We start from the raw sequence: 72,089 nt of genomic DNA, 5'->3' as shown, positions 1-72,089 counted from the left end.
GGCATTTTTACTGGCGAACCTACGCGAACTGGAGGATCTGAGCAACGAAAGCACTCAACCTGAGGAGGGTCCTCAGAGACCAAGTAGATAGGACTTTATCTTTTCATTTCGTGCACTCTGGCAAGATCATCTTATTCCAGGAGATCCAGGGCCCCTCCACCCACCCCTTCCATACATGCGGTAAGCATGGGATCATGCCTCAACAATTGGACCGTCAGAACTACCAGAGCCCTGCGTGCCTCGGGGTAGCAAGGCTGAACAAGCACCATGCACTATTTTATTAAGTTTACTTTCTTTTCGCATTTTATTTTCTGCAAAAAGAGCTTCAATGTTCAAAACATTTATGGAATTTATCAAAGCATTTCAATTTTATAAATCTTACTCTTATTATTTTCTCTCATTACTTTACTTATACAGCATTACTATTACTTATCTTGATGAACCAATGACTGTGACATGCAACGAGACAACGCAACAAACGGACATAGATTCAGAGGAAGATGACATACCGGAAGAGATTGTTAAGGAAGTCGAGAATTTCGAAAATAGACCTAAGTCCAACCTGGAAGAGACTGAGATTGTTAACCTGGGAAATGCAGAAAACATCAAAGAAACACGAATCAACGTTCATTTGTCACCATCATAGAAGGAAGAATATACAGAGTTTCTAAGAGAGTATGAGGACATATTCGCCTGGTCGTACGACGACATGACTGGTCTGATTACATCTATTGTGGATCACAAATTGCCGACTGATCCGGCCTGTCCGCCAGTAAAACAGAAGCTCAGAAAATTCAAGCCAGATATGAGTTTGAAAATCAAGGAAGAGGTCACTAAGCAGGTCAAAGCTAAGGTTCTCAGGGTAGTAGAGTATCCAACATGGTTAGCCAACATTGTGCCAGTATCGAAGAAGGACAGGAAGGTCAGAGTCTGTGTCAACTACCGGGATCTCAACCGGGCCTGTCCGAAAGACGACTTCCCTTTGCCAAATATACACATCTTGATTGACAATTTCGCCAAGCACGAGTTGCAATCATTTGTAGATTGTTTTGCTGGGTATCATCAGATATGGATGGATGAAGAAGATGCTGAGGAAACGGCTTTCATTGCGCCGTGGGGAATGTACTGCTATAAAATGATGCCATTTGGGTTAAAGAATGCAGGAGCCACCTACATGAGGGCCATGACCACCATTTTTCATGACATGATACACAAGGAGGTTGAAGTATATGTAGACGACGTCATCATCATGTCTAAGAGAGCCGCTGATCACATGGAAGATTTGAGGATGTTCTTCAATAGACTGAGAAGGTACAACTTGAAGCTGAATCCCGCAAAATGTGCATTTGGGGTTCCTGCCAGAAAACTACCTGGGTTCATCGTGAGTCGCTGAGGGATAGAACTGGATCCATCAAAGGTCAAAGCTATCCAAGAATTGCCACCGCCAAAGAACAAGAAAGAAGTAATGAGTTTCTTGGGAAGACTTAACTACATCAGCCGGTTCATAGCACAATCTACCGTTATCTGTGAGCCAATCTTCAAGATGTTGAAGAAGGACACCGCTACCAAATGGACTGATAATTGCCAAAGGGCCTTCGACAGGATCAAGGAGTACTTGTCAACACCGCCAGTTTTGGTCCCGCCCGAGCCAGGTAGACCTCTATTACTCTACCTTGCGGGATTGGATGGAGTGTTTGGTTGTGTTCTGGGGCAGCATGATAAAACGGGGAGAAAAGAGCAGGCCATCTATTATCTCAGCAAGAAGTTCACCCCGTACGAAGCCCGGTATTCTCTGTTGGAACGCACCTGCTATGCTTTGACTTGGGTAGCTCAGAAGCTGAGGCACTATTTCTGTGCCTATACTACATATCTCATATCCAGGATGGAGCCATTAAAGTACATCTTTCAGAAGTCCATGCCCACTGGCAAGCTGGCCAAGTGGCAAATCCTGCTGAGTGAATTTGACATTGTCTACGTGACCCAGAAAGCAGTCAAGGGACAGGCACTAGCGGATCATCTCGCCAAAAATCCTGTGGATGGAGAATACAAGCCCCTAAAGACGTTTTTTCTTGACGAAGAGGTATCATTCATAGGAGAAGACATTGCAAAGTCCTATGATAGTTGGAGGATGTTTTTCGACGGAGCAGCAAATTTCAAAGGAGTTGGCATAGGAGCAGTTCTAGTATCAGAAACTGGCCAACATTATCCGGTGTCCGCCAAGATCAGGTTCCCCTGCACTAACAATATGGCCGAGTACGAAGCCTGCATCTTGGGGCTCAAGATGGCCATTGACATGAACATCCAAGAGTTGCTATTGATTGGAGATTCAAACTCTCTTATACATCAGGTCCGAGAAGAATGGGCAACCAAGAACTCCAAATACTCCCATACCTACATCACGTACAGGAGTTGAGGAAAAGGTTCACAAAGACGGAATTCCAACATGTTCCCAGAGTCCAGAATGAGTTCGCCGATGCATTGGCTACCCTGGCCTCTATGATACAACATCCAGATAAGAGCTTCATTGATCCTATTCCCGTGAAGATCTATGATCAGCCAGCTTACTGTGCTCATGTCGAAGAGGAAGCAGATGGAAAACCTTGGTTTCATGATATCAAGGAATATTTGGCAAAAGGAGAATATCCTGAGCTCGCAAATGCTACTCAGAAGCGCACACTCCGGAGAATGTCTAACAATTTCTTTCATAGCGGAGGAATCCTATATAGGAGGACTCCAGATTTGGGATTACTAAGGTGTGTCGACGCGAAGGAAGCATCTAAACTGCTAGAGGAAATTCATGCCGGGACCTGTGGTTCGCATATGAACGGCTTTGTCTTAGCCAAGAAGATACTCCGTGCTGGCTACTTTTGGATGACCATGGAGACTGACTGCATCCAGTACGTCCGAAAATGCCACCGCTGCCAGATACATGCAGACATGATAAAGGTACCTCCAAATGAGCTTAATGCGACTAGCTCACCATGGCCCTTCGCCGCTTGGGGAATGGATGTTATTGGTCCAATCAAGTCGGCCGCTTCCAACGGACACAATTTTATCCTAGTGGCAATTGACTATTTCACCAAATGGGTTGAAGCAGCATCTTACAGAGTAGTGGCTAAGAAAGTCATAGAAGACTTCGTCCGTGACCGTATCGTTTGTCGATTCGGGATTCCAGAATCAATCATTACTGACAATGGTTCCAACCTCAACAGTGACTTGATGAAGGCTATGTGTGAAACCTTCAAGATCAAACATAAGAATTCCACAGCTTACAGGCCTCAGATGAATGGAGCCGTGGAAGCCGCCAATAAGAATATCAAAAAGATACTAAGGAAGATGATAGAAAAGCATAAGCAGTGGCATGAGAACTTATCATTTGCTTTATTGGGGTACCGCACCATAGTCCGCACATCAACTGGCGCAACTCCCTACATGTTGGTTTATGGTATAGAGGCAGTCATTCCCGCCGAAGTAGAAATTCCTTCTTTGAGGATCATACAGGAAGCAAAACTCGACGATGCAGAATGGGTGAAGAGTCGTTACGAGCAGTTCGCTCTTATAGATGGAAAAAGAATGAGTGCAGTTTGCCACGGTCAGCTTTATCAGAACAGAATGTCCAGAGCTTTCAACAAGAGAGTCAAACCAAGACGGTTCACACTGGGGCAGCTGGTGTTAAAGAAGATTATTCCACATCAAGATGAAGCCAAAGGGAAATTCTCTCCCAATTGGCAGGGTCCATACATGGTTCACCGGGTTCTGACAGGAGGAGCCCTCATACTTGCAGAAATGGATGGAGAAGTTTGGCCAAAGCCGATAAATTCAGATGCAGTCAAGCGATACTATGTGTAACCATTTATGATTTCCTTATGTAATTTGAACTATGTCTGACCTGATTCCTGTTTAAGAGGGGATACGTAGGCAGCCTTATGGGTTCGGTCACAATTCAATAAAATTTTCATTTTCCTCGCAATTGGAAACTGGGGCAGAATTTTGAGGAGGACCCTCAAAATTCCGAAGTAATTCCAGCCGATCATCGCAAGCAACCGTTGGAAGCAGCAACCTAGTAAACTGGGGCGGAATTTAAAATTCCGGAGCAAGAGAGGTTGCAATGTCCTGAACCACGTCACAGTCGTCGGTTCATCTAAAAAACTATTTCTTAAATATATACTTATGTCATATCTTTTTTTACAAATTCATGCATATTTATTGCTAAAATTGCTTCGTTTAGCAACGCTACCCCAATAATACGCACAGTATCACCAGATCAAAGCCAAACAGGTCAAGCATAGCCAGCGGGGATGCGAACTAACCTCCCTCTCTACAAAACTCACGATTTTTCTTTGGATGCAGACACTTGGATTGTGAAAGCATCTGACATACTATACACTCACGAGACAAACATTGTTCAGGAACACAACCCTCCAAATTGTTGCAGCTACCAACATTTGATATCCACGCACGCCAGTGATATTCTCTATAACACAATGTCCCCAGCAGTCACAATTATCGCAACCTGTTATCAGCTAAGAAACTCTATTACCATTTGCCATTTTACTTTATTTCTGCACTGCATAAGGCTACCATTCTGCCTTCTGAGACTAAACATTGTCTCCATCTACATTTTTCTGCATTGCATAAGGCTACCATTCTACCTTCTGAGACTAAACACTGTCTCTGTCTGCATTTTTCTGCATTGCATAAGGCTACCATTCTGCCTTCCGAGACTAAACACTGTCTCCATCTGCATCTGCATGGTTGAAAGATCGCCACCTTATTTACACTTGCATGGCTGAAAGATCGCCACCTTATTTACACTTGCATGGCTGAAAGATCGCCACCTTATTTACATTTGCATGGCTGAAAGATCGCCACCTTCATCTGCATACTGCATGGCTGAAAGATCGCCACCTTTATTTATGTCTTGCATCGGCTGAAAGATCGCCACCTTTATTTATGTCTGGCGTCGGCTGAAAGATCGCCGTTTTACTTACATTTTTGCATGGCTGAAATATCGCCACCTTTATTTATGTCTTGCATCGGCTGAAAGATCGCCACCTTTATTTATGTCTGGCATCGGCTGAAAGATCGCCATTTTACTTACATTTTTGCATTGCTGAAATATCGCCACCTTTATTTATGTCTTGCATCGGCTGAAGTATCGCCACCTTTATTTACATCTTGCATCGGCTGAAAAATCGCCGCTTCATTCAAATCCTGCATCGGCTGAAAGATCGCCATTTTACTTACATTTTGCATGGCTAAAATATCGCCACTTTATTTACGCTTTCATGGGCTGAAAGATCGCCACCTACTGCATTTCATGGGCTGAAAGATCACCAAAATTGTCCAAGGGCATCATTGTTCGGAGGCACCATTCGCATAGCCCGAGAGTGCCATGCCATGGCCTGAGGACCCCTTTTATCTCTTGCATATCATTATTCAAAGGAATCATCGCTCGAAGGCATCATTCGCATAGCCCGAGAGCATCATTTTATAGCCTGCGAATCCTTTATTATATGCTTCATACCCGAGGACATCATGGTCTAAGGACGCCATCCTAACCGCCCAAAGACAGCATTCATGGTCCAACGGGAACTCGCATCATGTTTAAATTTATGCACAATATATGCGCGTATTGCTTATCTACATGTAAACCGGCTAGCAACAGCCGTCTCAGCAGGAGCGACCCCGCTCCAGTTCCCGCAGCCCCATTTAATCTTAACCATCCATCCCAACCTAAATATCGCGTCCGTTGTTGAAGATCTCCATCAGCATATCCCGTCGACGGATCCTGAACTACATATGACCTGATTCCTGTAAGACCAGGGATATGTAGGCAGCTCAGGAACCATAGCACGGTCAATCTCTTCAAAACCACTTCACTCGGTCAAAATTGTCTATCATGTCTTTACCCGACAACCTTTCATCCTTCCCGGGTAAAGAGAGGCAGCTGTTGATACCCAATATTTTCCCGTTTTTTTTTACATGAAAAATACTTTCAAAATAGCATATGTATGCATATATAAGTATGCCCAAGTGTTTTAGTATTTTTCCTAATTTTTAAAGGATTTTTAAATCAATTTATTGCCCATTTTAGCAGTACAAAAACCAATAATTATTCCCAAAATTATCATTTTGGTGAATAACTTATTTTATCTCATATTTATACCAAAATGTAGCTAGGGTAATTTTTATACATTTTACAAATTTATTTGGTATTTTAAAAGCCAAATTGCATATAATTGCAATTTTAGCCTATTTTCAGAATTAACAACATTTTATAATTATGAAATTGGTTCCAATATTTTTAAATTAATATTTGTATATTATTAACTGATCCAGTACTTTTAATTTGTTTTTGAAATCATTTTTACAAATTAAAGGGGAAAAACTGGCTATTTAAAATATGGCCCCATTTCGTTTCAATTATGGCCCGAATTAATTCCCCAATTAACCCAATTTCGGACCTCAAATGGACCAGCCCAATTCCAAATTAACCCATCCCTTAACCCGTTTAAAACTACCCGACCTAGACCCCTTTTTATCCTGGTCGTTGATCTCTGAGATCAACGGCCCTTATCCGCCCTTGCCTTTTTTAATCCTAAAGACTACCCTAATCCCCTCATTTTCCTTCTATCAGCCGCCTCTGAATACCCCCCTCTCTCAAACTCTCTCAAATGTTCTCGAAACCCTAATCGTCTTTTGATGTCTTCTACCTCAAGCTCACCGGAATCCATGGCCTCTCAGGCCATGGATAGCTTAAATTCATCTCCCTCTGCTCTTAAACACTTGGTACTCAAAGGTTCAAGGTCCGACCTCGAAGGTTTTTGTTCAGATCTTCGCCGATTCAAGGTTCTATGGCCATCTCCGGCCCAGCTCCGGCATACTATGGTGTTTTGAGCCTGGTTCTGACTTATCCGACTCAGATCGGACCTTTTCCAAGCCTTTCTCATTCTAGGGTTCCTCTGAAACCCTAACTATTCGAGGTTCTCTCCGATTTTTCTTAGACCTGTCACATATCTGTGCTCTACTTGGGTTTTAAAACAATTTCCCCAATTTTTTTTCTTTCAAAATTATCTTTTAAAAATCACTTCTCTTCGATTTAAGGTTTTCTGAAAGGTTCAAATTGTTTCTCCGACTTTTCTTTTCCTTTCTTCGTGTGTATTTGTCACGCATGTGCTTCTATTGCTTTCTTATGCTATCTCTCTACTATACATGTCCTTCTGTGCTTTGTTTTTCTACTGTGATACCTATATGTTCTTTTGCTATACTTTTCTGGTATTTTGTGTTCTTCTATTGTATGTATTTCCTACTGAGTTCTTAAGTTTGTTTGCCTTCTACTGAACTTTGCTTGAGTTCTTCTAAAAGACCTCTTTAAACATATTTCTACTATTGTGTTCTTCAGTGTTATTGTTTTCTCTTCTACTGAACCCTGTTTAAGTCACTTCTAAAAGGTTTTTCTTAAACATGTTTCTTCTACTACCATGTTGTTCTCTCATTAATGCTTCGAGTTAGTTTCTTCACTTTGTTTGCTATGAATTTTCAGTTGTATTTGCTTGTCTTCTCATGAGATTCTGAAAAGAAATCTTTGAGCCTGTTGCCTCCTCATCTCTGTATTTGACTCAAGTCAGAAACCCTAGAATTTGGGGGGTTTCCTCCGAGTTTGGTCATATGATCAGACTAGGGTTCTGTTTGAGAACCCTGGACTCTTTCAGACTTATTTCTGAGTCTATGAACTAAGTTTGAACTTCTTTGTTTATGATTCTGAACTTTTAAATTCTTCTATGCTAGACTCTTCTACTGATTAGCATGATAGTTCCTCTTGCTTAAGCGTGGCTGTATGCTTTTATATGTGTGATGAATCCTTTCTTCCGAAAAGGTTTTCCAACTTGTGATTGATTCAGAATCTTTTTTTAGGTTTGATTGATTGTTACTGATTTTTCTTAAGTCAAAATCTTTCCCATCTTTCTGACTTGATTCATTCATACAAAAATCTTCAATTTTTGATTAACTAGCTGTTAATTGATTCCCTTGCCTTATTTGCACAAACCGTGTACTATCAAGACTTTTTCCTTAAATATACCTCTATGTATTTACCCCTCTTGTACTGCTTTGAAAAGGTGTTTGATTAATCTCTTTCCTTAATTATTTTTATCCGTTTGAAATCAGAATCCCTTAATTAAAGGGAAACCTTGTGAAATTGATTTTCAAATTATTTTCTTACCTATTTCTGCTTGTTTTCTACACTATAAAAGGGCATGACCCTTCTGCACTTTCAGGAGAACACATTACACGATTAGCACACATTACACACTTCAGACACTTATAATCTCACAGTTCTCTTCTAAACTCATAGCATTTTGACTACTTGTTTGCACTTTGGCTTTACAAGACTACTGCTTTCTTTTGCTTGTTTCCTTAAGACTGGTATGTTCTAGTTTTGGTTTAAGCATCATCCCAATGTGTTTACTTACAGCTTTTACATCCATGTCTATTTACTGTTTATGTGAAGCTTAAATGTCAATTAGCATGTTTATTTCCTTTCATCTGTTTCTGATGTGAATCCCTGCACCCTTGTTTCCCTCTATGTGCTTTGAGTTGTAGTTCAGAACATGGCAATATGCAAGTTATTGCCCATGTTTGGACTTGATCCCTTTAGGGATCCTAACTCCCAAAAATATGTGTTCTAACAGGCTGGTGGGGTGTGCCAGCACTTCCTATTGCTAGGTATGCCTACTAGCCTGTCTTTGCCACTTTCCCTTTTCCCCCTTTCAGAATTTCCTCTATGCACTTACACTCATTCCTAGTTTCTAAGTTCTGCCCCCTCCTGTGAGCCATGCCTTGGGACCTTGAGTTCCCTCCGAAATTGGACACTTGAGGGCTGGCCCTTCCACACCGCACTATGTCTCAATCTTGCAATGTATTTGGGTGTGAGCACTGCCTAGAGTCCATGAGGCTCTTAGGAAACTCTGACACACCCCAAATGAGAAAGGCTTTGGATCTTGGTCTTTGGAGTTGGTTTACTTCATGCTTCAGGCAGGAAACCTGAATCAGGCTCTCCTTGGTTGTAATTTTATTTTTTATGATGTAATTTATTTATTTTATTTTGGTCTGTAACAATTTTGTAATAAACTTCTGGGGTGATTAGTGAAAAAGGGAAGGGTAACCATGCATGCAAAGGGGTAGATATCATGTTCATAGGGAATATTTACACTTCTACACTCATGTATCCTGTTTTCAGCTTTCACTTCTGCATCTCATATAGAGACCATGTCTACAGGTTTCTGCACTTCTGCATTTCTATAGAGACCATGTCTATAGGTTTCTGCACTTTTGCATCTCATATACAGACCATGTCTGTAGGTTTCTGCACTTCTGCATTTCTATAGAGACCATGTCTATAGGTTTCTGCACTTTTGCATCTCATATAGAGACTATGTCTGTAGGTCTCTGCACTTTTGCATTATTTAGAGACCATGTCTATAAGTCATTTCTGAAATGCTGCATATCATATAGATAATATGCCTATAAGACTTCCTGAATTTTGCATCTGCATCTGTCACTAGGCAAACCTATTTATAGGTTTAAATAACTAATAGCATTTTTAGATACCATGCCTATAGGACTTCTGCACTCTTGTTTCGACTAAAAAAAATGTTTTAAATCAGTAACGCCTAGAAAGCATGCCTATAGGAACCATCAACTAAATCTGAATCGTCCATTCGCCTATGAGTCTAAAATCAGTAGCAGCAATAACGACTGCAGAATTTATATTCCTGTAATTGACAATTTCTTTCCCTTAAAATCAGTATACTTCTTTTCAGAAACTAACAGAGATCATGCCTATAGGTTTTCGTTTAACACTTAGGCAAGCCATAGGGTAACTTGTAAATTGAATCAGATTCTATTAACTACAACCAACAGGCAGGCGTGATTCGAGCTTCTTATCTGAAATATGTAATAGATCAGTGTGCCACAACTCTTAAGTTTAATCAGACCCTAATCAGTACGTGTAAGACATGCTAAACTATATGTTTCTTCTTGTTTTTAAGGAGGTTTGTCTGAGCCTTTCTATCTGTTATGTGCTTCTCCCCATATTTGTTACATATGTGTTTTGATTGTCGCCTTAGAATTTTGTCCTTTGAAACTATAAAACCTCACACCCCTTCCCTTTAGGATTAGTAGTCCCAAATACCTCCGGGGCTGATAGGATTGGGGCGGGTAATAGCATGCAATAAGAAAACGAGACTATTCCGCGCTTTAATACCTTAACGGGGTGGGAAAGGGTAGATATGGATATGATGACCACGCGATAACACCACGTGTATAAACGGTTACCAGGTGTTGTGTGGGGTGATCCATATTATTTATGAACCTAGGACCCCTCTTCCTTTACTTGTTTATTTTATTCAGAATTTCAAAACTGCTTTTTTTTTTAAAAAAAAACTTCAGCTTCTTTAACTTCTTTAATTACTTACCACGATTATGTGAAAATCCCCCTTTTTTACTTGTTTATTCAGAACTTTAAAACTGCTTCCTCTCAAATTTTAGTTTCTTTGACTTCGTTTAACTGCAATTACTTGCAGCAATTATTTGAAAACCCCTCCCCCCACTCATATTTGTAACTCCTATTTGTCTATTTATTGTTTGCACTTAAAATCACAATTATAGTATGGTCGGGAACCACACTAGTGGATCTCGAGGGGTGCCTAACACCTTCCCCTCGGGATAATTTCAAGCCCTTACCCAATCTCTGATTTTCTAAATCAAAGTTCTTCTTAGTGTCCTAATGCACTTAATCATTAGGTGGCGACTCTTCAATTCAAACCCAATTCCCAAAAGGAAACGAGTTGTCCTCCCATATGTCATAAACCCGATTTCGCGAGAAAAAGGGAGCATCGACACCAGGTATGTTAAGGCTAATCTTTCCTTCTTTTGGCATGGTCCAAGTAACGATACGTAAATGTAATACTATTCCATAAGTGTTTCTACTCTTAGAAGTTAAGTATATCTACATTATTCATTCCTATATAGTGATATTCAAGCATGTCTAAGTATGTTCCTGATTCCCCATATGTCCTACTACCATATTGTCTATACATGGGTCTCATAACATTCCAAGAGATCATATTGACTTACTTCATTATGCATTGCATTCATTTATACATGTGCATTCACCCATGACTCAGACGACGTTATATATATATATATATATATGGGATATGGAAAAAGGTTACGACGTTATATATGCACCACCATCTGATCAGCTAGTATACGTTGATGATGTTGCCTACAGTGGCTAAAATGATATGATTGGATGCCCTCAGAGGCTTGATGATGATATGTATGTACAAGCATATGCATTACATGACATTTACACGCATATGCATGACATTATAAATATTTCATGATTTATAGATCTATCCAGACTTACAGGTTGAGTCCTTTACTCCATGTCTCTTTCATGTCCTTTATATACTTATTTACATGCCTTACATACTCGGTACATTATTCGTACTGATGTCCTTTTGTTGGGGATGCTTCATTCATGCCTGTAGGTATAGATAATCAGTTTGACGAGCCCTCATAATAAATGAGGTTAGCATTCAGCGAAGGATCGGTAAGACTCCACCTCATTCGGAGTGTAGCCGAGTCTATGAGTCATCGTGTCAGAGTTTTACTACATACTTATGGGTCAGCGGTACCCTGTCCCATTTGATGTGAAATAATCTTAGAGGCTTTGTAGACAGAGGTTCATTTTGTATAGTATGTCAGAGGCTTTGACGGCCCATATGTAATCATATTTTAAGAAAGATGGTCCATTAATACAGTTTTTTCCCACTTACAGTTATACATTACGAGTTGTGACCATGTTGGTCCAAAATAGTTACAAAGAAAGGATTGAGTTACAGAATGGTTCACTCAGGCCGGTACGACACCGGGTGCCAGCCACGCCTCCCAAGGTTGGGGCATGAAAATTCTCATTATTATATGTAAAATGTAGGCTGACATATATAAACTAGGCTCAATTAAGACAACAAGCTCAATCAAGCCAACATGCTTCAATTATTGTCCCAACATCTATAGGCCATGACACATCAGCAGAAGAAATACTGAAGGAAGAGGCAAAGGAATAGAGAGGGGTAGTACTACAACTAGAGGAAGAGGTAGGGGAATAGGGAGGGGTACTACAACTGCGAGAAGAGGCAACGGAAAAGGGAGGGGTACTACTGCTGGAGTTCGCATGCACTAGGAGTCTACAATAAATAAAAATTACGACTTGAGGAGTGTGACGACCCCACCCGTCGTCTCATGTGTTACCGCCCCATTTCCCCCATTTTTCTGCTTCTTTATGCTTCGTTATCCGTGTCTTGTGTGATCGAGTTGGTTTGGAGAAGTTTTGGCAAGAAATGAGACACTTAGTCTCCTTAAGCAAGGTTTAGTTTGGAAAAGTCAACCGGGTGTTGACTATTGTGTTAGAGGGCTCGGATATGAATTCCGATGATTCGGTTAGCTTCAGGGGATGATTTATGACTTAGGAGTGTGATCAGAAGTAATTTTGGAGGTCCGGTGTAGAATTAGGCTTGAATTGGCAAAGTTAGTATTTTGGCGAATTCCGGTTGATAGGTGAGATTTTTATCCGAGGGTCGGAATGGAATTCCAAGAGTTTTTGTAGCTTCGTTAGGTGATTTGGGTTGTGTGTGTAAAATTTCAGGTCATTCGGAGGTGTTTTGGTTGGGTTTTTGATCAAATGCGTGTTTAGGAAGTTTTATAAGAACTTAGGCTTGAATCTGATGTGAATTGATGGTTTTGGTGTTGTTTGAGGTGTTTTGAGGATTGGAACAAGTTTGGGTGATGTTTTAGGATGTGTTGGTGTTTTCGGTTGAGGTCCCGGGGGCCTCGGGTGAGTTCCGGATGGTCAATCGGACCTATTTTGGCATTTGGGAGTTGCAAGTTTTTCAGTTCAGTGTTGCAGAGGTTTAACCCTTCGCGTTCGCGTAGGGTGAGTCGCGAACGCGTAGAAGGAATTTGAGGGCCAGAAATTTAGGCCTTCGCGTTCGTGTTTGAGGCCTCACGATCGCGGAAGGTTAGGAGATCAGGCATCGCGTTCGCGTGAAGCTCTTCACGTTCGCGTATAAGGCTGAGGTCCAGTGGTGAGTTGTTCTTCGCGTTCGCGGTTGAGGGACGCGTTTGCGTAGGTTTAGGGACCTAGGGCTTCGTGTTCGCATGTGGGATACCGCATTCGCGAAGGGTAATTGGTCAGTGGAAAAGTTTGTTCATCGCGAACGCGAGTGGGCCCTCGCGTTCGCATAGAGTAAAATGTCAGCTGGCAGAAGGGTTTTTAATGATATTTCATCCACGAGCCTAAGTTATTTTCCTCCATTGTTGAGCACCTTGAGAGCTTTTTGGGAGGAATTGAAGAGGGTTTCGACTGGGATTGATTGGAGGTGAGTCCTATGAACTAAAAACACGACTATATTGTGAAATTAACCTTGGAATTCATGGAAACTTGGCTAAAATTGGAAGAACTAGGGCTTGGATTTCTAAATTTTAAATTGGGATTTGATGGGCCATTTGAGCTCGAATTTGAGAGTTCTTGGTATGTATGGACTCATGGCGAGATAAGGAACCCGTTGGTGTGAAAATTTCTGAGATTCGAGAAGTGGGCCGGGGGCTCGGGTTTTTGCTAATTTCAAGATTTTGATATTTTTCGATTGTTTTCGATTGGGTATTGTTTCCTTAGCATGTTGTGACATATTCATTCTGATTTTGGTTAGAATCGACACGCGTGTAGGCCGATTCGAGAGGCAAAGGCATCGCGAGCTAAAGAAGTAGCCGGTTCGAGGTGAGTAATGATTGTAAATGATGTCCTGAGGGTTTGAAACCCCGGATTGCACATCGTAGTGCTATATTGAGGTGAGACACGCGCTGGATGATGAGCGCGGGGTCTTTTACTACTGGGGATTGTGACTTGGTCCGTCCCGATTGATGAATTTACTGCATATTTGACTGAAACTGATTTGTTATCATCATGATTTGGGCTGATTGCCATATTTGGGCTTCGTGCCAATTATTTGAACCCTTCGGGGATTTTTATCACTATTTCCTCACTGTTTTGACTCATATTGAAACTCAGTCCTGTTGATACTTATTGTTTTACAAATGCCCGAGGGGCTTATGATGATTTTCGGACTGAGTGAGGCCGAGGGCCATATGTGAGGATATGTTGAGTGATATGAGGCCGAGGGCCTGAGATACTTTATATGCCACGCGGTGGCTTGAGTGATGTGAGGATATGCTGAGTGATGATGCCACGAGGTAGCTTGATATAGCGCTTGGGCCGTAAGGGGCCCCTCCGGAGTCTGCACACCCACAGTGAGCGCGGGTACCCATTATTTTAAGTGATTGATACTATGCCCGAGGGGCTGATATGAGTGACTGTGAGGTAGCCCGAGGGGATGATACTATGCTGAGTGACTGATACTGAGCCCGAGGGGCTGATACTATTCTGAGAGCGATCTGAGAGAGAGAGCCCGAGGGGCTGAGAGTGAGCCCGAGGGGCTGGTACTGTTTGAGATATTGCCCGAGGGGCAAACTTTTATTTTTCTCATCTTGCATATTTACTTGCCTTTTTACCTGTTATGCTGTGGTATTTGTGCCCGAGCGGCGGATCTTCTGTGCTTATCGGCACTAACTGTTTTGAAATTATTTCGTAACTGTTGAAAAGATCATTTTCAAAAGAGATTTAAACTGAGCCAAGATATTTCTAAGGATTTCACAGCTTCACTGCTTTCTCAAAGGATTGTACACTGCTTCTATGCAGCATGTTGGTTGCTTTACGTGATTTCTTACTACTCAGTTGTTATTCACCTTTATTACTCACTGAGTTGGAGTACTCACTTTACTCCCTGCACCTCGTGTGCAGATGCAGGTATTTATGCACCCGGTAGCGGGTTTTGACTGATCAGAAGCAGAGTCATAGGAGTTAGCGAGGTGACTGCCAGCGTTCGCAGTATCGCTTTTCTCTCTTTTGTTCATTATTCTGGCTTTGTATATTTTAGGCCTTGTAGTTGGATTTACACTCTAATAGATGCTCGTGACTTGTGACACCCCAGTTTGGGCTGTGTCGGGTTGTACTTCCGCTAATTATTATTATTAAATCATATTTATACTGCTTATGAACTGTTTAACTATTTTAAAAGGATGAATTGGGTTTAGTTGGCTGGCCTTGTCCCCACGAGAGGCGCCATCACGAACGGGTCCGGGTTTGGGTCGTGACAAGGAGGGTCTAAAGTTTATACAAAATAGACATAATAACTTAGTTTGCGTAAGTGGCAGCAATAGAACCTGCGAATTGGGTTTTTATCAATCCATGATGTTTGAAACAATGCAACATGCCCACATCGCCAGAAATACACTTTTTTCACAATCTAATTGTAGGATTTGAGCTCTATAATTGTTGTTCAAAGAAGAGAGTAGAAGATGAGAAAAATTAGGGCGTTAATAGTGACAAGTTATTTATGCTGGAGTAGGTCTACTATGGCAGATTTACAAAGAGAGAAGATGAGAGATATTAGGGCTCTTTCTTCAGTAATGTACGAAGACAGAAGAAAGAGAAAGGATGGAATTTAGGATTAAGGAGTTGAGATAAAATTATTATTTTTTACCGTTATAAAGCCATGTCAGCCTAAAAATTACTAATTCACGCGCTCAATATAAGAGGCACTCTCGATTTGTGCCAGGTAAATAAGCAGTATTTAATAGACACATAAGTCAATAAGTTCAGGTAGCCAATAGGTACAGGGCTCAATTGAGGTAGCTAATTGAAAAAATGAGCTAAGTTTAAGTAGCCGTATAGGTATTCTATCTTCCTATTACATGTACCAAACAACCCCTTAAAGGACTATTAATGCTTCACCTTAATTAAATACTAGAAAAGTAGGGATATTTTTAGTGATGCTCTAAATTTTATGGGGCAAATTTGGTTTTTTCTCTCATTTTGCGTAGCCATTAGTGTTGATTAAAACATCGGAAGATATTCCAATCGCATGGTAAAAATAAAAAATAAAAATCTTATATTGTTATGAAATATATATTTATATGGATGTTCACTAATCAAATATAACTCCCACTGCTCTTCTCCATTATGTAAATAACCCCCACTACTTCTCACCATTATTTTTGTAACTCCCACACCTCCATAACCTACCCATGATCTTCCTCCATGATCTCAAATGCTTAATAGCATATTTATGGAATTCTTTTGGTATACCTCAATGTTGTACTATAAATAGAGAATGAGAACTCATTTTGTAATACACTTGAATATATGAAAGAAATAAGAATCTCTCCTCCCTTGCTTCCTACATTCTTGTCTATTTGCTTGTTTCATATTATTACTTTGAGCTAAGTTTCTTAAAAATGTTATCAGCACGAGTCTCTAACCAAGATTTGGGTTTGGTTCTTCTTCCGCCCATGTTCTGATTAGTCTCATTACGAGAATCAGAAAAGAATAACTACTATAACTAGTAAGTACAAAAGCAGGTAAGTGTGAGGTTGGACTTGAAAGAGAGTCTGCTACGCTCCAGGTTTACTGCTCCATTACTTATGTTATTGTTTTAAGTCTTTTGAGTTGACAATTTAACTTCCCAATAATTTTCATTCTTGACCTTGTCTAAATTATTAAAGTTTAGAAAACCGAATAGGTAATTGAATTTTTCTGAGTATGAGTCAGTTACATGAATTCTTGGGGTTATGGCTTATGTTATGCTAGTAATAGTTCCTCCACTGCATCTAGTATTTTGATTACAAAGGAAAGGAAATCGGTAATTATAATTTTAATAAATATTTGACCCACCACTCAATGGCCCCTATAATTGTGTGCACTTTTACTAGTAAGTGGCCTGGACTGATAACTTTGAGCTAACTGGATAATATAAAAAGTGATTATTCTGAGGTTATATTTGTGTGCTTATTTTTTGTTGTTAGTGATATTGATAATAGTAACAAAGTTTGAGTTATTAGTACCGATGAAATTGTTCTCACACTTTTGAAGTACTCATGAATTGTATAACTTACATATTTTTGTCATTTTTAGTACTCCCTCCGTTTCATATTGGATGAGGTACTTTCCTTTTTAGTGTGTTCCAAAACAAATGACACATTTCTAAATTTGGAAATAATTCAACTTTAAACTCTTCTATTTTACCTATTTACCCTTAATGAGAAGCTTTTATAGCCACACAAATATCATGGCCCCACAAACTTTTTACCCCTTATGCTTTTAAGACCACAAGTTTCAAAAGTCTTCTTCTTTTTTCTTAAACTCTGTGCCGAGTCAAACTACCTAATCTAACATGAAACGGAGGGAGTATAATATACTGTGATCTAAATTTTTTCAGAGTTTGTAAGAAATAGTTTATCTCATTTATATCTTAAAGAAGTCAAAATTACATGCGATGAGTTCATAAATTGATGAAGTACTAATATTTATAAAATTGTTATAACAGAATGGTTTTATGCATAACCATTATATGTGGCCCTGTGGGTAAGTGATTTAGAGGACCGAGGATGAGCCTCAATTATATTTTGGTCTATTATGCTATTGATTGAGGGTAAGACGGTGGGTTCAAGTCTCATCGTACTTTGAGGGTAAGACACTGGGTTTAAGTCCTAGTGCACCATGATAATAAGTCGTTGGGTTCGATTCCCAATGCATTATGTCCTAACATGCCTTTATATGGATAAGGCATTGGGTTTGAGTCCCAATGCACCATCTTGATGATCTAATAATGACTAAAGAAAAATAATGTATTTTTCATGAAAAAGCATAAAGTTTGTCCCACTTGATTTGCTCCATTCTTGAAGTGAATGTGATAACGGTACATAATAAGTCTAAATAAAGACAAGTGGTTGACCAATGAATGTGGGCGTGCCAAAGATCAAATAATAACAGTCATCATTATGGTAATTGTAAAAAGGAGAACGATAAAGGTTCTCAAAATGATCCTTCAAAGGTGAAGGAATATGTATCAATGTGGTCTGTTAATACGAGACACATTCATATGATTATAGTCCATTTGTTGAAAATGTGACTTGTGATAAGCATTGTAAATGCAGGCTCATTCCTGAAAGTAAATGCTGAAATATATATGTGATAAAAATTATGCATAAGAATGTGCTTATGCATGGTTGGATAAATACCACAACTCACCTCTAAGGGAGGTTTGAGAGATAAAGATAATGAATATTACAATATGGTTACATGAATATGTCATTGGTCGCGTACACGTGGTACGCCAAAAATAGTTTACCATGCCTTATAAAAAGTTATTAAAGGCAAAAGTAAAGGAAGAAATGAGTCGTGTCTATAATATTTTTGATTATGACAATGATAAGATAATTTTTCTATGGAGGAAAATTCACCACTTGGATGGTGGTATAAAAGATCTTGTAGTACAAAATTATTGAGAGCTCCGAAAGAGCGAATTTGTTACTACCCGAATAAATATAATTATTCATGGCATTGGTGGTAGTAAGTCTCAAAAAGGAACTTTCTGAGTTTCAAATATATTAGCCAAAGTGGTTGGCATATTGAGACTATAAATGAAAGGAAGATTGAATATCTTCATATTACTATAACCATACCGGGTAAATATGAAAGGTTACCCAATTTTCTTCTATTTATACTATAGATGTATAAGCATGGTGATGGAATGTAACGACCCGACCCGTCGTCACGTGAGTTACCGCCCCGTTTCCCCCATATTATGTCCCTCCATGATTTAATATCAGTATTTCAGTTGATTGGGTAGAATTGGATTGGTTCTAGTTGGAAATATGGCACTTAGCCTTTTTGAAGGAAGCTTGCTTTGGAAAAAGTCAACCGAATGTTGACTTATGAGTTAGAAGGCTCGGAATGGATTTTCGATGATTTGACCAGTTTTGTGAGATGATTTGTGACTTAGGAGCGCAATCGGAACTGAATTTGGAGGTCCGGTGTGGAATTAGGCTTGAATTGGCTAAGGTTGAATTTTGGCGAATTCCGGATGGTAGGTGAGATTTTGATCCGAGGGTCGGAATGGAATTCCGAGAGTTGCAGTAGCTCCGTTAGGTGATTTTGGATATGCGTGCAAATTTTCAGATCATTCGGAGGTGTTTAGGTCGGGTTTTAGATCAAATGCAAGTTTCGGAAGTTTTAGTTTAACTTAGGCTTGAATCCGTGGTAATTCGATGATTTTGATGTTAACGATAGTGTTTTGATGATTGGAACAAGTTTGAATAAGGTCTTGGGGTGTGTTGGTGCTATTGGTTGAGGTCCCGGGGGCCTCGGAGTGATTTCGGGTGGTTAAACGGAGAATCTTGATGTTTGTTGCAGGTCTGGTGCACCTGGCTTCTGGTATTTCCGCATCTGCGGAAAAGGAGCCGCAGAAGCGGTTCCGCAGATGCGGCTAAGAGATCGCATAAGCGGTCCATGAGGGACCAGGGTAATTCCGCAAAAGCGGACGGGGTATCGCTTCAGCGTGTCCGCATAGGCGAAAACGAGGCCGCAGAAGCGGAATGGTGAGATCCGCAGAAGCGGATGGTTGGGCGCAAAAGCGGAAGGCCAAGGATTTAATGAAAAACCGCATAAGCGGTCATATGGCCGCAGAAGCGGTCCCGCATAAGCGGTTACGGGACCGCAGAAGCGAAAATTGCTGAAGGGTTTTAATGAATCAGTGTTCGCGAATTTCAGAAGATAAGAAAATATTTTTACTCCGCCAAGAGAGCTTTTTGATCAATTTTGACGGGGATTTCAACGGGTATTGATTTGAGGTAAGCCTCTTGACTAGAAAACACCATTTTTTTTGAAGAATCAACACTCAAATTCATGAAAGTGGGTAGAAATTGTGAAGAACTAGGGCTTGGTTTTTGAAAACGAATTTTTAGGATTTGAAAGGCCATTTGAGCTCCGATTTTGGTAAACTTTATATGCACGGACTCGGGCGAGACGAGGAATCCATTGGTGTGATTTTCGGAATTTTTCGAGAAGTAGGCCCGGGGCTCGGGTTTTACCAACTTCGTGAATTTTAGTACTTTTCGAGTATTTTTGATTGGGTTATGTTTCTTTAACCCATATTTATGTATTCGTTGTGATTTTGACTAGATTCGACGCGCGAGGAGGTCGATACGAAAGGAAAAGGCATTGCGGACCATTCTACGGCCAGTTAGAGGTGAGTAGTTGGTGTATATGATGGCCTGAGGGTTTGAAACCCCGGCTTATCACATTGTGACGCTATTGTAGGGCGTGACTCGCACCCCATGGCCGGTGTGGGATTGGTTATGACTGGGGATTGTGACTTGGTCCATCCCGAACAGGAATGTTTCTATATTGGCGACTGATACGCACCCTGTATTGAATATATCTGGGCTTATTGCCGTGTTTGGGGCCTTGTGCCGATCTGTAGCATCCTTAGAGGATGAATGTCATTGTGATAGCATGCTTTGTATAATCATTGATCTCAGTCCTGTGTTTAATCACTGTTATGAAATGCTAAGTCACTTTTCCTGAAGTTAAATATCCAAAGTATATTCTTCTTAATAAATTGGAAATTGGGAAATTAATTGAATCTGTTACGTGACTCATATGCATATTGTGGACTGAGTATGGATCGGGCTGCACGCCGCAGCGAATGGTATGATTATATTGCGCTTGGGCTGAAGGAGCCCCTCCGGAGTCTGTACACACCCCCAGTGAGCGCCGTCGACGTTAAATGGATCGGGCTACGCGCCGTAGCGGTCATGTGCATTGCATTGCATCCTTACATTATACTTGATTGATATATTTGAAGTTGTTTTGCTGATGGTTCGTAGTTAGGTGTTGGACTGTTAGTTTTAGCTTTACTTTGTGGCATTTCGTGGATTTCTTATCTTCAGACATTTTATATGCCGTGTTTGGCTTTTGCAAGGTTGCTTGCTCAAGTTATTAGAGCACAGTTCCAGAATATAAATTATGATAAGTTATTTTGATAATGCTGGTTTAAATCAAAGTTGGTTTAACAGAAATTGTATACCTCCAATTAAGCTAAACCATTGGTTATGAGAATAAAACTCCCAAATCGAAATTGGGTATGAGGTATATTATTTAATATACAACATCACTTGTACGCATCTAGCCAACAAGTTATGATAAATTCTCCCTATCACAATTGGTTCAGGGTCAGGAACCAAATAATTTCTATATAGAAATATGGATGTGCGATATGATATAATTATCCCACCACAATGCACAAAGATTGGTCCCCAAAGAAGGTTGGGGATATGTGTTGGTGATCCCAACATTTGGGGTAGAAAATGAGCAGCTGAAAAAGTAATACATGGAATGAATTATTATGAGTACACTTAGATCCTCGTACAAGAAAATATGAACTTGAAGTTCAAGTGATAATTCATTTGCAAAATTATGCCAGGCGCATTTGCTGACCCAAAGCTAAATGTCATATTTTAGCTGCTAATGCTCCAAATGGAATAAAGTTCATGATAGACAGTGTCTATGGCACGCATCAAGCGTAATAGACTAATCGGTTCCAAAGATAAAATTCCTTGAAGAAGGAGAGGAGCAAATGTTCAAGATGGTCATAATAAGGAGGCAAGTGCTCTATAAGAGCACCGTGACATAACATTTTATAAGACCTCATGGGAGAGGCTCGGGTACCTGAAAATAATAAGATCTCGATAAGTTATGTCTTTATTGTGTGATGGAACCGATGTAAAATGATCATCGATGATATTGTTGATATAATGTAGCGCTCAATATTTTTAATATTGACGAGGATCTTGAGCTCAAATCTGTCATGAAATTTGGATAGATAAATGATTGGTAAATGAAAAATACGCAATTAAGATTGACTTCACTTGGAAAACGTGAAGTTTTGGACTGATAGTCCCAACACCTGAAAGTATAAAGTCAGTGGGGTGACACAAGATTTTACGTAAATGTCCTAGCATTGATTATATGGAAACATGTTCCCTTGTGGTGGATACAATTGCTTTCAGATTTTAGTCTGGCAATACCTGATAAATTTAATATGCGTATATAAAAATTATTGAAGGATTTAAACTGTTCTAAAGCATATTAAGGTTCCCAAGAAATTCATTTAATAAAGCTTCAGCAAATCCTTATGTGGATTAGAGCAATCATGGCGTACATGATTTATTGTTGCACTATGTATCTTGCTAGAACCACGAGTATAACAATATGCTAGCGAAATATACTCTAATTCCTATATAAAGATACTGGAATACTATTATGATTATATCGCAAAAGAAGTCCTTGATATAGATTTGTTTATTCTAACAAATATTGTCAAGGTTATGTTGGTTATACAAATGCAGGGCATGGTTCGTTGTTCAGATAGTCTATTTGGCTGTGAGCGTAATGCCATTTTATGATATTCAACAAGATTTCAATAACATTGAAGATGATTCTACATGCATAGCTCAATTGAAAGAAGGACTATCGAAGGAGACAAAATAAAACGTATTTCACTAAAGTTCTATTTCATACATGATTGATGTTCAACAAATTTGTTCAAGTGATAATTTGGCAAACTTCTTCACAAGGCATTGCCAAGCTCAGCAATTGAGAAGTTGTTATACATGATTGGAATTTATCGTCTTTGAGATATCAAGTGATATTTTTGTCAGGGGAAGTGTAGCACGCGCTGCACTCTTTTTCCCTTCGCACAGATTTTATCCCACTGGGTTTTCCTGGCAAGATTTTTAACGAGGCAGCAAGTAATGCGTATTACAAGATATGTACTCTTTTTCCTTCACTAAGATTTTTTCCCACGGGGTTTTTTCTTGGTAAGGTTTTAACGAGGCACATTATCTATGGACATCCAAGGGAGAATGTTATGAAATATATATTTATATGGATGCCCACTAATCAAATATAACTCCCACTACTCTTCTCCATTATGTAGATAACCCCCACTACTTCTCACCATTATTGTTGTAACTCCACACCTCCATAACCTACCCATGATCTTCCTCCATGATCTCAAATGCTTAATAGCATATTTATGGAATTCTTTTGGTATACCTCAATGTTGTACTATAAATAGAGGATGAGAACTCATTTTGTCATACACTTGAATATATGAAAGAAATAAGAATCTCTCCTCCCTTGCTCCCTACATTCTTATCTATTTGCTTGTTTCATATTATTACTTTGAGCTAAGTTTCTTAACATATACTTATTTATATCCCTATGCTCTGAGCATAAAACTCACAGTCAAACTCGTTAATAGTCAAATTCTTTACCATCAATATAATCCTAAAACCTCTGACCATTCCAGTAGGCAATAATATTAATATTAAAGGTAAAATATCTAACAACCATGATCTGTATCCAGTTATCAAACTATACCATCTTCTCCTTGTCCACTTTTTTCGCGAATATTGATAAACTTCAAAAAACCAGATTATAGAATTAATGTGCTAGGACGGCATTTAATTAGTTATTCAAAAATGATTAATGGCTACGCCCTACTTACCAAATCATGGATTATTCATATGCATCAAGTCCCTATATGAAAAGGTGACACTGTAAGCACAGTTGATTCATCCCATCAAATACACTTAATTTTTAAACTTTTTTTACTCCTATTTCAAGCTATATATTTCGTTTTATTCTTAAGTATTTTGAGTTGAAATGGCCAAATTATTCTCGTTTCTTAGCTTGTTAACTCTGAGTTTCTGCTGCCTTGTCACTGCTTTCGAGCCTAGTCCATTGCAAGATTTCTGCGTCGCAGATCCTGCTAGCTCAGGTATTCAAGATTTGTAATAGATACCATATGCATGACATTTTTTCACTAAAGTCATATAGGGTATATTTCACAAATGGTCATATAAGTATGATATTTTCTCACTTAAGCCATATAACTTTGTTTCTCACACAAAAGTATCATAAAACTTTCACTACTTTACTCAAAAAGTCATAGTTAACCGGCAAAGACAATTTTCCGGTAATTTTTTCGTATTCTACATTTTTTTTTTTAAATTCAGTCTAATAAATTATGACTCAATTAAAATACGCATGACCCGACCCGTCCCGACCCGATGTCTGACAAGCAGGAAGCATGTTTCTTTAAGAGGTTAATTACATTATATATACTCAAGCATAAATTTTATTAAGACTATCAATATGATTTGAGCATGCATGTAGCAAGTTATTACTCTATTTTTCAGTTTAACATGTCAGACTTGATATGGAAAGTTACATGTTGTACGGAAATTCTTTACTTCGTTAATACAAAAAACAGAAACTTTTTGCTGATCGTACTTTCATAATTGCAGTGAAGGTAAATGGCATGGTTTGCAAGAATTCTTCACTTGTAGAAGCTAATGATTTTTACTTCAGTGGGCTGCATTTGGCTGGCAACACAACAAATGCTGTTGGCTCTAAAGTCACTCCTGTCAATGTAGCTCACTCCTTACGCAAATTCGATTTTAAAAAGATGCATGCTTTTACTCTAGATCTTTGCGTGTAACTAATTATGTAAAGGCACTGTGGTGAATATAGATTCTAAAGTGAATATGTTCAGAATGAGTGATCGTCTGATATAATTTTATATATACATGTTACACTTTTGTTTTTGTATATAAACACATAAATTCAAGCGAAAAATAATGTGTTCATTGAACAAACAGAACTCGTCCTAGAGTCGCCTCTGACTATTTCTATCCCTGCTTAATTATCAGTTAGGATAAATGGTCTGACATGCAAGAATCATGTGCTAGTAGAAGCCAATGATTTCTATTACGGTGGTTTGAATCTACCTGGTAATAAAACCACTCAATCTGGTACTAGGGTTACTTCTGTCAACGTAGCTCAAATTCCTGGACTGAATACTCTTGGCATCTCAATGGCTCGAATTGACTATATACCTGGTGGAGTTAACCCTCCACACATTCATCCTAGAGCCACTGAAATTCTGGTAGTCGTTGAAGGTTCATTACATGTTGGATTTGTCACCTCCAACCCCGAGAATCGATTAATCTCAAGAGTTATACATATGGGGGATGTGTTTGTTTTTCCAGTAGGACTTGTTCACTTTCAGAGAAATGTGGGATATAGAAATGCTGTTGCACTTCTTGCATTGAGCAGCCAGAATCCAGGTTTGATAAGCATTGAAAATGCAGAGCAAATCCTACCAGAGCAAGTGAAGTTCATACCAAGGCATTCCAAGTAGAGGAAGATTTTGTTAACAAGATTCAACCATTCATTAGTATAATAAACTACTAGTGTTATCATTGTGTTATAAGTAATAAAAATTGTTACTGGTATTATAATTTGAAATTTTTTAAAGATCGTATAATATTAATATATCAATTTAATTTCTGTGCTCTTCTTCTTCGTAACATGATCATAAGAACTGGTCCAGCAACCGGCCTAATCTACATTAATTACATACTTTAGATTTTAAATATCTCTCGTCTGAGTTTATGCTTTTGCTAGAGACCTTAGATTTTTTTTTATCAATGATGTGGTTATCTTCATAGAATTATTACACTAAAATAAAGGAAGGATTAATCCGGCCTCTATCCTACATTAAATACTTTTATCTAGTCTTCGAATGAGTTTTATCTTGCATTTACGCAAAAGGCTGTTTCCATAGCTTGAACCAGTGACCGTGGCGACAACTTTTACTATTGCACCAGAATAGGGGCGGATCCCGAGCATGAAAGACTGGTATTATATATATATATATATATATATATATATATATATATATATATATATATATATATATATATATATATAAAGAAACTAATTAAATATCTATAAATATTATATTGTGAACCCATAAGCTATTGTATATTAACTTGAGGTCATTGTAGGAACCCATTAACTTTAATTAAATCATGAATCCGCCTCTGCGCTAAGAGTCCTCCTTCAACAAGTGTCAATTACTAGTAGTAACTTTAAAGAATGATTAACATACTACTACCAGTTAGACTAGATTACAAAGTAAGAACTTTCTCTTTCACTATATATAGCTTAAAATCCAATTAAAAAGAACAAGAGCATGATGCCAATTACTGATTAACTAAAAATAAAAACACACGTCAGATGTTGCTTTCATTTTCTTCTTTTCACTTTTGGGATTGAGCTTTTTAACTAATTAACATCAAAAGTCAACCATCAAAGTTTGTTGAATTTCTTTTATACAGTACTGTTTTTTAGTGGGATATCTGTTTATGTCATAGTCGTAGTTTCTAGGCCTGCAGCTCATATATAGTTGAAGCACAAGCCCTGTTCCCTTTTCCTTTTTTCTTGGATTGGATCAGCTAATGTAGGTGAATTGGAAATTAAAGCACTGTAGAATAAAGTTCTTCACGAGACTCTTGTGGTACTTTATTTGATGAGGAAAACAGCATTGCCCTCGATCGCCACTTGAAAGCACTAATCCTCTTGTTACACTTGTTCCTCAACAAAAAATCCTTGTTTGAGTCTTAACATAATGTTCGCCATTAAAATTTCAAGAAAAATAGGTCAAATTTATCCTCGTGTTACTCAAACTTTAGCAACTTTGCCTTTCAAAGCATTTGGACACATAGAGTCACCCTAAAATCTCTCTAAAATATAAATATTCACCTTAAATATAATTCTATTTACAGCACTCCCCCTTAAATATCTATGTGCCTCGTTAAAACTTTAACTAAAATAAAATCCAGTGGGAAAAAAATTCTAAAGAAGGAAAAAGAGTACACATATCTAACAATGCACCTTTTGATTGACTCGTTAAAAACCTTGCAAGGAAAACCCAGTGGGAAAAAACCTTATAAGGAAAAAAGAGTACAATGCATATTAACTCCTCCTGATGAGAGCATCAATTCACATCTTTAAGCATTCACATTTCAATCTTGTGCACCATCTTCAAAAGATCGTTGGTAGAGATTTTGATACACAAATCAGCCATATTAACTTGAATGAATATGTTGCGCTTTGAAATCATCATTCTTGTATATGTAATGTCTTCATATAATGTCGTGGAATAGCCTTTTCAATATCTCCGTAGAGGTAAAAATTCTCGCTATCACATTATCATGCTTAAAGTTATAGCAAGATACATATGTGCACAAATTGTACTTCGGATGTGGTACTTCAGGATCAAGAATTGTATATGTGTTAAGCGATTTAAATCCTTCAGGGATTCTCATATAAGTTAAGTCATATAAGAAGACTTTAGATGCATATCAAGTTTTCATGTCATGCTAGACATATAAGATACATAAAAGTGATTGCACACACCATTAACTTTATACTTTCAAGTGTTTGAACTGTAGATCCAAAACAACATGTCTTTCATATTAAACCAATTCTACTTGAATTGTTTCTCTAGACTTAAGATCCTCATATATATTTAGTGATATCATAGATATCGTCGACGAATATTTTATATCGGTTCCAACCTCCTTATTTTTCATAAAGATATAACATAGAGATCTCTTTATTCATATATTCAGGTACCCGAATCTCTCATGAGATTTTATGAAGTGTTATGTCATGTAATCTTCTAGATCATTTGCCTCCTTATTATGATCATTTTAATCATTTACTTGTCTTCTCTATCAAGAATTTTATTCGAAACCGATTTGTTTATACGCTTTAAGTGTACCATAGACTTTGTCCTTCTAGGAATTATTCTAATAGCAGCATTTGCAGTGAGGATATAGTTACTTTCTTTGGGTCAGCAAATGTGTCTGGCATGCTTTGCAATTATTGCAGATAAATTATCTTTTATGAACTTCAAGTTCATATTATCTTATTCGAGGATCAAGAGGTACAAATGATAATTCACTCCACATAATTTTTTCTCAACTGTTTATCCTATCTCCCCCTCATGTTAGAAAAATTAATTTTCTTCCTCAACTTTGAAAATCCACCTTTGTCCGTTATGGTGTTAATCAAAATATATACCGCACATTAATAATAATAAAATAAAATTATTTGGTTCCTGACCATGAACCACTTGTAAGGGGAGAATATAATATACTTTCGTATATAACTTATATCAAACGGATATAGATAACTTTGTTCTCATAAGCAATAGTTTAGCTATGAAGTGGAAGCACTCAATAAATTATTTTGCTAAAATAATTGTGATGAAAACCAACTTATCAAGATGAATTGTCTTGAATAGGAAATATGAAAATGATGCTCTAAATTAAATTATTGAGCAAGTTACCTCGCAAACACCAAGTTGCGGGTTAATAATAATCACACATGTAACCATCTCAAATATGCATCTTTATAAGGTTAACATGACAGGTGAATGGGCCCATATTCACCTTTGATATTTTCAGGATTCATGGGATTCAATCCCAATTTTAGATGGTCTATAATTAATGAGAACAAGCAACATAAGAGAATTCGTAAAGAACTTTCTTGTTCTTTAATATTAACCATGTGAATTCTCTTTTTTTTTTTTTGCATATCATACTTAAATTAACATGGCTAAATCAATTATGCAAACTGGATAAATTATCAATATTGATAAACTTCGGGCTAATACCATGACGTGTGCAATTATCAATAAACTCCAAGTTTATTATGATATGGTTTTTTATATCAATAAACTTTCACTTTATTGTGGCATTCTTTTATTTATGTAGTACAAATTGGAGAATAAAGTGGGTAGCTTTTTACATACATATTACCCGCTACAAGTGGTATAATAGAAGATACTAAATCTTTCCTTTCTTTATAGTTTTAATATAACCAACCGCTTTCGCGAATATGTTAGAAACTAAATAAGTTTCTTTGAGACTTACTACGACACAATATATTATCGATAATCAATTTTATTTCTCCAAAATAGTAATAATTGACTCTTTCAGAGCTCTCAATTAATTTAGTGCTATCACATATTCATCAACATCTATATAGTGAATATCTCCTTTAAAGAGAAGTTATACCATTATGGTCATTGTCAAAATTAGCGCAAGATCTGTTTCTTGCATTATTGTTATCCTTTAATAATCTCATTGCCAAAATATTTTGGCGTACAATAGGTATGTGACCAATGATCATTCATGGAATAATAATGGCAATATTTTCTTATTTAATCTCAAACCTCAGAGGTGAGTGTGGTATATTCACTACCACTAGCACGTTCATATTCTTCCAAGAATGAATATGTATTCATAATCACATGTTATCACATTCGCATCATGAATGGACCACAATCATCTATATGTGTTTTACAAAATGTCATATCAAATTGATGACAAACATTACTTTCACGGTGTGAAGGATTATTTTGAGAATCCTTATTATTCTCATTACCATAATAATGACGATTATAATTTCGTCTATTGCCACGTCCACATCTATTGATACCGTCACGGTAATAATTTTATCTTCTTTCAGATTTATTATATATCGCTACCACATTCTCTCTTAAGGGAATGAGAATGAAATAAATTCAATGGGACGGGTTTTTACTTCTTTGCCCCCAATCATACATGAATTTGATCATGGCGAAGCATAGAAATTTTATCACTTCGGATGGTTATAATTTCTTGCAAACTCTATTAGAGTTATAATCAAAGTTTATTGTCTTTGCTTGTATTTAAAATTAAATTATAGAATTTCAAGAATTTGAAAGAGAAAAATAAAGTAAAATACTTACCTTAAATCCAGAATTTAATCTTGAAGAAAGTTCATGAAAAAATTGACAATCATTATGCTCAATATTATGTATAAGTTAAACATTATGCACGTATCCCAAAGCTTCTACTCAATTAGTTAGAGTCCCGTACTGATAACGTGTTATAAAATAATAAAAGAAGAAAAGAGAATTGCAGTGAAAAGGAGAAAGAGGGAATTCTTATTGATTTGGGATGATTCACAATGGAATAGAAATACTCTATTTATAGGGGAAAAGTGACTTACCATAAAGTAACAAACCCTAAAATCTCTCAAAAATATAGATATTCACCTTAAATACAATTCTATTTACAAAAACAATTTTTTAAAAAGATATTTTACCATTATTTCAAATACTGAATTTATTTGTAAATATTGACGTCCAAACCGATATCTGCAAATATTGGACTTTTAGGCCGTAACGATCCGACTGGTCGTTTTAAGCTTTTGCACTTTGATCGCCAGTTCTCGGGCATGACTTGCCCATGTGATGTATTATGACTGATGTGGATCGTTGGTTTTTGGTTTTCAGGAAAAATCGAAATGAATTTGAAAGAAGAGTCTCAGTTGAAAGCTTTGCATTTGAGAGGTTTGACCAAGAGTTGACTTGTTTGTATATGAGCTTGGATCGGAATTTTTATGATTTGGTTAGCTTTGTTGGGTGGTTTATGACTTGGGGGCGTGATCGGAATTGGTTTTGGAGGTCCGGTGTAGAATTAGGCTTGAATTGACGAAGTTAGTATTTTGGCGAATTCCGATTGATAGGTGAGATTTTGATTCGAGGGTCGGAATGGAATCCCAAGAGTTGATGTAGCTTCGTCATGTGATTTGGGATGTGTGTGTAAAATTCCAGGTCATTCGGAGGTGGTTTGGTTGGGTTTTTGATCAAAAGTGTGTTTCGGAAGTTTTTAGAAAACTTAGGCTTGAATCCGATGTGAATTGATGGTTTTGGTGTTGTTTGAGGTGTTTTGATGATTGGAACAAGTTTGAATGAGGTTTTAGGATGTGTTGGTACTTTTGGTTGAGGTCCCGGGGGCCTCGTGGTGATTTCGGATGGCTAACGGGAAGTTTTGAGTCTTGCAATAATTGCAGAAATTGCAGCAGCAGTGCAGAGGATTTTTGGTCATCGCGATCGCGTAGGTGAAGTCGCGATCGCGTAGAAGGATTTTGGCGGGCCAGGTTATTGTTCTTCGCGTTCGCATTAGTGGGTTCGCGATCACAGAGGGTGAGTTCTTTGTGCTTCGCGTTCGCAGGTGTTTGGACACGTTCGCGTAGGAGGCTTTGGAGTCCAGGCGAGTTTGTTCTTCGCGTTCGCATGGAGTGGGACGCGTTCGCGTAGTTGTGGAAGTTGAAGCATCACGTTCGCAGTTGTTTGGTCGCGTTCGCATAGTTCATTTTCGAAGCCTGGGATTTTAATGCTTCGCGATCGCGTGACCTTGGTCGTGATCGCGATGAAGGAAATGCTGGAACTGGGCAGAAAGTTATAAACACTTCATCCACGATTTTGGGTCATTTTTTCCTCCATGGTTGACCATTTTGAGAGCTTCTTGGTGGAGATTAAAGAGGGATTCAAGAGGGATCGACTTGAGGTAAGAATCTTGGTCTTAAAACTCGTTTTTATTGTGAAATCCACCTAGAAATTCATGGAAATTAAGCCTAAAATTGAAGGACTAGGGCTTGAGAAATTGGACTTTTGAATTGGGATTTGAAGGACCATTTGAGGTCAAATTTAAGAACTTTTGATATGTATAAACTCATGGGAAGATAAGGAATCTATTGATGTGAAAATTTCTAAGTTTCGAGAAGTGGGCTCGGGTTTTGGTAATTTTGGGAATTGTGCCCGTTATTGATTGTTTTCGCTTGGGCTTTGTTCCCTTAGCATATTGTGATGTATTCGCTCTGATTTTGGTTAGATTCGACGCGCATGGAAGCCGATTTGAGGGGCAAAGACGTCGCGAGCTAGAGATTTCGCTGGTTCAAGGGGAGTAATGATTGTAAAAGACGTTCTGAGGGTTTGAAACCCCGGATTGCACATCGTAGTGCTATATTGAGGTGAGGCACACACTTGATGACGAGCGTGGGGTCGTGCACTGTTGGGGAGTGTGACTTGGTCCATCCCGATTGATGATTTTACCGCGTGACTGAAATCTATTTGTTATCATCATTATTTGGGCTGAATGCCATATTTGGGCATCGTGCCAACTATTTGAACCCTCCGGGGATCTTTGTTGATATTTCCTCACTGTTTTGACTTTATACTTGAACTCAGTCATGTTATTTTCCACTATATTCAAAACTCGGCCATGTTCACTCAGTTTTAATACTCAAATGATATTTAAATGATGTTTTTGGACTGTGAAACACTGTTTTACTGTTGCCTGAAAGGCTTATGTGATTTTTGACTGAGTAAGGCCGAGAGCCTGTGTTGTGAGGATTGCCGCAACGGTGATACACTGATACTGATTTGAGGCCGAGGGCCTGAGATATGTACGCCACGAGGTGGCTTGATTGATATGAGGCCGAGGGCCTAGATTTGATGCCACGAGATGGCTTGTTATTGCGCTTGGGCCGTAAGGGGCCCCTCCAGGAGTCTGCACACCCCCAGTGAGCGCGGGTACCCATTGTGATGTGAGATATAGCCCGAAGGGCTGGTATTGTTCTATGTGATTGCCCGAGTGGCTGATATTGTACCATGTGATTGCCCGAGGGGCTGGTACTGTTCTGAGATATTGCCCGAGGGGCGGATTTGTTGACATTGTGCCCGAGGGGCGAACCTTATATGCTTAGCTTTCTTATTTGCCTGTCATTTACCTGTTTAATTGTATATTTGTGCCCGAGGGGCGGATTTCTGTGCTTATTCGCACTAGTCGTTCTGCATTCATTTGCGTAACTGTTGAAAAAGTCATTTTCAAAAGAGGTTTCAAACTGAGCTAAGATGTTTTAAGGGATTTTACAGCTTCATTGCTTTCTTACTGGTTTTGTACTACTTCTATACAGCATGTTGATGCACTTTTCGTGATTTCTTATCACTCAGTCTTTATTTATGATTATTACTCACTGAGTTGGAGTACTCACTTTACTCCCTGCACCTCGTGTGCAGATGCAGGTATTTATTCGCCCGGTAACGGGTTTTGGCAGATCGGAGGCAGAGTTATAGGAGTTTAGCGAGGTGACTGCCAGCGTTCGCAGCACCGCTTTTTCTCTCTTTTGTTCATTATTCCTGTTTTGTATATTTTAGACCTTGTAGTTGTATTTACACTCTAATAGATGCTCGTGACTTGTGACACCCCGACTAGGGCTGTGTGGGGTTGTACTTCCGCTAATCAATATCATTAGATCATATTTAGACTGCTTATGAACTGTTTAACTGCTTAAAAGAGGTGTTCGGTAATGGTCTGGCTGGCCTTGTCTTCACGAGAGGCGCCATCACGACCGGAGCGTGTTTTGGGTCGTGACATAGGCCCTGTTTCAAACATCTTTTTCTTTTTTCTTTTTGAACTTTCCCTCTCGGACTTTATTCTTTTTGGATGGATACCTCAACTATAAATGAAAAATTGTTATGAATAGAATTGTAATCAGAGTAAATGTCTATTTTTTAGAGAGTTTTACTTTGTGGCTAAGTCATTTTTCCCCTATAAATAGAGGGGTCTTACCCCATTGTAAATCATCCCAAAATTCAATAAGAATTAATCTCTCTTTCTCTTCAATATTGTTCTTCTACTTTTATTATTTTATTATACATTATCAGCACGAGACTCTATTGTCTCAAGAAGCTCTTTGAGAAGACTAAGCAAATATGGATATCTCTCAAAGCAAACTTGGATCAAAGTTCAATTGTAAAAGTATTTGTTTAATTGATTCATGTACGACACATACTATATACAAAGAGAAAAAATATTTTCTCATTTAAATATATGTAAGGCAGATGTTACTACAATTTCTGGTAGTATTTAATTGAAGGCTCTGGAAGAGCTACTATAACTCTGGCTAAGGGAACAATACTTATTATAGAGAATGCAATGTTCTCCTCCAAGTCCAAGAGGAACTTGTTGAGTTTTAAAGATATCCGCTGAAATGTATATAATATTGAGATAATAGATGAGAATAATCTTGAATATCTGATCATTACCAAGAATGTCTCTGGCCAGAAAGGGTTATTGAGAAATTCTCATATTTATCTTTGTGGCCTGTATTGGACAAGAATTAGTGCAATTGAGGCACATTCTATTGTAAACCAAAAGATTACTGATTCCAATACTTTTGTACTTTGGCATGATCGATTGGGACACCCTGGATCAATTATGATGAGACGGATTATAGAAAACTTAAATGGGCATCCATTAAAGAATTTAAAGATTCTTTTAAATAATGAATTTTCTTTCACTTCTTGTTATCAAGGCAAGTTAATTATTAGACCATTACCAACAAAGGTTGGGATTGAGTCCCCTGCATTTTTGGAACGTATACAAGGGGTCATTTGTGGACATATTCACCCACCTAGTGGGTCGTTTAGATGTTTGATGGTCTTAATAGATGCATCTTCTAGATGGTCTCATGTGTGCCTATTGTCATCTCGCAACCTCGCGTTTGCAAAATTAATGGCACAAATAATTCGATTACGGGCGCAATTCCCCGATAATCCAATTAAGTCTATTAGACTTGGTAATGCTGCTGAGTTTTCATCTCAAGCATTTGATGATTATTGCTTATCAATTGGGATAAGAGTGAAACATTCTGTAGCTCATGTTCATACTCAAAATGGCCTTGCAGAGTCTTTAACTAAACGTCTGCAATTAATAGCAAGACCGTTGCTCAGAAAACGAGGTTGCCCACTTCTGTTTGGGGTCACGCCATTTTGCATGCAGCAATGCTAGTTTGTCTTAGATCGATAAATTATCATAAATATTTCCCGTTGCAATTAGTTTTGGGTCATGAACCTGATATATCCCATTTAAGAATTTTTGGATGCACAGTATATGTGCCTGTAGCACCGCTATATCGCACCAAAATGGGCTCCCAAAGAAGGTTAGGAATATATGTTAGGTTTGAATCGCCCTCCATTATTCGCTACCTCTAAACATTAACGGGGGATTTGTTTACTGCACGATTTGCAGACTGTCGATTCGATGAGACACTTTTCCCAAAATTAGGGGGAGAAATTGGTGAAACCAAACGGGAAATTTTGTGGAAAAAATCTATCATTATCTCATCTTGATCCACGTGCCTCTATTTGTAAAAAAAGAGGTGCAAAAGATTATCCATTTGCAGAGAATAGCAAATCAAATGCCAGACGCATTTATGGATCTGAAAAGGATAATAAAATCACATATCCCTGCAGAGAATGTTCCAATTTGTATTGATATCCCTGTTGGACAATCTTCTAGTATCATAGCTAATGAGTCAAAAGCACGCCTAAAACGTGGCAGACCATTAGCTTCTAAGGATCGAAATCCTAGAAAAAGGAAAATAAATGATCAAAATGACACTACGAAAGAATCCCATGAAGAAATCCACGATTTAACCAATCCTGAGATTCATGAGGAAATCACTGAGCCTGAGACTCAAGAAAATAAGGAACTATCAATAAATCCAATCGATATTGAAACAAATTTGAATCGATTGGATATAGTGGTGGATTATGTCTTTGTATATAATGTTGCATCTAGCATTATGCAAGATAGTGAGGATCTTGAACCTTAATCTATTGGAGAATGTCGACAAAGACATGATTGGCCAAAATGGCAAGAAGCAATCCAATCAGAGTTGAACTCACTTACAAAACGTGAAGTTTTTGGGCCTGTAGTCCAAACACCTAATGGTGTTAATCCTGTTGGCTATAAATGGGTCTTTGTACGCAAAAGGAATGAGAAAAATAAGGTACAAAAATATAAGGCATGCCTTGTTGCACAAAGACTTTCACAAAGGCATGATGTCGATTATGAAGAGACAAATTCACCCGTTATGGATGCTATAACGTTCTGTTATCTCATTAGTTTTGCTATCCATAAAAAGCTTGACATACATTTAATGGATGTGGTTACCGCCTACCTTTATGGCTCACTTGATAATGAGATATACATGAAAATCCCCGATGGATTTAAAATGCCTAACACACATAATTTAAAGTCCCGGGAAATGTTTTCAATCAAATTGCAAAGATCTTTGTATGGTCTAAAGCAATCAGGATGAATGTGGTATAATCGTCTTAGTGAGTATTTAATAAAGGAAGGTTATATAAATGATGTCATTTGTCCATGTATTTTTATAAAGAAAACAACATCGGAATTTGTTGTACTTGCCGTATATGTTGATGACATAAACCTTATTGGAACTCCTATAGAACTCCAAAAGGCAATTGATTATTTAAAGAAGTAATTCGAGATTAAAGATCTCGGAAAGAAAAAATTATGTCTTGGTTTGCAAATTTGAACATTTGGCAAACGGAATTTTTGTTCATCAATCTGCCTACATAGAAAAGGTATTGAAACAGTTTTACATGGATGGAGCACATCCATTAAGTACTCCGATGGTTGTTCGAACACTTGATGTGAATAAGGATCCATTCCGTCCTCAAGAAAAGAATGAAGAGTTACTTGGTCCTGACGTACCATATCTTAGTGCAATTGGTGCACTAACTTATCTTGCTAATACTACAAGGCCTGACATAACATTTTCAGTTAATGTCTTAGCAAGATATAGCTCTGCTCCCACAAGGAGACAATGGAATGGAATCAAACACATATTGCGGTATCTAAAAGGGACTACCGATATGGGCTTATTTTATGGGAATAATTGCAGTCCCGATCTTGTTGGTTATGCTGATGCTGGGTATTTATCTGACCCACACAAGGCTCGATCTCAAACATATTATGTGTTTACCTGTGGAGGCACTGTCATATCTTGACGATCGACTAAGCAATCAATTGTGGCTATTTCATCTAATCATGCTGAGATAATTGCTATTCATGAAGCAAGTCGAGAATGTGTGTGGTTAAGGTCTATAATACATCTTATTCGTACAAATGTGGTTTCAAATGTGACAACTAGCCACGATTTTGTATGAAGACAATGCAGCATGCATAGCCCAATTGAAGGGAGGATTCATAAAAGGAGACAGGACAAAACACATTTCACCAAAGTTATTTTTCACACTTGATCTTCAAAAGAATGATGATATTAATGTGCAACAAATTTATTCAAGTGATATGGCTGATTTGTTCACAAAATCTCTACCGACATCAACCTTCAAGAAGCTAGTGCACAGATTGGGATGCGAATGCTCAAGAATGTGAAATGATGCTCTCGTCAGGGGGAGTTTATTACGTGTTGCACTCTTTTTCCCTTACAAGGTTTTGTCCCACTGGGTTTTCCTTGCAAGGTTTTTAACGAGGCAACCAAAAGGCGTATTGTTAGATATGTGTACTCTTTTTCCTTTTCTAGAATTTTTTCCCCATTGGGTTTTATTTTAGTTAAAGTTTTAATGAGACACATTACTTATTGAGTAGACATTCAAGGTGGAGTGTTATGAATAGAATTGTAATCAGAGTAAATGTCTATCTTTTAGAGAGTTTTACTTGGTGGCTAAGTCATTTTCCCCCTATAAATAGAGGGGTCTTACCTCATTGTAAATCATCCCAAAATTAATAAGAATTACTCTCTCTTCCTCTGCAATATTGTTCTTCTACTTTTATTGTTTTATCACAAAAATTAATTTATGTATAGCATTATCTATTTTATTGCTCATTTTCCTGTAATTGAAAAAAGAAACAAAAAACAGAAAAAGAGCTCTACGTTGATTACATGCAACTTGTTGACTTCTTTATGAATACTTGATTTTACGTTTTGCGTATGGTCTTAAAGCTGATTTCTGAATAAGTCAGTACTCTCTAAACAATTGAGTTGACTTAACATGCAAATTGAAAAAATAAAAATAAAATAAATGACTTAACATGCAAATTCAATTCTTCATTGAATGGCACCAGCGCCGCATCTTGTGATTGTGATATGCGTCTATTTTAGTGAGAAACTTCACTGTAAGTTTAATTTATTTAATTCTGCTTTATTAATTATAAAATATTGTATTTAAACGATCTAATCCCCGACTTTCTTAATTCGCTGTAATTAACAATCCAAATTCATATTCATTCTGAAACTATAAGCACCTTACATTTTAAGTGAAATAGTACGGGCTAACCAGTTTTCGGGCTGGTCATTCAAAAATAGCCACCGTTTGCAAAGTCATTGAAAAATAGCCACTATTTCGCTGCAACACGAAAAGTTCCAGCATAATAAACAGGAGATCAGTGCACCTGTGTATGAACTTCCAGCATATTATGCTGGAACTCCAACACGCGAAAAGTTCCAGTATAATATAGTGGAGATTGGAGCACCGGTGCTCCAACCTCTAGTATATTATGCTTGACTGGTATATTATACTGGAACTCCAGTATAATATACTGGAGTTTCAATATATTATACTGGAATTCCAGTATATTATACTGGAGTATTTTTCCGGATTTTGAACAGTGTTTTCGTTCAAATTTATCTTTACATGGAAAGTGGCTAAATTTCGATTACTTTTGAAAGTGTAGCGATTTTTGAATGACCACTTGTAAATCTGGCTATTTTTGAATTTCTCCCACATTTTAAACTTGCTTTTTATAATACCTAACAACCATTTTTTTAACAATTTAAATTGCCTTTTAAATATGAAAGAATTGCGCTTTTAATCACTTGTCACAACAACCCAACTAAAAATGGCCCAGGTTTGAAGCCTTTACCTGGTTTGGCCCAGGTTTGTATATATCTTGAAAGAAACTTTTCCACTATAGCCCATTATTAAAGACATACTTCTAGGGTTTTTTTCTTTTCTTTTTTCTTCTTTCCCAGCGTACTCAATCTCTCTTCACTCGCCTCTCTCTTCCTTCTCCCTAAAATTATAGATTTTTTTTTTGTACACACTCGTGATAATCCTCGCATGCTATGTCAATTAGATTTTGATTTTTGAGTTAATTGACAAAAAGAGGTTAAGGAACCACAATAAAATTTGGCATATCAGTCCAAAAACTATCAGATCTGGCCTAAAACTATCAGATCTTGCCTAAAAGAACATCTCCGGCGACCTCGTCTCATATTTTCTTATTTCTCTTAGTTTTTGTTTAATCCTTTGCTACTGGTGAAGCCCAGATTTGAATGCCAAAACCTCGCCGGAAAAATTCAACACCAGCAACCACCGAAAACTGTAATGTGGTGATGGACAAAAGGTGTTTTCTGGTGTAAACTTGTATAGGTAGTGTTTATACAAACGTATACAATATTGTATAAATATGTATAAGTATGTATATATGCGTACAATGTTGTATAAACTAGATATATTTTTAATGTATAAGTGTGTATATACATTGTACGTGTATAGTAGGCATCCATGGATGTTTGACACTTTCTTCTTTTCTTCTTCTTTGTCTTTTTTTCTGATATACATTATTAGAAATTGTATATACAAGTTTATACAAAGTTATACGTTATTATACATGTAATGCACATGTGTAGTTAAATCTAAAATTAAAATTTATATGTTCAATCTATGTATAAATCGACTTTTCTTGTTTATTTATTTGCAAAATCATGAACGTGCAATAATTTTTTCAATTTTTATTTTTTATTTATGCTATTTGGAACTTGGAGAAGAAGAAAACTTAAGGTTTTCATGTTGCATTATATATGAATTTGAATTTTTTGTAGCTGGAATAAGAATATATACAAACTTGGGGAAGAAGAATAAAAAATCACCGAATTTTCGTGCTTGAAGATCTGCAGAATAAAAAAAGAAAGAAAAAAATGCTTATTTTTCAAACGTTGGCTTATTGTTAATAGGCTATAGATTCTGCTGCAATGTATGTAGGTGGACTGTATTTTTGTAATTCTCCCTTTAAATATTGTTTTTATAATATTCACAATGTCTTATTTATTTATTCTTTTAGACCAAAGATTACTTTGCTCATCACTCACCCAATTTCACTCTGCTGTTGCAGATCTACCAAGCAACTAATCCTCATCAAGGTACATTTAATAAGGAGACTTCGCAGAAAATATTAAATGACTATGATGTCATAATTTAATTTGTAGTACTTCGAGTTCAAAATTCAGTGACCTCTTTAAAATTGTTGTCTAATAAGATTCCTAATTCCTATGTTATGCTTTGAGTTCGAATTAAGCCTAACTGAATCCCTACTTCCTACGTTAACAATATTTATCTTAGAAAAAGATCCCCTTAATAATAAAAGGATTGTCATCAACCAAACTGAATGATGTTTACGAGGATTCGATTAATTTGAATTTGTATTACTTAAGTCCATTAAAGAGGAATATTTTTTCCTATACTCCTCTCGTTAGAGTTGATGGATCCTATCCATCACACCACAACCTTTTAGTAAACTCCATCATACATTACTTGGCAAGATATAACTTTTGAGGTGCTAGCATCACGGTGTGTGGTGTGATGGATGAGATATCTCCATCCATAACCAAAATTTTTCAATTTGCTCTTTGTATACGGTCAAAATCGAGTTCATCTATTGCATGACAGATCGGGGCTGAAACGTGATGGGTTAAAGATCGACTCCGGATTACATCGAATCAAGGTATGAAGTTAGAGCATGCGTCTTCAAGATCATCGAACCCATAGCTCCGGAACCGACCCCGACTCCGATCGAGCTCAAGGAAATATTATCGGACCGAATAACGGAAGGCCGAAATATCCGTAACCGGATATCACGGCGGGATTTTCGGCACGTATCAACGAGAGACCGACTAATTAGCAAATCATGAGATTTTTTTTCTTTTGTAGAATTTTATCTAAAGTAGGACTCCCCTACTATATAAAGGGGAACTGATTATTTGTAATACACATTGTAACACGCATCCAAAGGCAAATACACTATTATTTCTAGTTCTTATTATCTTGCAATTCTGTTCTGACATCGATTGAGGCAATTTCTGGCTCGAGGGTGACCAACCTTCAAGGCTAACACTGTTCAACTTGTGTGGTTTGCATTCATTTTTCTGTCATTGATTTCAGTATTAATCTGTTTCATCCCACTTTTTACTACCCAGGACTTCGATACATTTAGAAATTAGGTAGAAGAATAAAGTTTTTAGCATTAGGATTTCACACTTGTACAGGCCCCTTTCAATACCACGAAAAGCATCCCTATTAATCAGGTATGGAGCATTCTGGTAGGCTTGATCCTCGGGTTAAGGTAGCTGCCAAGGAATGAATCAAAGACCTAAGGACGTTTTCAATGCCACTGCTCCCGCTGAAAGAATTGTAGCTTTTAATATCCTTAAAATCGCATATAAATTCAATTGTTAGCCGACTGTGAGGGTAGACACTCTTGAAAACAAGGAAACATCTCTCAGGATTTCATTTTTTTTAATGAGTTATATACAGTACAAATCTTGATTAATTGGACCAATGAACTTGACTACCAAATGATTATTAAAAAACTTTTGAGGTGTTAAATTCCTCGTTTAGTATTATTCTTTTAAAAAGAATTTATTGTTAATTATTTTTTTATGTTATAAAGGTAGGGAGAGAGGGGCCTACAAACAACCACCACCCCCTCATGTCCGGGGAAGTGGAACCTTTCTCTCTACACATAACACAATCGCCAAGTCGCCAACCCCACCCCTCCTCTCTCCCGGGGCCCCCGCAAAACCCCCAAAAACCTTCTCTTCCCTTCTCTCTGTTGCAATTTCACATAGCTCTCTCTCTCTCTCTCTACTCTTTCTCTCTCTATAAATACACACAACTCAAGGAAAAAATAAAACTCCTCTATTTTAATCTGCATTGATCACTTCTACTGTGCTTTCGTTGAACCGTTTATGGCATTGATATAACAACAGAGGTTTTTCTATTGAATTCAAAATTCAGTTTTTTCTGAATTTGGGGGTTTCCATTTACTGCTGAAATATTGGGGTTTTTGTTTGTTTTGTTGAATCTTGATTTTTACTGTTCTTTGTTTGAGTGTGTAAAAAAGGAAATGAAGGATGTTTTCCTGGCTGGTAAGGACGGTATCAGCATGTTGGCGACCATTGAGTCGATATGTCCCTATGAGCAAGGATGAAGATGATGTTTTTGTGGGAGGTGAAGATGATGTGCTTTTATGGTGTAGAGACCTTGAGAAACATTCATGTGGGGAGTTTTCTTTTGCTGTAGTCCAAGCTAATTCAGTACTTGAAGATCATAGCCAAGTTGATACTGGTCGTGAAGCTACTTTTGTTGGGATTTATGATGGTCATGGTGGCCCTGAGGCTTCAAGATTTGTCCGTGATCACCTTTTTCTGCATTTAATAAGTGAGATTTGTCCTTTTTCTCTTTTTTTCTTTTTCTTTGCTGCAGTCTTTATTTATTAGTCATGTTAATATGTTTAATTTAGGTCCTATGCTTTCTAGGAGTCTTTTAGCCCTACTAGAGATTGTTATGCAAGAAATTTGCGCCATGGGAATCGCAAACATAGTGCGAAATTAACAAACAAGAAACAAACATAAAGGAAAATTGCAGGAAAACAGAGAAAAAGGTAGTGGAAATAGGGTTTTTCATTCAAGACATAACCTTATAATGCTCAAACTACAGTTTATAAAGACCAACCGGGGTCAAAGTGGAATAATAGGACTAAGGTTGGTTCAGACTATAGTAATAGAAACTTGGCCTAATATCTCAATTCGTTACCAACATCTAGTACTTCTCAATGTTAGCTTGCGATGAATTTGAATGGTGAACACGGTCCGTGAGGATTCATATGGTCGACTACAACTTGTTTGAGATTGAGGGATTGGTGTTGTTGTGGTCTTTGATAATGAAATTCTTTTTTTTTTCTTTTGTAAATGTTACTGCCTATAAGAACAATTTATTGTTTCAAGTTTTGGAAGAAATGATATTATAGTGATTTCTTGAGTATGTGAGAAGTGAAGAGTTGCAGTATTTTCTTTATTCTGTTTATGTCTGCTCTAGTGCATGTTGTAGCAGTATTTAAGTGTTTTTTTTATAAGTCGGTAGTTAAGTAAAATGTAAAGTAGAAGTCTTAAATTGTCATTAAGTGGAGGTTTTGCCGCTCACTCACAACATAGGCTTTTGTTGCTCCTTCAACGTACTCTTGATGTTTTCAAGAAAACAAGTGTTTAGTCTCGTCTTAAAAGGAATATCAATGTTTAGAGGGAAAATGTTAATACTTTTAATAGAATACAAAGCAAGACCTTTTAGTCATCGCTGTTATCATGAATAACCAGTTCATCTTAGTCTGCAAACTGATATTTGGGGTATTCTCACTGTTGTCAAACTCTCATTCTTCTACTTCACGAATGAGTCGTATGGTAACAAATATTATCATCCACTTACTTACATTTCCATCTTTGTTTTGGTGAATAAAACCTCGCTTTTCCTACTTTCTCGTGTTGTTTTCATATATTATTTGAAAGTTTTAAGGCGATCATGGAAGCTAAATGCACACATCTTTTCTTACAGGGCTTGCCCGAGAAAATGGAACAATAGATGAAGAAGTGCTTAAAAATGCATTCGCTGCAACTGAAGTTGGCTTTCTTTCTCTTGTGAGAAGGGCATTTGGTATTACACCATTAATTGCAACAAAGGGTTGCTGCTGTCTGGTTGCTGTTATCTGGAAAAGGACGTTGTATGTTGCTAACCTTGGTGATTCTAGAGCAGTATTAGGTCATATAGGGAGATCAAATAAAATTTTTGCTGAGCAATTGACCAAGGATCATAATGCCAGTATCGAGGAGGTTAGGAAGGAACTGATGTCATTGCACCCAGACGATTCACGCATTGTGGTTAATGTCAATGGAGCTTGGCGTGTTAAAGGCATCATACAGGTTTGCTTTTATAAGTAATATAGAACACAAGCTTTTGTGTTATGTGTCATTTTGAATTTTATATCCATTCTGAATATCTCATGACAGATGCGCATTCTTTCTGATCAAAATCAATCTAGTTTTTCATCCAACTCCTTAATATTATCAGAAAATTAGTGAGCTAAAACTCAAATTACATAGTAATTTTCTAGCTTCTAATACATATATCTTATCCTATTCTGGTGTGTTTTTCTAAGAACAAGACATCTTTACCTCATGATATGCTTGGATACCTCTGAAACAGAACCTTTGAAATTGAACAATGGATTTGTTCCATTTTGTCACCTTGGGAAGTGATATCCATAAAATTGGAATGATATGGAGAAGTGATCTCCCATTATATTGAAGATCACTGTTAAGTACACCCAAATATACTGAACTAGAAATATATCTGCCCCGGCCTTCTACACTATATCTGCCTCGGCCTTTTACACCATATCCGCCTCTGCCTTTTACTGCATATATTTGTCTCGACTTTCATGATAGCTGCTGTATCAAGAATCTTTATTGTTCTGATTGTCTTACCTAGGTCTTTTATATTGCATTGATTTACTACATGATATAGTGTGGTTGTACAAAGCAATCACTAATCCATTTCATTATGTGAGATTATATGTATTTTATTTTACTTGTCTAAAGCAAGTATAGGCTGTATTCACATTTTAGGAACTGGGTTATTTTATTTTCAGGGAAGTTTGAGTGCAATTCATTGACTTTTTGGCTTGGTCTCATTCATTTTCTCACCATATCTTTTCCTGTTTGATTTCTTCTGAATTCTCCAAATCTGTGGCACTCTGTTACATTTGATTAGTTATATTCATTTTCTTTATGTTTGTGTCTGCATCTTTTAGGTATCTAGATCAATTGGAGATGCATATCTGAAGAAGCCAGAGTTTGCTGTTGGTCCAGCTCACCCACGATTCCATCTTAAAGAACCACTTATTCGGCCAGTGCTAAGAGCTGATCCATCTGTATGTTCAAGAAACTTACAACCCGGTGATAGATTTCTTATATTTGCTTCTGACGGGCTGTGGGAACTCATAAGCAATCAAAAGGCTGTCGAGATTGTGCATAATAACCCAAGAGAGGTAGGTATCTCCTTTTTTTTTCGTTTAATAATTTTCTCTTATTCTGCCATAGATTTATTGTTATGTTTGTTTGGTTAAACTTATATGTATTTCATCCAATATATCAGGGCATCGCAAGAAGACTTGTTATATCAGCCCTGGATGAGGCAGCAAGGAGAAGGAAGTTGAAGTATGATGACCTTAAGAAGTATGACAAGGGTGCGAGGAGGGCCTTTCATGATGATATAACAGTTGTTGTCATCTTTATAGATCATGAGATGTTGGAAGGAAAACAATCTGTGCCTGAACTGTCAGTTCGAGGATTTATAGATACTCATGGACCATCAGATTTCAATATCCTCCAAGAGGTTGCTATGAAGACAAATTCTCTCAAGTGAAACAAGTTGTTGGCTCTTCTTCTTTTCTAGGGAAGCCCGGGTAGGGGAAGTTTCTGATGCCCCCCTTTTTGCGGTGTTTTACCAATTTACATTTGACATACAGTCCAGATGAACGGCAAGACTATCAAGTTACATGCCTCCATCCCCAGGTCATTGGCGACCTACTTTCTCTAAAATTTTGATGTACACAAATTTTCTGTACAAAGACAAGCTGAGAAAACTGCCTTCTGTTGTTTGTTTACCACATTACCTGTCAAAGTAAGGCCATAAAAGTAGGCATTGTAATTGAAAATCAGCTAGTTTCAATACTCAAAATGTAAACAAGTCGAAGCTCTCTAAGCTCAACTATGTTTTGACCTTTGTTTACAAGTGCTGATTCATTTTTGTTTCTTACTGTGGAAGGGGTGGTTAACTGTCTTGCATGTAATCTTGACTTGCTGCATTCCTCTCTCTGAGCACACGCACGCGCACACCCCAGGAGGCTTTATCAATCTTCTCCCTCTTTCTGATAATACCCATGAACATGCTGTCTGGACTGGTAATAAGCTATAGCAACTCAGTTGCATACTCTTCTATGGATGTTGCTCTTTCTGAAAATTTTGAGTTCTTTCTTCCACATCCAAAATAACTGCATATGCATAAATTTTAGGAACGAAAAAATGGCTAAAGATTGAGCCCAACTACTAGCAGGAGTTCCTACAAACAATAAATGCTGTTTCAACTGCAATTTGTCAAGCAAGAGAGTTAATTTATGGCTCTTCTCCCCTTGTCTGTAAGCTTGGAATGAGATGCTGTGGTGAGGCTTGTGTGGCCATAAGGAAAAAGGGTTCCCCGTGGGTGGGAGGCTCGCATCGCAAATTAAGTGCTAATGTCTGGCCGTTGAGCCTATGGCCGAGTACTACCTCTGGTTCAATTTAAATGTCATTTTGGTTTCCCCTACTCGCATTAAGGCACAATTAAATTTGGATTTGCTTCGGGAAGTCCCAATTAGGGAAAAGTGCTTCTCCAAGATGGAACTTCCAATTCGAATTTAGTCAACTAATAAACACGAGTGACAAAAAAAAAAAAGTAAAATAAGTGACAAGATTTTGCACAATATAGCATTAGAAAGAAGCTGAAAGTAGAACAGAAGTGGAAGATGTAGTCAAGCACGCCAACGTAAGAGTACATCAGCGACTAATGAAGTCATGAGTTTTGGTGTCTTTTGGCAGGGGGTTTGACACAGTTACCCACAAAAATAAAATTATTTACCCTTGTCTACCCATTTATTTTTCTACCCATAAACTAATTACATTTTCTACCCATAGTAGGTTTTGTGGGGAATTTTTTCTTTATTCTCCAATTCCTTTTTATTTCTATGATTCTTTTCTTTTTTTCCTTTTTTTTAATTTCTTTTCTCCTTTTCTTTTTTCTCATTTTCTTCCTAGTTTTTTCTTTTTTCTCTTTTATTCATTTATTTTTCCTAAATCGTATTATTGTTATCTTTACCATAACTTATTTCACACTCAAATTTGACTCCTTCTTTACTTTTTTTTTACCTTATTTCTTGTTCCTTTTCTAATTTTACATGATTGCCATGCAAACCTTGATCTCCTTCCCTACAAATATCAGTACATACTCTACCATTAGCAGTAATACCAACCAGTGATGGAGCAAGAAAACATAATCTACGGCCACTAAATCTCCATATATACTAGTTAGAATAGAAATGATAATAAAATATTGAAAAATGCAATAAAAATATAAGTAGCAAAAAAGACTTCTAGTACCATATGATACCAATATGGTATACATGTATACCAACAGAGTATATGATTGCTCTAGAATATTGCTACAACTATCTGTGACTATACTACTATACCAAAACATTAAAGGATACAATAAAAGTATGAGAAAATTACATGCTCGCATTGCAAGCTAAATATTCGCAAAGCAACTTGCTCATTCCATATACGAACAGGGTATATAGTTGTATGGGTCGTTCCAACAATTGCCCATAATTATAAAAACTAGTACATAATCTATATCCATCAGCACAAAAAAATTCTAGCACTGCAAATCACGTTCATATAAATAATTTCAGAATAGAATTCACTTAAAAATGCAGCCAAGACAACCAAAAAAAATGTTCAAACTACCATATGATACCAATATGGTATATAACTATACCAACACGGTATACAATTTTACTGGTTAATTCCCGGCAACTGTATGACTATACTACTATTACATAACACACATGCATAAAAAGAAAAATAAAAAAATAGTGCACCACATATTAATATAATAAGTATTTCAAGATATTGTACTATATTACTATTATTAAAAGAAAATCAAAATATTGTACTAATAAATGCAGCTAATACAACCAAAAAATAATTCAACTAGCATGTGATACCAATATAGTATATAGCTATACTAATAGGGTATATAGTTTGAATGAATTGTATACCAAAATGGTATATTTGTATACTATTTGAGTATACAATACAAATTCGTCTTCTTCTCTTGTTCAACTATATTTCAACCCAAACTTCTAAACCTGCCAACAAGTCATATACCACTACTCAAACTTATTCCAACCTTCAGAACACTCAAAACAATATCAAAATATTAAATCACCCTCGAATTCAAGCCTAAGGATTCCAAAACCTTCGAATTTCGCAAACGATGTAAAAACCTATCAAACCTCATCTGAATGACCTGAAATTTTGCACACACATCACAAATGACACAACGGACCTACTCCAATTTTCGAAATTCTAATACGACCTCGATATCAAGATTTCCACTATCGACCGGAAAACGCCAAATTTCTAATTTCTCCAATTCAAGCCTAAATCTACCACGGACCTCCACAAAATACATTCCGAACACGCTCATAAGCCAAAATTTGTGATTACATAAATAACTTCACAAATTGGTAGCAAACTGAAATCTAAGAAATTTTTATTCATTTTTTATAGATCTTTCTTTCTTAACTTCTTTCTGGGACAAATGATAAAGATAGGAGAGGGAGGTAGATAGATCAAATGTCTTATGAAAAAATACAGGGACATTGACAAAAGAAAGAGAAAGAGAGGAGAAAAGGATAGGAGAAAAAGAGAAAAGGAGGAGAAAAGTTAGCTTTAACAAGTCACAATAGGAAGAAGGATTAACGGGTAATTACTTTTAGTTGCATAGGTACATATTGTAATTATTTATAGAATAGGTAAAGGCGGGTAATTTTTTGGGTAGAATAGGCATATAGCATAATTTGCTCCTTTTGGTATGGACAGTAGTGCCAAACTAAAGAGGAATTAAACTAAGAAAGATTGAACGAGAAACATCCGATTATCAGAAGATGATACTACATGGTTCGGGTTCATATTTTATTTTTTTAATTTCACATTTGGTATTCGGTATTCGTATCGGAATCTTAAGGTACGAATTCGAATTTAGTTGGGTCACAGGGGTGCCAATACTCGGGTGAAAACCAAAAAAAAATAAAAATAAAGTAAAATTGGTAACAAGATTTTGCACATATGATTAGACTACGAAAGGATTATTGAAAGAGATGTTAGAATTGGACTTACGTTAATTGGTGATAGCCTGAAAGGATAGTAACGTGACCCAAGTGGTGAATAAATAAAAGGCCTAATATTAAATAGGGAAACTTACACAAATATCTCAAATAAATCTCAACTTACGAACCTCTAGCCATTAATCATAGACTTACCAAAACTAGCCATATGTGGATGATATGAATCCAAGTTTCTGGTGGAGGTTCCCCAAACTGGAACAACTCCGCCTCAAAATTGAAGATGTACCTAGTCGTCCTTTGTTTCCCAAACTAGAAGTTCATACTCGCCTTCAATCCCTCGAACTTGAAGTAAAAAATGGCAGGAAAGGATACAATACTTCAGTTGGATGGGACGAATACTTTGTCTTCCCTTCAAATTTTTGGAATATATACAATATTCTAAAAATCTAAACAAAAAAGAAACTTTTTCAATGGGTATATCTAGTGATTATCCCACATATTTCAAGTTCACCATTACACCATTTTAGGTTTTCATCTTTTGGTTCACTTCAAAGCAACTTATTTCTAAAAGGTTGAAACTGAGAACATTCCCATGTTTCATCATTTTATAAAACGTGAACTGTATACAATAAATGCAAGAAAAACATTTAACTTGAGAAGCTGTAGAATGATTCCAGCAATTCATTATCTTAAAGCATCTGAAATTGAAAATTAAGTTTTACAATAGGAGGGATAGAATCCAAAATGCATAAGTTAATATGCCGAAAATGCAAATCAGGCGAGACGAAGGAGCTAGTCTGCCTTCTTGCCACCAAAACCAGAAAGAATTAAACAAGTTCAACAGTCATTTAGCCAACTGATTGATGCCATTAAGTAATAGGGTGCTTGTGATGAAAAAGCTTGTAGAATGAAAAAACAAGTTACTGCAACTTGTAGAACGAAAAAGCTGTTGCTCAACAAGACCAAATTGCTATTTCTTCTCCTGCTCTCCAGCTGCTGCTCAACAAGACCAAAAGCTGCTGCTCAACAAGACCAAAAGCTGCTGCTCAACAAGACCAAAGCTGCTCTCTAGTTCCATCTCTACTTCATATATAAAAATTAACATTTCAATAATTTTTACATGGGCAAAATTAACATCTCCAATTAAAACTAGACACCTTTTGAGAATTCAAGAACACATTCCAAGAAATTCTGATCTTTGATCAGAATGGTTATTCAATTGCATATAGAATGAAGAACAATTGTTATTCATAAGAACAATTGCATATAGAATGAAGAACATATACGGTACTATATTTAAGCCAACTTGGCTTCCTAATTCCAAATAAAACAGGGAATAGGCAGAGTAGCTGATGAATGATCTTACCAAATATATTAACACTACACGTCAATTACGGAAGGGTCTTTTTCATTGCTGGCTAAATCTGAAGAAAAAAATTAAAATAATGAGTCGTGCGATAAATATAAGCATATCAACAACACGTATATACAACAAATATAGTAACAATATTATTACCTTGTTCAAGCTGCTCGATTTTATCACGATCTTCCTCAACACTAATGGGTTGTTTTAATTTCTCATTTCGAAGCCAATCTTGAAGACACACAAGAGCTTGCACCAATTTAGGAGTTAATGAACTCCTAAATGAATCAGGAAGAGGAGGAGTTAATGAACTCCTAAATGAATCAGGAAGAGGTCCTCCGTACTAAACGCATATTCGGATGCCGCACTTGAAAGCGGAACAGCTAATACATCACGAGCCATCTCCGCAAGAATAGGAAATCTAACTGAGTTCAATTTCCACCAAAGAAGAACATCAAATTCTTTAGTGTCATCCTCAGTTTCTTCACCTAAATATTTAAATTCTCCCAATTACTACTCAAAAGTTCACCTGTAGAAATTCCAACATCAATATAAGAATGCTCAAGATAATGTCTCAAGCCAATTTCAGTAGAAGCATAATGTGAAAATGCACTTTCAAATTCAACAGCTCTGCGCAATATCAAGTAGGTGGAATTCCATCTAGTTGGAACATCTAAGCATAAAGTTTTTTTTAGAATTGAGTTGTTCAACATCAAAACATTCTTGAAACCTCTTCAACCTCACAGGAGACTGCCTAACATATCTCACTACATGCCTAACACGTTCAATAGACACTGAAGATTCTTTTAAACCATCCTGGACCACAAGATTCATGATGTGAGCCATACATCTCACGTGAAGGTGAGTACCATTCATCAAATTAGTTCCCATTTTTGTTAATTGCTTAGATAATTCTTTTATTGTCACATCATTTGAGCTTGCATTATCAACTGTGACAGTGAAGATCTTATTTATCCCCCACTCACGTAAGCACCTACCAATACCATTTGCCATATCTTCGCCTTTATGACTAACAATAGGACAAAAATTAATTATTCTCTTATGCATATTCCATTCACTATCAATCCAATGGGCAGTGATACACATGTAATTGATTCTTTGAATAGAAGTCCAGGTATCATTGGTAATACATACTCTTTGTTTTGTTTCTATAAGAAACCTCTTCAACTTTTGCTTTTCTTCATTAAAAAGATCAAAACAATCCCTAGTTACAGTACTACGGGAAGGGATCCTAAAATAAGGTTGCGCCACTTTCACAAAGTCTCTAAAACCTTCTTTCTCAACAAAGCTAAAAGGAAGCTCATCAACTATTACCATACGACATAACGCCTTCCTACATTCTTCTTGATCAAATTTCCAAGTAACAACAGCTACGTCACCCTGACTACCCCCGGAGCAGATTGAAAGCCTAAATTTGATTGTTTTTTATCAACAATAGCAGGGCGTTTAGGACACTTAAGCATATGAGAAAGAAGTGTCGACGTACTGTCTTTGGTCTTAAATACATACTCAATAAAGCAATAGTCACATTTTGCTTTTGAACTCCCTTCAGAAGTAATAATTTCTATAAAATGATCCCACACAACAAACCTTTTTCTCCTTTTTTTGGTTATATTTATCTCCGTTGTTTGAGCTTGACTTGTTGCATTTGAATTAGAAGCCCCACTTTCACCCATCATCACCTTATCACTTTATATATTTTCAGCCATGTATGAGTCACTGCAACAAGAAAAGAAAAGGAATGAGAATAAAGACATCAAGTTGTAATGGACCGCAAAGCATTTCATGTTGTCATAAAAACTACAATTAGTACACCGTATATTCTGCTGCAATATAAGTATCATCACTTGAATAAACATCAGTCAAAGTGTTGGAATAAAAATTATTGCTTCATCACCAATGGTTAGAGTCTAACACCCTTAAAAATCCAGCACTAACACCACCAAAAGATTGCTGGTGTCTATGGATAAATATATACTACATTTAAAAATTGAAAACAAAAAGTAGCATTGAACTGTAGATTCAGCACATCATATACAAACTTGTTCTGTTTCCTTTTCAACTTTTTATACTTATAAGACAGTTAAATAGCAAGAGCATCTTTCAAAAATCATAATCATATGCAAGAATGTTTTATTTTCCTTAATCAATCATAAGCTGGCTTTTTTATATTATTGTGCAGCAGATGAATTCCTTTAAAATTTCACCTAGGTAAATACTCAGTCCATTCAAATAGTGACGTCACTTTAATTTTGCCGAAAACTTAGCCCAAGAATATATAGGATTGGCATGTATGAAACAAGAGTAACTCCTCTATTTCAAGAGTAGTAATCAGAAACTTCTACGCTATCTGAATTTTAGCTAATCAAATTTGATCGACCATTGAAACTTACCATCTGCTGACTGCTGCTCTGGCTATGGCGAAAGGGAGAGGCGAGACAGCGAGAGGGAGACCGGTGGCTGGTGGAAGTCGACGAGGACTGGTGTGGTGGCTGCTGGTTTAGGCGTTAGGGTTTCTAGAAATTAGGTTTAGCTGTTTGGGAATTGGGACCTTAGGTGCGTAACGTTAGTCTTAGACAGACAGAGTACTGGAAACTAAAGTCAAGGGTTTTTTTTTTATATTTAATATATATATATATATATATATATATATATATATATATATTCTTAACGGGTTAATGGATTATCCGTTAAGAAAATTAAATAATCTGCCCCCAAACCGATAAGCCATTAATAAAAAAATCTCAATCCGTTCCCCGTCCGTTAAGCCGTTAACCCGTTATCAGTAAGTCATTAAGCTTCGGTTCGGTTTGGTTTTCGGTTTCGGATCGGTTTTGAACACCCCTACTTAAACCTTCTGCTTTGGTACTTTTATTTCTTCCAATCAGAGAATGAATTAATAAATATATATAGAAGAGTTTGAGTATATGGGTGTTTTATCACATGTATTAACGTATATAACTAAGAAACTGTGATTAATAAATAGTGTCACCAAAGTGGTCTATTTATTTGGAGTCACTGAAAAGTTCTTAATATTATTTACATGTGAGATCATTTAATACATGGATTGAGAGTAATGATTAGTAGATAGTATTCACCAAAGTCGTCTGTTTATTTGAGTCATTGAAATATTTTCAATGCACCATGTCAAAATTGTCCTTAAACAGTTACATTAGTATTGGAGGTTATTTACCTTTTGATACTAGTGACACTAAATTAACTTATGAGATAAGATATTACATTTCAACCCAAAGGATGAAGCTTAATATCTTAGATTCTCAATAACAATTTGTCGTAAGAAGAGGTATTGTGTCTCTTACCTAAAGGAAGGACACAATGTATGCCTTGTACTCTTGGATAATAGGGAGAGGTTTTGTATCTCTTGCCTAAAGGTGAGGACGCAATGAATGCCTTGGACTCCTTGATTTTTAAAAGGGGAGACATTTGCATCTTCTACCCAAGAAGAGGTGTAATGGATGTCTTTGACTCTTTTGATTTAATATAGTCCTGCCCATAATTCTATCTAATTTTGTGTTGTTTGCTTATACAACTGTTAACAACATGACTACTCAATTGAATTCCATTGAAACTCTGACTAGTAGCAACTACAAGAAGTGGAAACAGGATGTTGAAATAGTGTTAGGTCTGATGGACCTGGACTTTGCATTGATTGAACAAAAACCTACTGAACCTACAACTACTAGAACCGCTAATGAAAAGGCTAAGTATGAGAAATGGATGACGGCTAACAAATTGAGCCTTATGATCATGAAGAGATCCATTTTTGATCACATAAAAGGTGCAATCAAGGATAATGGAAATGCAAAGGATTTCTTGAGTGCCATTGGACAGAAATTCCTAGAATCTGATAAAGCTGAGATAGGTAGCCTGATTGATTTCCTGTCTACCATAAAGTATGACCTTGTAGCTAGTGTCCGTGATCATATCATGAAATTGGTTAACATTGCTACCAAACTGAATAATTTAGGTTTAACCATTACCGACGATTTTCTTGTTCATCAATCTCTAAGGTTTCTTCCTGAGCAGTTTAACCAGCTTAAGACAACCTACAATTCACAAAAAGATAATTGGAGTGTTGATGAGCTTATTACTGTTTATGTGGTAGAGGAAGGAAGGATCCAAAAGGAGAAAGTTAAGGGTGTAGTGAACTTTGTTAGTTCGTCTAGATCAGCTGATTATCCCTCTTATAAAAGAAAAGGTGGAACCAAATTTCACAAAAGGAAACATGGTCAATCTCATCATCCAGGTGGTAATAGTGGTCATACTGATAAGCCTGGTGTTAACCAAGGTCAGTCTCATAATCCTCTTGGTCCTCAAGCTGTAATTAAGAAAGAAATCAAGTGTTGAGATTTCAAACAAGTAGGTCATAAGAAAGCTGGTTTTCCTCTGAAAAAGAAATCAGGTAATCTTTTGGCTTTTGTCTGCTTTGAAACTAGTCTTGTTCATGATCGTTTAAATTCTTGGTGGTTGGATAGTGGTACAACTGTTCATGTAACCAATGACTTGCAGGATCTAGTAAGCAGACGGAAGCCAAAAAAGGATGAAGCCAGTGTTGTTCTGGGCAATGGACTCAAAGCAAAAGTAGAGTTTATAGGGACATCTATTTTACCTTTTAAAAATAATTCTAGTATTTGTTTAGAAAATATTTTTTTTTACCGTCTATGAGACGAAAATTAGTTTCGGTTTCCCTTTTGGACAAAGCTGGTTATTCATTTCAACAATATAATGGTATTATTAAAATTTCCTATGATTCACATGCTGTTGCTGATGCCTTTTTAAGTGATGGTCTATATCGCTTGAATGTATTGAATGAAACTCTTTCTGCAATGCATGTTGAAAATATTTCCCACAAAAGGTCTACTATGAGTAAAACGTCTTACCTACTATAGCATATGTGTCTCAGTCATATTTCTAAAGAAAGAATTGAACGATTGGTAAAGGAAAATATTTTACCTGTTCTTGATCCAAAAGATTTTGAAACTTGTGTGGATTGTGTTAAGGGTAAAATGACCAAGGTTAAGAGAAAGGGTTCCACTAGGAGCGCTGAACTCTTAGAAATTATTCATACTGATATTAGTGGACCTTATGCACCTACTTTGACAAATCATAAGTATTTTATTACTTTTATTGATGACTTTTTAAGATACTGTTATATATATCTTTTAAAAGAAAAATCTGAAGCACTTGATAAGTTTAAAATTTATAAGACTGAAGTTGAAAAATAACTTGGGATGTCCATTAAGATAGTGAGGTCTGACCGTGGTGGTGAGTACTATGGAAAATATGATGAGTCTGTTCAATGTATGGGGCCTTTTGCTTTATTTTTGCAAGAATGCGGGATAGTAGCACAATATACCATGCCAGGTACTCCTGAGCAGAATGGTGTGGCTGAAAGAGGGAATCATACTCTCATGGAAATGGTGAGAAGTATGATGTCAAGGACTAGGCTACCTGAGTATCTTTGGGGTGAAGATTTAAAAAAAGCTAGCTATATCCTTAATAGAGTTCCTACAAAATCTATCTTGAAAACTCCCTTTGAACTATGGACAACCCGAAAACCTAGCTTGAATCATTTTCACATTTGGGGATGTCCAGCTGAAGTTCGTATTTATTCACCCATAGAAAAGAAAACCAATCCTAAAACTACCAGTTGTTTCTTTATAGGCTATCCTGATCACTCTAAAGGTTTTAGGTTTTTCTGTCCTGGGCGTGGCACTAGAATCGTTGAGTCTATTAATGCAAAATTTCTTGAGCATGATGTTTGGGATTGTGATTGTTCATGTGGTAAGGAAATTGTATTGAAAGAGAAGGAAGTCATTGTCCCTGTACCTGTTATACATGAAAATGTGGTAAACCAACCTATTCATGAGGGGGAGAATCAAGGGAACAACGATGCAGATCCCATAGTTCCTAAGCAAAATGTTCACAATGAACCACTCCGTAGGTCACAAAGAGAAAGAAGGTCTGCTATCTCTGATTTCATCGTGTATGTGACTGAAAATCTTAGTGATACTGGAGAGCTGACTGATCCTTTATCATATGCTCAAGCTATTTCCTCTCCATTTGTAGATAAATAGCGTGAGGCAATGAAAGATGAAATGCACTCCATGGAACACAATAGAGTGTGGGAGTTAGTTGCAAATGTGTGTTTAAAACCAAAAGAGACTCCAAAGGAAACATAGACCGTTATAAAACAAGGTTGGTTGCTAAGGGTTACACTCAGAAAGAAGGTATTGATTATAAAGAAACATTTTCTCCTGTTTCATCCAAGGATGCTTTTAGAGTTGTGATGGCTCTTGTGGCCCATTTTGATCTAGAGTTGCACCAGATGGATGTTAAAACTGCTTTCCTGAATGGGAGTCTGCTTGAAGAAGTTTACATGGTTCAACTTGAAGGGTTTAAAGAAACTGGTAAAGAACATCTAGTGTGTAAGCTTAACAAATCCATATATGAGCTTAAACAAGCCTCCAGGCAGTGGTACTTGAAATTTGATGAAATTATTACAAAATTTGGATTTGTGGAAAATAAGCTTGATGAATGTGCTTATCTTAAAATATCTAATGGTAGTTTCATTATTATGGTTCTCTATGTTGATGACATTCTGCTTGCCACAAATGATTTGGGCTTGATGAATGAGACCAAACAATTTTTGTCTAGGTCTTTTGATATGAAAGATCTTGGTGAATCCTCTTTTGTTCTTGGGATAGAAATTAAAAGAGACAGGGGTTTATCACAGCGTTCCTACATTGAGAGTGTTCTTAACACTTTGAATATGCAAGACTGTAGACCTGGTGTTGCACCTGTTGTAAAAGGGGATAAACTTAGTAAAGATCAATGTCCGAAAAATAAAGTTGAAATGAGAACCATGAAAGATGTGCCATATGCAAGTGTTGTTGGTTGTTTGATGTACATACTGGTTTGTACAAGAGTCACGACCCCAGTTCGCCCTCCGTAAACATGTCGTGACGGCACCTAGTCCCTACGACTAGGTAAGCCTAACAATGCGGAAACAACACAACTTGCAGAAAATAATAATTTAAAACTGAACAGCTAGAAGAAAACCGTATATAGATGCCGCTTGGCATAAACAATTGTATAACGCAGAAGTCTACAATATCATCCCAAAACCCGGAAACTCACGGGAACACAAGCTAACAGAATGTAATACACTGCTCTAACTCCGGAATGTCTAAAACAACAGTAAGAAGGGAAGGCTAACTGCTAAAGCTAGAATAAGATAGAGACTCCTTGGTCTGCGGACGCGGCAGATGTACCTCGAAGTATCTGCTAGATCTCTCCGCCTCGAGGGTGATACGTCTGGGTGGAGGTACCTGGATCTGCACATGAAAAAAACATGCGCAGAAAGGGCATGAGTACACCACAGCGGTACTCAGTAAGTGCCAAGCCTAACCTCGGCTGAGTAGTGACGAGGAAGGTCAGGGCCCTACTGAGATAAACATATATATATATATATATATATAATGAAATGATAAGGCGATAAGCAGTAAAACTGAGAGTCGCTAATAAGGATCTACAGTGTATAATAAAAGCGCAATAACGGAAATAGAGAATAAGGTGACTACAGGGAAAATTACTGTTCGCAACGAGATGATAACCGGGGATCTCTTGGTATCCTCAATAAATATGCCAGAGATGTCTTGGTTATCCGAGGATCTCTTTGTATCCTCAATAACTGTGTCAGGGATTCTTGGTATCCTCAATAACTATGCCAGGGATCTCTTGGTATCCCGCACCTCAGTCCAGCTCATAATTATGCATGGGGGATCTTCCGGGATGCCGTCCTGTAGTCCAAATGTAAACACACAACAGAAGCTCAAGGATATCAAAATAAATACTAAGTCCATAATAAGTAAACGGTAAACACTAGCCCAATATGCTGCACGTAATGCAATTAAGACAGTTTAAGGAAATAGGCAATTAATTCAATTAAGCATACTCTTCTAACTAGCGCAGGCTAAATTGCAAGTAGAATAAAGCGAGTAAGGAAAGAACTCAGTTTGAACACTTAAAGTAAAACCAGATTTTTCAACAATCAGCTCGTACGCGCCCGTCTACCTCACGTACAAGGCATTCAAATACCAAATATCATATCTAAGGGGAAAGGTTCCCCACACAAGGTTAGACAAGCCACTTACCTCGAACAACTCCAAAATCAACTCGAAACCACACGTTGCCACGAGTATCCGACTCCAAATGGCCCAAATCTATTCAATTCAATTACATATCATAAATAACATCTCAAGCAACTGATTCTACGATTTAATTCAAAAGCTAAGACGCGAAATTAGGTAAAATGACCAAAACGCCCCTCAGGCCAACGTCTCGGAATCGGATGAAATTAGCATTTTTAGAACCTCGTACTCTCACGAGTCTAACCATAACAAAAATCTCTCAAATCGGAGGTCAAACACCCACTCAAAACCCAATAAATCGGTCTAAGAAGTTCATCCAATTTTTCCCCCCAAATTTCTCCATCAAAATTTCGAAATTTAAAGGCTAGATTTAAGCTAGGAATCATTGAAATTGATCTAAGTTGTGGTAGAGGTCACTTACCCAAGTTTCCCAGGTGCAAAAGTCTTCAAAAATCGCCCCTTCGATCTCCCAAATTCGAAAATATGAAAATAGGCTTTAAACCCTCGGATTGGAAATTTTAATGGGTCTACCCAGGTGTTGTTCTATGCGATCGCAAGGAGAGGAATGCGATCGACGAAGAGTAAAGTTAAAGGCTCACGAAGTGGCCAATGCGAATGCAGCTTAAGGCCAACGATCGCAGAAGAGGAAGGAACAGACTTACGCGATCGCGAACAAGGCCACGCGATCGCGAAGAGGGAAATGGTCACTAAGCCACCAGCTAAGTTTATGCTATGTGAATGCGAGAACTGGATTGCGAACGCGAAGAAGGGAGGGGCAGCACTATGCGATTGCGATCCAGGTTATGCGATCGCATAGAAGGAATTGGCCCCCTCCGGAATTACACTATGCGAACGCGGGGAACGGGCTGCGATCGCGAAGAAGAAAAGGTCTGCAACAACTTAAGTGAAATTTCTAAACAACTCAAAATGCCCCGTTGAGCATCCGAAACACACCCGAGGCCCCCGGGACCTCAACCAAAACTACAGACATATCCCATAACATCATTCAAACTTGTACCAATCCGTAAACCACCCAAAACAACGTCAGAAACTCGAATTAATCAAGGATTTGAGCCTAAGAACTTCAATTTCCTTCAAAATACGCTTTCGATAAAAAACCTAACCAAACCACGTCCGAATGACCTGAAATTTTGCACACACATCCCAAATGACATGACGGAGCTACTGAAACTTCCAGAATTCTGTTCCGACCCTCAGATCAAAATCTCACTATCGGACCGGAAACTTCAAAAATTCAAACTTCGGCATTTCAAGCCTAAATGAGCTACGAGCTTCCAAAATACATTCCGAACACGCTCCCAACCCCGAAATCACCTAACGGAGCTAACGGAACCATCGGATTTCCATTCCGAGGTCGTCTTCACACTGTTCTGATTACGGACCATTTTTTAACACTTAAGCTCTCATTTAGGGACTAAGTGTCCCAAAACACTCCGAATCCCAACACCGAACGTCCCGGCAAACCAAAATAGCAGAAATGAACTTAGGGGAAGCAGTTAATGGGGGATCGGGGCGTAAATTCCAAAAACGATCGGCCGGGTCGTTACATCCTCCCACACTTAAACATTTGTTCGTCCTCGAACGAGCATAGAGACATACCTGAAGTAGTGAAAAGATGAGGGTACTGGCTGCGCATATCCTGCTCGGTCTCCCAAGTCGCCTCCTCGGCCGGTTGACCCCGCCACTGAACCTTCACTGAAGCAATGTTCTTTGACCTCAACTTTCTAATCTGCCTGTCCAATATAGCCACTGGCTCCTCAACATAAGATAGATCCTTGTCCAACTGGACTGAACTGAAATCCAACACATGCGACGGATCACCGTGATACCTCCGGAGCATCGAAACATGAAATACTGGATGAACCCCTGCCAGGCTGGGAGGTAAGGCAAGCTCATAAGCAACCTCCCCAACACGCCTCAATATCTCAAAAGGGCCAATAAACCTCGGACTCAGATTCCCTTTCTTCCCAAATCTCATAACGCCTTTCATAGGCGAAACCCGAAGCAGAACTCGCTCTCCAACCATATAAGAAACATCACGAACCTTCCGGTCCGCATAACTCTTCTCTCTGGACTGGGCTATACGGATCCTATCCCGAATCACCTTAACCTTCTCTAAAGCATCCTGAACCAAATCTGTGCCCAATAACCTAGCCTCACCCGGCTCGAACCAACCCACCGGAGATCTACACCGCCTACCATACAAGGCCTCATACGGTGCCGTCCGAATGCTGGACTGATAACTGTTGTTGTAAGCAAACTCCGCCAATGGCAATAACTGATCCCAAGAACCCCCAAACTCCATCACACACGCACGGAGCATATCCTCAAGAATCTGAATAGTGCGCTCGGACTGCCCGTCCGTCTGAGGGTAAACTGCCATGCTCAACTCCACCCCAGTACCTAACTCTTGCTTTACGGCTCTCCAGAACCGCGATGTGAACTGAGTACCTCTGTCTGAAATAATAGAAACTGGAATACCATGCAGACGGACAATTTCCCGAATATAAATCTCCGCCAACCGCTCCGAAGAATAAGTGGTACACACAGGAATGAAATGAGCGGGACTTGGTCAACCGATCCACAATAACCCAAATGGCATCGAACTTCTTCAAAGTCCGTGGGAGTCCAGATACAAAGTCCATGGTAATACGCTCCCATTTCCACTCCGGAATCTCTATCTGCTGGAGCAATCCACCCGGTCTTTGGTGCTCATACTTCACCTGCTGACAATTAAGGCACCGAGCTACAAACCCAACTATATCTTTCTTCATCCACCTCCACCAATAGTGCTGCCTCAAGTCCTGATACATCTTCGCGGCACCCGGATGGATGGATTACCGCGAACTGTGGGCCTCCTCTAGAATCAGCTCTCGTAGCCCATCAACATTGGGTACACAAACCCGACCCTGCATCCTCAATACTCCGTCCTCGCCAATGGTCACATCTCTAGCATAACCATGCTGAACCCTATCCTTAAGGACAAGCAATGAGGGTCAACATACTGCCGCTCCCTGATACGATCAAATAAAGAAGACCGGGAAATCACACAAGCTAGAACCCGGCTGGGCTCCGAAAGATCCAATCTCACAAACTGGCTAGCTAAGGCCTGAACATCCATCGCCATAGGCCTCTCTGATGCTGGTAAATATGCCAAACTCCCCAAACTCTCCGCCCGGCGGCTCAAGGCATCAGCCACCACATTGGCCTTGCCCGGGTGATATAGAATAGTAATGTCATAATCCTTCAACAACTCCAACCACCTCCTCTGGCGCAAATTTATATCCTTTTGCTTGATCAAGCGCTGCAAACTCCGATGGTCAGTATAAATCTCACAAGGCACACCGTACAAATAATGGCGCCAGATCTTCAAAGCATGAACAATAGCAGCTAACTCAAGGTCGTGGACAGGGTAGTTCTTCTCATGTATCTTCAACTGTCTGGACACGTAGGCAATCACCCTACCATCCTGCATCAACACCGCTCCAAGGCCAACCCGCGAGGTAGCACAATAAACTGTATAAGACCCCGAACCAGTAGGCAATATCAAAACTGGGGCTGTAGTCAAAGCTGTCTTGAGCTTCTGAAAGCTCGCCTCACACTCCTCTGTCCACTGAAATGGAGCACCCTTCTGGTTCAGTCTAGTCATAGGGGCTGCAATCGATGAAAACCCCTCCACAAAACGACAGTAGTAGCCCGCCAATCCAAGGAAACTGCGAATCTCTGTAGCTGAGGACGGCCTGGGCCAACTCTGTACGGCCTCTACTTTCTTCGGATCCACCCGAATTCCCTCACTCGATACCACGTGGCCTAAGAATGCCACTAAATCCAACCAAAACTCACATTTTGAGAACTTCACATATAACTTCTTTTTCCTCAGAGTCTGAAGCACTGTCCTCAGGTGCTGCTCATGATCTTCCTGACTTCGGGAATACACCAGAATATCATCAATAAAAATAATAACAAACGAGTCAAGATATGGCCTGAACACACTGTAGATCAAATGCATAAAAGCTGCTGGGGCATTGGTCAGCCTAAATGACATAACAAGGAACTCGTAATGACCATACCGAGTCCTGAAGGCAGTCTTCGGGATATCTGGCTCCCGAATCTTCAACTGATGGTAACCGGAGCGGAAATCAATCCTAGAAAACACTTGTGCGCCCTGAAGCTGGTCAAATAGATCATCAATACGAGGCAAAGGATAACGGTTCTTCACTGTAACTTTGTTCAACTGACGATAATCGATGCACATACGCATAGAACCATCCTTTTTCTTCACAAACAAGATAGGAGCACCCCAAGATAAAACACTGGGTCGAATAAAACCCTTATCAAGCAATTCCTGTAACTGATCCTTCAACTCAGGAGGAGCCATACAATATGGAGGAATGGAAAATGGGCTGAGTGCCCGGCAACAGATCAATGCCAAAATCAACATCTCTATCAGGTGGCATTCCCAGAAGGTCAGCTGGAAACACATCGGGGAAATCACGTACTACTGGGACTGAATCAACAGAAGGAGTATCCCTACTGACATCTCTCACATAAGCTAAGTACGCATCACAACCTTTCTCAACCATATGCTGAGCCTTAAGGAAAGAAGTAACTCTACTGGGGGTATGATCTAAGGTACCCCTCCACTCAACACGCAGTATACCTGGCATAGCCAGCGTCACGGTTTTGGCGTGACAATCAAGAATAGAATAATGGGGCGACAACCAGTCCATGCCCAAGATAATATCAAAATCAACCATGCTGGGTAACAATAAGTCTGCTCTGGTCTCAAAACCACGAATAGTAACCAAACGTGACCGATAAACGCGGTCCACAACAAGAGAATATCCCATAGGTATAGAAACATAAACAGGGAAAACTCAAGGAAATCCCGAGGTACACCCAAATGCGGAGCAAAATAAGAAAACACACAAGAATAAGTGGAGCCTAGATCGAATAGAATCGGTACACCTCTATAACAAACCATGACAATACCTGTGACGACAGAATCGGAGGCAACAACCTCGGTATGGGTAGGTAAGGTAGCAACTGGGGCTGCAACCATGGCTTGAGAACTCTGCGGGGCACGCTGTGGCCGAGAAGTCTGTGGAGGTGCACTCCTCCCAAGTCTAGGGCAATACCTCACCACATGGCGTATGTCACCACACTCAAAGGAACCCCACGGCTGACGCGACAGTGTAAACTGTGCGGTACGGGTACTCCAAGACCCCTAAACACCTGGAACCCTGTGTGAAATCTGAGACGCAAACTGAGCTGGCTGACCCACAAAACCTCTACCATGTCGTACTCTTCCTCCAAAATAAGGACCGGCGGGTCTCTCCAATCTACGAGGTCTACTCACTTCTCCATACTCTCTCTCCTAACCTCGTATGTCCTCTCTCTCCTGGACCCACCCGTCCCCTACTCGGTGAGAGCTCCTCATCACCCGCTGAACTGGGACCACAGGCTGTGTCGCCATGACACCTGGAGCCTGACCATTGGGAACTCGCTGCTCTGGAGTGGGGGCGGCGGGAGTCTGGATCCCTCCCCCGACCTGTGAAGCAGTCGGTACAACCTGAATCAATCTCGCCTGAATCAATGTGCCAAACATGCCCAGGAACTGTGCCAAAGTCTCCTGAAGGGCTGGAGTAGTAGTAGCGGGCGTTTCAGGTGCCTGACCTCCGGCTGGATCTGCTGGTGGTACCTTGGCAGCAGCTCGCGCAGGTGCTCTCGCCGCACCACGTGCGCATCCTCGGCCTCTACCCTGACCCCGGCCTTTGATGGCTGCAGTAGGGGGCGCGGGTGTCTGATCATCTCGAGTAGCACGTGTCCTCACCATCTGTGAGAGAATGGAAGACAGAAGCTTAGAATTGTAATGTCAAAAATCTCGCACGACAGGGAAGTCAAATGAAGTGGAATTTTCCTAACAGTTACATAGCCTCTCATAGATCAGTACAGACGTCTCCGTATCGATCAGCGAGACTCTAATAAATCGGCCTGTGTTCCGTGACTCCTATGAACCTAGAGCTTTGATACCAACTTGTCACGACCCCAGTTCACCCTCCGTGAACATGTCGCGACGGCACCTAGTCCCTACGACTAGGTAAGCCTAACAATGCGGAAACAACACAACTTGCGGAATAATAATTTAAAACTGAACAGCTAGAAAAAAACCGTATATAGATGCCGCTTGGCATAAACAACTCTATAACGCGGAAGTCTACAATATCATCCCAAAACCCGGAAACTCACGGGAACACAAGCTAACACAATGTAATACACTGTTCTAACTCCGGAATGTCTAAAACAACAGTAAGAAGGGAAGGCTAACTGCTAAAGCTAGAATAAGATAGAGACTCATTGGTCTGCGGACGCGGCAGATGTACCTCGAAGTCTCTGCTAGATCTCTCCGCCTCGAGGGTGATACACCTGGGTGGAGGTACCTGGATCTGCACATGAAAAAAACATGCACAGAAGGGGCATGAGTACACCACAACGGTACTCAGTAAGTGCCAAGCCTAACCTCGGCTGGGTAGTGATGAGGAAGGTCAGGGCCCTACTGAGATAAACATATATATATATATATATATATATATATATATATATAAAATGAAATGATAAGGCAATAAGCAGTAAAACTGAGAGTCGCTAATAAGGATCTACACAGTATAATAAAAGCGCAATAATGGAAATAGAGAATAAGGTGACTACAGGGAAAATACTGTTCGCAACGAAGATGATAACCGGGGGATCTCTTGGTATCCTCAATAAATATGCCAGGGATCTCTCGGTATCCCGAGGATCTCTTGGTATCCTCAATAACTGTGTCAGGGATCTCTTGGTATCCCGAGGATCTCTTGGTATCCTCAATAACTATGCCAAGGATCTCTTGGTATCCCGCACCTCAGTCTAGCTCATAATTACGCATGGGGGATCTTCCGGGATGCCGTCCCGTAGTCCAAATGTAAACACACAGCATAAGCTCAAGGATATCAAAATAAATACTAAGTCCATAATAAGTAAACAGTAAACACTAGCTTAATATGCTTCACGTAATGCAATTAAGACAGTTTAAGTAAATAGGCAATTAATTCAATTAAGCATACTCTTCTAACTAGCGCAGGCTATAATTGCAAGTAGAATAAAGCGAGTAAGGAAAGAACTCAATTTGAACACTTAAAGTAAAACCGGATTTTTCAACAATCAGCTCAAGTACGCGCCCGTCACCTCACGTAGAAGGCATTCAATTACCAAATATCATATCCTAAGGGAAAAGGTCCCCCACACAAGGTTAGACAAGCCACTTACCTCGAACCGGCTCCAAAATCAACTCGAAACCACACGTTTGCCACGAGTATCCGACTCCAAATGGCCCAAATCTATTCAATTAAATTACATATCGTAGATAACATCTCAAGCAACTGATTCTACGATTTAATTCAAATCTACGACGCGAAATTAGGTAAAATGACCAAAATGCCCCTGAGGCCAACATCTCGGAATTGGATGAAATTAGCATTTTCAGAACCCTCGTACTCTCACGAGTCTAACCATATAAAAATCTCTCAAATCAGAGGTCAAACACCCATTCAAAACCCAATAAATCGGTCTAAGAAGTTCATCCAATTTTTTCCCCCAAATTTCTCCATCAAATTCGAAATTTAAAGGCTAGATTTAAGCTAGGAATCATGGAAATCGATCTAAGTTGGGTAGAGATCACTTACCCAAGTTGCCTAGGTGCAAAAATCTTTAAAAATCGCCCCTCCCGAGTTCCCAAATTTGAAAATATGAAAATAGGCTTAAACCCTTGAATTGGAATTTTAATGGGTCTGCCTAGGTGTTGTTCTATGCGATCGCAAGAGGAGGAATGCGATTGCGAAGAGTAAAATTTAAAGGCTCAGAAGTCGGCCTATGTGAACGCAGCTTAAGGCCTGCGATCGCCGAAGAGGAAGGAACAGACTTACGCGATCGCAAACAAGGCCACGCGATCGCGAAGAGGGAAATGGTCATTGAGCCATCGGCTAAGTTTATGCTATGCGAACGCGAGAACTGGATTGCGAACGCGAAGAAGGGAGGGGAAGCACTATGCGATCGCGATCCAGGTTATGCGATCGCATAGAAGGAATTGGCCCCCTCCGGAATTACACTATGCGAACGCGGGGAACGGGCTGCGATCGCGAAGAAGAAAAGGTCTGCAACAGCTGAAGTGAAATTTCTGCAATTTCTAAACAACTCAAAATGCCCCGTTGAGCATCCGAAACACACCCGAGGCCCCTGGGACCTCAACCAAAACTACGGACATATCCCATAACATCATTCAAACTTGTACCAATCCTTAAACCACCTAAAACAACATCGAAAACTCGAATTAATGAAGGATTTGAGCCTACGAACTTCAATTTCCTTCAAAATACGTTTTCGATCAAAAACCTAACCAAACCACGTCCGAATGACCTGAAATTTTGCACACACATCCCAAATGATATGACGGAGCCACTGCAACTTCTGGAATTCCGTTCTGACACTCGGATCAAAATCTCACTATCGGACCGGAAACTTCAAAAATTCAAACTTTGCCATTTAAAGCCTAAATTAGCTACGGACCTCCAAAATACATTCCGAACACGCTCCCAACCCCGAAATCACCTAACGGAGCTAACGGAACCATCAGATTTCCATTTCGAAGCCGTCTTCACACTGTTCCGACTACGGGCAACTTTTCAACACTTAAACTCTCATTTAGGGACTAAGTGTCCCAAAACTCTCCAAAACACAAAACCGAACATCCCGGCAAATCAAAATAGCAGAAATAAACTTGGAGAAAATAGTTAATAGGGGATCGGGGCATAAATTCCAAAAATGACCGGCCGGGTCGTTACAACAAGGCCTAATATTGCATTTGCTGCTAACATATTGGGAAGATTTTCTTCTAATCCTGGGTGGTCTCATTGGGTGGCTACAAAGAAAGTGATGAGATATCTACAACGCACCAAGGACTTCATGCTTGTGTACAAAAAGGTTGATGATCTGGATCTTCTAGTATATTCAGATTCTGATTTTGTAGGTTGTCAAGACACTATGAAATCAACTTCTGGGTATATTTTTTTGTTGGGTGGGGTGCTATTTCTTGGAAAAGTGAGAAACATAGCATCACTGCTACATCTACAATGGAAGCTGAGTTTATTGCTTATTTTGGGACTGCTTCACATGCTGTTTGGATGAAGAATTTTCTTACTAAATTGCAAATTGTGGATTTTATATCTAAGACGGTGACTATTTTCTGTGACAACAGTGCAGCTGCGTTCTTCTCTAAGAACAACAAGAGAACAAGAGGCTCTAAGCATGTTAGCCTTAAGTTTCTTAAGGTTAGAGACATGGTAAAATAAGGTGATATACGTATTGAGCATATTAGCATAAAATCTATATTGGTCGATCATTTGACTAAAGGTCTTAGGCCTGTAATGTTTAATGAACATGCTAAAAACATAGGCATTTTAGAGTCTTTTGATGTGCTTTAGTCAGTGGGAGTTATTTTCTAGCTGCTGACCGAGATATTGCTTTTATTAAATTCTAATTTTATGCAAGCTTGTGTTATTTTATATTTGTTATGCTTATTGACTAACATGACAATTTATTTATTTTACATTTCCAATTGGATATTGCCTAAACTCATGATATCTTTGAGTTTTGCTGCTTGTTGCCTTGATTATCCCGGGTAAGGCACAAGGGAAACCTCTTAAGGTGATATGATTTTAATGTCATTTAATTTGGAGGCTCCTGATGTGATATGGTTATTATATCACTTGGAGGATTATTTCTTTCTAAGAGGTGTGAATCTATTCACCTTGATTAGAAAGATAATATGCTTAGCACACATGTTTGATCCATGTTGATGGAAATTCTAGCATATGTGGTCGTAGATAGAATTCATACCTTAAAATGGTGTGATGCCTGTTACGTTTCATTGTTAGTCTTCTCTATTGAGACTGGATGGATTGTTATATGGGTCATTCTATCCTTGGCTATGTGAGTAGCGTGGCCACTGTAGAGTCTAAAATCTTTTTTCAAAATGATTTTCTTAAAACTCAAAAGTTTTAAAATTGTTTTCTTGTCCTCAATTAACGTTGGCATCCAAGTGGGAGAATGTTGGAACCTGGACTTATGTTAATTGGTTATAGCCTGAAAGGATAGTGACGTGACCCAAGTGATGGATAAATAAAAGGCCTAATATTAAATATTGTGTGTGTGGATAAGTGAGGCCCAATAACTATTGGCCTGTGATGGGTAGGCACTCTTTATAAACAGAGGCCAACCCCCCTTTCCCTAGCTATTAGAAAACCCTAGCGTATTCTGCCTCTTGAATACGTGATAACGGTAGACGTCCTATCAGTCGGGCTGTGAGAGCGAGTAGCTAGTGGATCGTGAAAGTTGGTTTCAGGCTTGATCGTCGTTTGTTGTCGCTGTTGTATCCATGGAATTTAACGGTACGCGTCCTTAAACTCCAACTCTAGATTGATTGCATAATTATATCTTCGTCTTTGCTATGGCTGCATTTTAATAATCTTACTAGAGAAACATCAGACTACCAGAAGATTGATAATAGTGCCTCAACTTTTATATTATCGGGGTTCATATTTTATTTTCTTGGATTTTTCATCTCGTGTTCGACACTAGCATGGGGCTCGGCTAAATCATAAGACGCAAAATCATATTTAATTGAGTCCTAATATGAATATAGGGTGAAAAATCAAAAAATAAAGTAACATCAGTAACAAGATTTTGCACATATATAGCATTAGAAAGAAGCAGGAAGTACAATAAAAATTGAAGATGTAATCAAGCACGCTAAGATAAGAGCACACCAACGACTTAATTAAGTCATGAAGTCCAAAACTGAAGTAACGCAAAATTTAACTTACAAGAACAAGTAATCTATACACTATTAGAAACTTTATTATCCTCTCTACTCAAGTTTCAATTTAATTACCTCCTATATATAAATTTATCAATTATATACACTTTAGGAATTAAATGAGTATCCCTTTATATTATGAATCAATTATTTCCCATCCTTATTCTCTCTCCCTTATGCACGCGCGCGCGCTCTCTCTCCACTATATATCTCTCTCTCTCCGTCTCTCTGTCCTCGCTCTCTCTCTACGTTTCTATGTATCTCTCAATCCCTAATTCCAGTAATGTAGAGCAAAAGAAAAGAGAGCAGCAATCCCACCATTGACAGCCATTAAAAAGCTTTGAAGCTTTGAATTCGAATTTGGGTTTTTAAAAAACATTATTTGTTTGGATTGGGTGTTGTTGCAAACAATTGGGAATATTGTTTGGAGTTTATATCTCAATTTTGAGGGTGTTTTTGTGAAGATTAGACTTGATTTTGGCTGAATTTCAGATTGAAACTCGAAGAAGAAGAAGAAGACATGACATACATTATACTTATGAAATTATAGTACAGTTGTAGTAAAATTGTAGAAAAATTATATTTTGTAGTTTATATATTTTTATTTATATAAATATTGTATGAAAGTTGAACAATATTTGTATAAATATAGTATTTAAGTTGTATGATATTGTAGTTGTATATAACTGGGTAGAAATAATGTATGAAAATTGTAGATAAGTTGTATAATATATAATTAGTTGTATGAAATTTATTTTTACTATGTATAAATCAGATAAAGAATATACAAAAGACATATTGTATAAAATTTGTATAGAATTATATTTAAGTTGTATGATATTGTAGTTGTATTTAATTGGGTAGAAATAATAATGTAAACAATATGTATATTTATACTTTGTAAAATAATGCGGCATGGAATGAAAATATTCTGTTAAAAAGAAAAGAGAAGAACAAACCAAAGAAACTAAGAACTGTTTAGTTACAATAGTTTGCTTAGGATCATTCCAATATTTAGCGAGGAAACAACTTGATAAAAAGATGTTAATCGGAAATCTGAACCATATGGGCGTGTTTGCTATGAAGGAAAACGGTTTCCAATTTTGTAGAAAATTGACGTTCTTTGCTTATGTTTTTCTCATATAGTTCTCTTGAAATAAATTTAAATTTTAGAGAGTGTTGCATAATAAAACACAATTTCTTCTCGAATATATTTTTCTCTCTTTCGTACCCAAACGCATAAAAAAATGAAGAATTAAAAGAGAGAAAATGGTAATCGAACAGTTGCTCAGGAGGGGCTTTTCTTGCTATGGATGGATGACAAAAGTTGATCCAAAACCCTGCTAAAATAACTATGAATAAGAATAAAGAAAGAGAGGGATTTCAATCTGGAGAGAAGAGGGGAGAGAAAAAAAGAAAAGGGTGTAACTAAATCCCTTGATTGAAGGCACAAATAAAGGATTGGGAGTCTTTTAAGGTGGATTGTATATATTTTATAAACAAAATTGGTTTAGGCTGGATAATTAACTAAACATAAACATTTAGGGTAATAAAATTTCTAATAGTGTATAGGTACGAAAAAATCCGAAAAAAAAGAACACAATTACAAGAAAACGTATGATATTGATACCCATGCATTATATCACTCTGGGCTATAATAACCCAGCCTAAGGACAGTATGACGTTTGTCAGTCCAAAGTGATAATAGCGTATGGGCGTCATGCGATATGTACCCATATGTTACAGCCTTTCTTCCCGACAAAAAGGGCGCAAAACGGTCTTCCCTCCCTTTAAATTATGCCATTAACGCTAAGTCGAGGTCTTGCTACGTGGATTTGTTCAATTTTTTACAGAAAAAATATAAAATTCAAGAAATATTCGAGGCATAAAAGAAGACTGTTACTTGAATTTCGAAAAAAGGGGTTATTTGTCCACCTTGAACATTGAGGAATAAGCTTCCATTTAGGGGCGTGCATTCTAATCGGTTTATCGATAAATCGAATCGATTATTTGTTTCGGTTTATCGATATCGGTTTATCGATTTATCGATTTCGATTTCGATTTCGAAATTTTCCTTATCGAATTATCGATTTCGATTTCGATTTTGTCCTCTTCGGTTTATCGGTTTATCGATAAACCGATAAGAAATACTAAAAAAAATTAATTAATTTTTTTTTAGTTTTTTTTTTAACTTTTTTTTTTTGCCTTTATTCTATAATACCCTTTCCTTTACCCTAAGTCCCTAACCCTATTATTTCATCTACCACATTTAAGGAATGATCATATTTAAAGCTCAAGGGAATGAAGTTCAAATTAGTGGAAAATAGAATTAGCCGTGATGATGTATTTCTTTTTTTATACCGTTGGAGTGTTGGTGACATACATTTGATCCCTTACTTTAGTTTCGTTGCATGTGCTTGTTGACACAATTTTTATGTTATAAATGGTGTTCGTCTTATTTTAGCTTCTTCTGGTCCATATTAGTTAGGCGTGTTTATAGTGATATACTTTCCGTGGAATCCCGCAAATTTTCTTATTGGTGTAATCGATAACCGAATCGATAAGCCCCAAAAATCGATAAATCGAAACCGAAAAAATCGAAACCTTATTGAAACGATAACGATAAGCATATGTACAAATCGATAACCGATAAGTAATTATCGATAAGGGTCAAAATCGAATCGATAAATCGAATGCACACCCTTACTTCCATTTTTAGGTATTTTATCTTTTTTTTTTTATTTTAAATTATAATAACTAGAGATTTTGTGGCTAATATTAATATTAACCATATATTCTTGTAGTTTTCCATTGCTATTATTTTTAGTAATTTTTGAACATTACGATTTTCTAAAAATTATGAGATATGGAAATTTCTGTTTTTCTATTTTTCTCTATCAATTATTATTTTGAATTTCTGTTGTCACGACTCAAATTCCAACATGAATCGTGATGGCGCCTAACACTGCTGCAGGCAAGCAACAACTAA

At 38.0% G+C, this 72,089-nt stretch overlaps 1 protein-coding gene and 1 pseudogene across 1 annotated transcript; both read left to right on the top strand.

The window, feature by feature from the left end:
• Positions 1-23,695: 23,695 nt before the first annotated feature.
• On the top strand, positions 23,696-25,288 carry LOC109216250 (annotated as a pseudogene).
• A 16,048-nt stretch (positions 25,289-41,336) lies between these two features.
• Positions 41,337-45,483, top strand: LOC109216251 (probable protein phosphatase 2C 43). The gene is made up of 4 exons (XM_019380393.1): positions 41,337-42,053; positions 43,221-43,585; positions 44,476-44,712; positions 44,820-45,483. The coding sequence occupies exons 1-4, from the start codon at positions 41,747-41,749 to the stop codon at positions 45,087-45,089; spliced, it is 1,179 nt and encodes a 392-aa protein (XP_019235938.1). The 5' UTR covers positions 41,337-41,746; the 3' UTR covers positions 45,090-45,483.
• The last annotated feature ends 26,606 nt before the right edge of the window (positions 45,484-72,089 follow it).

This window comes from Nicotiana attenuata, unplaced genomic scaffold, assembly GCF_001879085.1.
Source record: "Nicotiana attenuata strain UT unplaced genomic scaffold, NIATTr2, whole genome shotgun sequence".
NCBI classification, from domain to species: domain Eukaryota; kingdom Viridiplantae; phylum Streptophyta; class Magnoliopsida; order Solanales; family Solanaceae; genus Nicotiana; species Nicotiana attenuata.
This window is presented reverse-complemented; position numbering and strand designations above follow the sequence as displayed.

Excerpts from the sequence above, each read along its gene's own strand:
- LOC109216251 (XM_019380393.1), top strand. The coding sequence starts at position 41,747 with ATGTTTTCCTGGCTGGTAAGGACGGTATCAGCATGTTGGCGACCATTG. Across the intron at positions 43,586-44,475 it reads GTGTTAAAGGCATCATACAG|GTATCTAGATCAATTGGAGA; the intron begins GTTTGCTTTTAT and ends TGCATCTTTTAG. Across the intron at positions 44,713-44,819 it reads TGCATAATAACCCAAGAGAG|GGCATCGCAAGAAGACTTGT; the intron begins GTAGGTATCTCC and ends CCAATATATCAG.